Raw genomic sequence first — 72089 nt, forward strand, 5'->3', positions numbered from 1 at the left:
AGATTTGCATACAGTTTATAGAAGGGAACCCTCAGTTCAATTATGCTCTTACTTTCACAGTTTTGCATAAGTATTTCTCTTATGCTGCTGAATCAACCTTCAGTTTTACTTTTAGTGTTTACATGATGGGCAGTAGTTTGAATGTGTGCAAACCTCAAACATGCACTGTGCTGCAAAGTTGGAAGTAATGTACGTGGGCCTCTCCTGTGTGGCAGGAGAAGCAATGTGCTCAGCTTTTGGGAAGAAAATGCAGTGTTCTGACCTGCCTTAGCCTTCTCTGGACAATATGTCTGCCATCCCTTTGTCTCAGGGACGGTGCTAACATGTTGAGGTACAAATGAGGCCACCTAAAAGAAAAGGTATGTGTTGGTTTTTGTTGTTTTTGTTTTTAATTATTACCTAAAAATCGTTTCAAAAAAATTAATGACTTTACCTTGGCAGCTTTAAACTCAGTAAAAAAAACACTACTTTGCCAGAACACATCACAGGCAAATCATTTTTACAGGTACTAACAATTAATTTCATTTTCCGTCAATACTATCTAAAATATGGGAAACTCAAATTTCTGGTGCAAGAATTATACTGTTTTATAAACAGGAGTAGATAAAAGCTAAATCCTAAATGACAGTTGTTTGGAAACCAGTGAAGGTGTGAGATCATTTCAGTATGATTCAAGCTTCAGTGTTGGCAGCATTACTAGTTGCCCTCAGCTTACACTTAGTTCAATATTTGTCTTTTTTTGCGAAGTGATTGCAAGAATGTGGTGTATAATTTATTGCATGGAAAAGAAGTTTTTGCAGGTTTTTTTTTGTGTAATAAGTTAATGGCATAAACTGTGAGTTTGCATTTTATCCTGCTTCCTTCTGGGGGTTTTACAATTCTAGCTTAGATAGCTGAGAACAGGGTAATGGTGCAATGAATGGGTGTGTTATTTGTGGAGCAGACCTGATCGTGTCTAGCAGGGACAAAATCTGGGCTACCACACCTACCAGTGTGAGTATATTGCCAGACCTCTGTTTCATTGCATGTCCCATTCTCAGCGACGTTTGCTCATTACTACTAGAGCCTGAAGAAAGACTTATGTAATGCAGGGTAACAATATCTTGTTTCTTAGATGCACATCTAAAATCCACCGTGTATTAAGAGCTTTCCTGAACTGTATTTCCAGTAACTAGAAGAAAAGCATGTTTATCATTACCTCCTTACAAGTTGGTAAGTTACTCTTGTAGTAAGTAGTGTCTGCGAAGTTGAAAATATGCAAGAAGGTAAAGGCTTTGCAAAAAAAAAATAATAATAATAATAAAAAAAAGCTCATTGTTCTGCCAGGTATCATCTGATGCCTCACATGTCTGTGCAGCAGGGGGTCGGGGTCTGTACCTCCTTCCCATTTCTCCCCAAATAAACCACTGTGGATGCCACCTTTAACCTCTGACCTAGAGCAAATACCATGATGCTTTTCCCTTGGCACAACTTGGGCACAGCGTAGATGCTGTGCTTCCTAGCTCTCCACACTGCACAATACATGCTGTAATGGTAGCAGGATGTATTTAAAAATAAATAAGCAAAGCAGCAACTACCCTTTGTATGCAGGCTGGCAGGCTCTGTCCTGAATCTGTGATTCATGTTGTTGATTCTTCTTACTGCTGCACTTTTGCAATTCCTAGTCTCTGACATGCTTTGCAGCCTTTTCAGGTGCCTGGTGCACCTTTTCTGTCAGCTGGATAAGCTGCTGATCCCCAGGGATCATATGGAACTGCAGAGTGGAGGGGACAGGTCCCAAAGCCATTCTAGGTGCCATCAATGTGGTGCATTATATGTGCACCTACGTAAGTGTTGTTCTAGCCGAAGCCCAGCACTCCAAGGAAGCCCTCAATGGCTAGATTGAGGGTCTAGTGTGTCCCTTCCAAATTGGCTATTCTGTGACACTGTCCCCTTCAACTTTTCCTTGGACACTGAGCTGCTCTCCATGAAGAAGCTGGATATGTGAGCCTGTCCTCTCCAACACATCAGGGATGCGATGATTCCTTCGAGAGTGAGGCAAAAGTAGCCACACCTGGGACATGATGGGATACAGAGAATAGATTAAGGAGAAAGTTTGGGGGTTGGAGAAAGGGAGGTGGAGGCTGCGTGCCTGAGCTCTGGAGGCTGCGTGCCTGAGCTCTGCAGGCTGCATGAAGGGTGTGTAGAGATGTCAGACAATTGACTTAATACATCGGAGCCTGCCTCTGACAGTTTTGTTAATTCCAGTAACATGAAAGAGGAACAGAATTTCTGTGTGGCTGGAACACAGCACTGAGTTTGACTTTGGCAACAAGTCCAGAGCCAGCCCAAGAGCCAGGCAGAGTCACATCGTTCACAGCTTCATCAGGAAGTTCAAATCTGGTGTGTCTGCTATAATCGTGCTCAGTGGGCCCCGGACTGCATGTGAAGTAGTTGCAAGTTCTCAGAAAGTTTGCCATCTGAAAATCTAGCTGCTTTTATTCCCCTGCTGGGAAAATTTTTCCACCTATAGACTTGCTTAATTATTCCCAAAAGAGAGAAGTTTTTAGCTTTCTTTATTCAAATAAAGGGAGAGTCTACAAGAGTTATTCCCCCTGTAGAGGCTTTCAAAGTATTGGGAGACACAGCCCCTTTTTTATGCCTTTACCCTGACTCTTGTGAACCCTTTCTCCATTGGCTAAGGTATCTGAGTACCTCAGGTTCACATTCTTCTCAGCACACCTCAAACATGTCCCCCTCCCCCCAACCCCTTTATTTCCTTTGTTTATACATACTTTGTAATTTGGATTCAGACTTTGTTTTTTTGCTCAACTAGAGCTGTCTTTGTATCCTTTTTGACAAAGTCCATCAATCTTTGTGCTGTCATGCAAACAGGATTTACACACAAGTGCTAAGCTAGCATCTCCAGCCACATACCTGCAAATAAGTTTGTTTAATCAGTTGTTCTGCACAAATCTTATTTTGCAAGGACATCTTCTTTCATCTCACCCCACAACTGTGCCAATACACGACGGTGTTCTGTGCATTCCTTACCTCTTCATTGGCAGTTCCAAATAGATTTTTCAGCTTTCTCATTGCAAGGAAGAATGGTGTTGATGTTTCAGAACACTGTTCTTGTTGACAATAATAGCTTTCTGCTGAGCTGTAATAGCTTGTTGACAGCCTTATGACATGTACGTTGCCGAAGTAGTAACCTAGGACAAACTTTTTGCACTTGCTATCATTAGATCTCATAAACCGTTTTAGTGCCTATTGTAACTTACTGCATTCATTTATTAATTTTCACTCTGATGAATATCTGATGTCATCATACTCATAGAATATCCTGAGTTGGAAGTGACCCACAAGGATCATTGAGTCAAACTCCTGGCTCCACACAGGACCAGCCAAAATTCAAACCCTGTGTCTGACAGCATTGTCCAGATACTTCTCAAAATTTTGCAGCGTGGGGCCATGATCACTGACTGCCCTGGGGAGCCTGTTCCATGCCCACCATCCTCTTCCAAAGAACCTTTTACCTAATATACAGTCTGGTTATTTTTCACTCTCTTTTCTATAAACACTCTACTCTCTTATATATACGTCATTTGCAGCATCTGGACACCATCTGATCTTCATGACACGTTGCTACATTTCAAAAAGAACCTTTCATGAATAGTCTGTACTTGTGCAAATCTAAACAGATATGTCCATAAAATGTGGAGCAAGTCCAGCGGTCCTGCATGTGTTGCTGCCCAATTGACATGCTGACCAGCCACAGAGTTCACTGAACTTCATTTTTTTCTCCTACACCTTGCATTAACATGGTTGAGGGGGATATCTTGATGTGCACTGTGTGCTACACTATATCCTGTATGAGCTTTGTTAACACATAAAGTTTTGATTTTGATCAGTCAGCACAAACACTAACCTTTGTTTGCCATTTCAACTGGCATTAGTTGTAAGAGTCTGCATTCAGTGGCACTTTTTCAATCAGGGTTAGTTATAAGTGTTCCAGTTGTAGACAAAGCCTGTGCCAACTAATGCAGTAAGATGCTTGATGGAAGGGGGAAGGGGATGGAGGCAGGGAATAGGAGAAAGTAGAGGGGTTGGCAGTGGTGAAGCTATACTGTTAGTTACATCAGAGCAATGGTATAAATGAAAAGGTCTGTAGAAATAATTGGAGTACTCTTGTTTCCAATGCAAAGCAAGTAAGCAAGAAACCAAAGGGATATCGCAACCTTTTCAGGCAAGTGCACTTCCCTCCATTGTTCTCTAAGTAAATGTGTATTTGTGTGGCAATATTCAGCACTAAGTTGGCACAGGAAAGAATCCTCACTGCAGAAGGACTAGTCATAGACTGCAAGGCTACAAAAATTAATGAGAAAAACATTATAGAATAAGACTTATTCACTATTTTACATTATCCATTCCATTTCCTTAAAAAATGTAGGATAAGAATAACCCTCCTTTTCAAAAGAACTAGAATTTGTGTCCACAGAAGAAATGTTTAGGATTTTTTTTTTTTTTTAATGTAGGCTGCGTGCTTTATTACTGCTCAATGCTGATTCCTGTTCTGTTACTGTAAATTTGGGGGAAATGTTAAATACAACATAATCAGCAGGGCCGGAGCAGTAATAATTGGAAAGCATTAATAAAGAAAATGCTTTATGTTCCAGTACAGAACAAAAGCAAAGGACTGAAGACAAGAGGAGGCAAATGCCTGACTGACAGTAGCACAGAAAAAAACCAGTTCATTGCCTAAACTAAGAAACATGGTAAATTCAAACTTAGAATTCAGAGCGAAAGTAAGTATGCATTCTTGAAAATAGGATTGCAGACTTGCTTTCTAGCTATCGTCTGTTAATACTGCTCTGGCGGGAGCAAAAAAACTTAAGATGTTAGAGGCCCTGAGTAAAGAATGTGATACTCAGATGGTCTCTTCCAGCAGAGTATAACATGCCTGCGAAATATCTGTTGCCAAAATGTTTCTTGGTACATTAGGATGAACGTAACCACAAACTTGCAGGCATCTGAAATTAAGCAGTCATTCCACTCAAACTGAAAGAGCTTTCATGGATAAATAACTGTTCTTCATAGATTAAAATAAAATAGCTTGGAGGCTTTTTATTCATAATACTTTAATAAATAACCAACAACAACACAGCCGTTTCTATGTAAACATTAACAGCGGACCTGTCTCAATCTATCACGGAAAGCATGTTTTTACAAGATGTTACTTTAAAAGGAAGAAATGGGAGGAGCACTGACTACGATTGAAAGGTTTGAGATGTTTGTATTTTTCCTTTGGGTCTCTGTGGCTTACGGAATGGAACACGCAACACGATGCAACGCTCCTGCTTGTTTTCCAGTTGGAATAGTGAGGCTACTGGAGGAATATCTGTGTTTGAATGCAGTTATTTCCCATCTGGATTCTAATTAAGTCCTGTTACGTGGTGCTTCAACTCAGTCCTGAACTGAAGATTGTAAACGTGCTGCATCAGTTCCTCCTAAATGCCCTTTGGCACTCGGCAAATTTATGCCTTTCTACTGGTCTTGTAGTTCATGGGGAAACAGAAATTCCAGGTTAGTGCTCTTGCATTTATTAACTTCTTCATCTGTCCAGAATTGTTTATTTTCTAAATGTTTACTTGTTTTGGTAGATATTGTGCTGTACGTCATACTGATCTTTGTCCAAAGTACTTCAAAGAGAGGACAATATATTGTTTCAGAAGACGCAGGTGAATACATTGAGTAAGTTGTTTCATTCTTTGCTTAGTATTTTATCTTTTTTTAAAAGCATGCTTAATTAAAATCAGATCTTAACACCAGGTCAGCCTCTTTTGTGTATGATGCATTATGTCAGAAATTATTAGAAAGGCCAAAGATATATAATCATGGTTAAGAAAACTGAGTTGATAATTATTCTATAATGAATAGAGTAATAGAAAATATAGAGAAGTCCACAGATTAACAACTAACAATTAACAATTATAGGAAATAATACCTTCCCTCTGAAAATCTTTCTGCTTTGCCAAATCCAGCCACAGGAATAAATATATTCTTTGTGCAGTGTTAGTAACATGTCTCATCATGCCTTTTTAAGTTAACAAAGAGTTAGACAGCTTTCACTTGTTACTCTCTGAAAAAGTGATCTCATCTTCAATGTAGAGGTTTTTCTGGTTTTTTGTTTGTTTGTTTTTAACCTTCCTTTCGTCTTATTCCTGCCACAACTTTCTAAGGAATAGAGAGCAGCTGGTAAGTAAGCTGTCTGCTTCTGCTTGCTAATGACCTCAGTTGGTGTTGTTTGAAGAAGCAGCATTCCAAGAGAGTCTGATCTTCCTTCTTGAGAGCTCTCGTTGATTTTAGTATTCATGTAATACTGTAATAAATATAGCAGCTAAAAAGACTAATCCAAGAGCGAGAGGTTATTCGTATCATACACCGTTCTGTGTGTCTATTTTGAAACAGCAGTTAGTCACTATTCAGCTACAATAACCTCTCTGCTAAAGGAAGAAAGCGTATCACCTACTCTCTGGTAAGCTGCTATTTGGTCTTTTTCATGCCTTAGATTTGGACTAGAGTAGTTTCCTTCTGAAATATCCCCCATGACTTGATTTGGGGTGGGGGCAGAGAACAGGGGATGGAACGAGAAAACCAGCCTCTGACCACAGGACTGTGAATGGAGCATTTTAAGCATTAATTCATCACAACATTTTTATAAGCATAAAATTTAAAAACCAAAAGCAAAGCTATTGAGTGGGATATTTTCTTTAGAGGAGAACAAATTGATTCATTTTTTTTCAAATTTTTTTTTTTTATGCTATGCCTTCCTAAAGCATAATCCTGTTTTGTTTGCTTGACCTCCTCTCATTATGGAAATGTTTAACAGTATTATTTCCCTTGAATGCTCCCTTTAAGATCTCTTGAAACCTGTGCTCAGCAACATTATTTTGAAGTTTAATTTACATGCTTTTGCCATGTTGAAAACTGTTGAAATCTGATTGCATTCTCCAGCAAGTATTAATATAAAGAGATATCATTGTTGGTTACTGCTTTTATGTTATTTTTTTTATGTACTACACACAGGAAAAAAATATAGCCAGAGTGTTCTTGAAGAAGATACTGAGATTTCTCACAATTTTTAAAATGACTTTATACACATATATTGGCTTCTAATGCAAACAGAATATTCTAGCCTTTGTTTTAAAGTGTTGTAAGTGGCATGTATAACATCATTTTCTAACTGATGGCATTTAGAAAACCTTTTTAATATTGTCTGGTTTGAATTTGCTGTTTGTTGATGTCATTGCTGACTTCTGTCGTTAAGAAATGATTTGGCAGGAGACAACAATCAACGTAATTTAAACAACATTGAATTGTTTGAAATAACATAAAGGATGTGACGTTCTAAATGCCCTTAATTAACAAGATAGTCTGTTGGAAGGAGCTACGTTTGGTACCAGAGAGATCCTCTGAGTTACAAAATAGTTATTTACTATTTCTTGAACTAAAAGGTTGGAGTTTCAAAGCAGCCTAGGATAGATGCAGTTTATTCCCGTGGGAAGTCTCTGTGAGCAGTTTTTAAGACATCAAGTTTCTGTAACCCCAGACCTAGTATTGCTTAATCATTCGGCGAAGGTTAATTACTTTCTCAAGAAGGAAGCAATTATTCATTAGACTGAAGATTCCTGAAAGATGGGAACTGTTTGAGAAAACCCTGCCGTGACACACTAGCCCTGCACTAATTTATGGAAGAACTGTCTTTGATTCAGCTTTGGTTTTCAACTATTAGCAAGATGTTCTTTTTACTTTAACATATGACTTCTGGTGGTGGCTTCAGAAAAAAAGAAAAAAAGAAAAAAAAAAAAGAAAAAAACACACAAAGAAAACCATAACAGTAATCATCTTTTGAGAATTATCTGTATACAGTGGTGGTTTCCTTCCTTCCTTCTCAGCTGCCCATTTACAAGTCCCTTTCTCTTCCTATTATACAGAGAGGACTTTGTGCTACTTTTTTTTCAGAGAGGATGTGGAATCTTCTCTTTGCATATCTTTCCAAAGCCTCTTGGACATTGTCCTGATTTACCGCTCTGGGTGCCTCTACTGGAGCAGATTGCTCCAGAGGTCTCTGCCAACCTCAGCCATCCTGGAGTTCTATGATTCTGTCCGTACAGCTGGGATGCAAAAACAACACTGCAAATAATTCAGGGTCATTATGCCTATCTATGTTCTCAAGGCCTTCTGCTTTTTCTCCAAGAAGAAAATTTTCTTCAGTTCGTTGAGGAAGCCCCTGAGAAAGAATGGGACCTGTATGAATGTAGGATTCTGGAGTTACACAGTATAGACTGTTTGCCAACACAAGGCACAGGAGACTGTTGGAAACTTTTTCATTTTGTGTGCTGGTACACCAGCGTGTTGATACCTGTCTGAAAAGCTTTTGCAGAGGGAAGCAGACCTTTCTTTTAGAGTCTGTGGGAGCCCATCCAGCCAGGGCTTCCCCTCGTGCCAGAAAGCTTTTATGTACTGCTCTTCAAATGCAGGAATAATTGAAATATCTATTTCAGAGATGAAATATCACTTTGATGTCATAAGGTTTATTATTTCAACAAGGTTAGCCTTTACAAATTAGACCATGCTAAAGTGGAATGGTGGAATACAAAGAACCTGCCTTTTCCAATTACTGTGTACATTCATTCTAATCTCAGGAAGCCATTCTGATTCCCTGTCTCCTAAAAGATTTACTGTAAAGCTTTGTTGCCTATTATAACAATTTTCCAACTACAATTGGCCATTCATTGTAAGAATTCAGCTTGTTATACCTGTGATGTTCGTCCCTAGTATGAAAGACCTCACAAACATTAGCTTGTAGTGGCTTTATCTTGGGTTGTGTATACCCTTGAAATGTGAGCTACAGGGATGCCCAAGTGACAATGAACCAGTCATGCTTGACCAGTGAGTCTTCTTAGCTTAAGCTTTTCTGTGCAACAGTTCAAAGGCAGAAGCAGTGATGATGGTCCCAGGATGGATAGGTAGGATGAAGAGAATGTGACACACAAGGGTGAAGTGATGTTACAGTATGACAGGGCAGAAAATAAGACTGTGGGTCAGGGTTGGTAGGAACAAAATGATGAGGTATAAATAAGGGAAAGTATTAGAGCATGGTAGTAGACCACTGCATCTCCTCAAAATGCTTTTATCTTTATCTGGGCTGTAACAGCAGTAAATTCTTTGTAACAGCAGATTGCCATTATACAGGAAGTTGCGACAGAAGATAGTCTCCTGGTTTTTCCAATTTTCTTAATATTGTGAAGGCTTTGATGAAAACTGATGAGACCTCAGTAAAACTTTATTTAAGGAAGACGTAGTGTTGAATAAAGAAAAAAATAATAACTTGATTGTAACCACACTGAATAAGAGCAGTGCTCTATCAAAGCTATCAGGAGTACTGAGACAGAGGATGGCAAGAGCAAAGTTGCCTACAAGTTTTTGTTCTCTGGAAGTTACTTTCTTGCAGAACTTCAGCTAATATAAATTGGGAGGACAGTAGATTTACACCTAGTTAATTATGGAAATTAAATCTCTTATCCTTCGACTCTCAAGACTGTACCCATTTATGGGTATTAATTTAGTGTCTGGTTAAAAGTTTAGTTGATATGGCATTTCTTAAAGAACAGAAGTTTGAACTCTTTCTTCATCTAATGTATTGTCTTTCAAAGTGTTTTTATGCACAATCACTTATTTATGAAAGAAATATTTCTCTACAGCTTTGGTTACACATTTTCAGGGATCTGAAATACTCTTTTGCTAACAAATATGCAACACATTGTTACAAAAAAAATTAATGTTTAACAAAACATAAAAATAATATTAAACTGAACATCAAAGTTCAGGTTTTATATCATGTTTGCAAGTTACATGCACTAGCAACAGTTTATCAATTGCACTGTGTACTGCTTTACTGGAAAATGATTTGATCTCATTTATCAATGAGATTTCATTTCAGGGAAGCAGATAGCCTCTGGTTTTGATCATCTATTTGCATAGCTCCGTGCTCGTATCATCTAAGGAATAACTGCACTTTAAATTCTTATTCCCATTTGTGCATTTTGGCTCTGAATTATCTGAAAGAAAAAGGAGGGGGAAAAAAAAACAAACAACCCTAGATCTGGGGCAAAAATCACAAGTTGATTTTAAACTAACTCTGCTGCCAAAATAGCTGATCTGGGGAGTTAAATGCTGAAATTCTGTGTGCTGCTGTCTCAGTGGGGGTATTCAAGCAGCTGCAGTCATGGAAGGGGTTCCTGCCACATCGCATATAGCCATAGCGAGCAGAAACGTGACGGGGAAAATGACTTATTTTCCTATTTCTTTTCACACCATCAGAAAATGTGTGTCAGTGGTAAGAAACTGGGAGTGCTTATTAGAAATTTTAAAGGAGATCCTTGACTGATGGATTGGATATTCAAAATTCCTCCAATTGACCAACATGATATTTTTCATTCTTCAAGGGACAAAATGAAAAGTAAAAGGAGTCACCCATGTGTGAAGAGAAGGTTAGCATAAGGTGGGATGATCAGACAAGTTTGAACACTTATAGCATAAACTAATATTTAACTTTATTCCAGTGTTCCTTCACTGCTTCTGTGTTTAGAGAAGTGCTTTTGGATGAAAAAAGCTCTTGATTTTTAAAGACATCTTGATATCTTTTAATCTTTAATCCACTTCAGATCTCATTAGTTACTTGATCAACCGGGAGACTGAGTTGCACCAAAAAAAGTGATAAACCTCATCATGTATTATTCAGAGGTTCTAAAACAGCCATACTGTACAAAGGAAATGATGCATCTCAGGGAGCCATCAATCCACAATTTAACAACATACATTTGGGATCAAATGTTTTCAGCCAGCATTGTGCAGACAAGTTTTGTTCAACACAAAAAAAAACTTTGCTTTAGCTCTTAGGATCTTTTTTGTTTTCTTTGGAAGCTCTTTGGAGTGGGTGGATGGAGGGAGAGGAAGGAGAAATGCATTTCTCTTGAGATAGGAACCAAAAAAGTCATTGTCTAAGCAGGCATTGGCATGAGTAAGCTTGACCCAAGGATAGGTGTAGTCAAGAGACATCTCTGCATTTGAGGCTGCTATATTTTCTTTTGCTGCCCCTTGCCACCTCAGCCTCATGCAGTGATGTGTTCACAGGGTTGATTTATCTGTGTGATCACGCAGCTGCATTGTTTTTCCCAGTTCCTGTTGCACTTGGATCTTGCCCTGCGAGTGCTGCTGTTGGACTCCCTTGTATGAAAATGTTTTAGGAACAGGGTGTTTAAAACACAATCCTTATGCATGTGAGTGGCTTTCACACAAAATTCAAGATGCTTTTATTCTCTGTAGCCATAATTTAATCTCTTGGAACAGCGTGTTTCCAGGGGAAGAGAGTCTCTTTCTTCCCTAAGATCACTTTAGCAACAGAATGTGGATTTACAATTTAAGATAAATAACAAAAGTGAAGTCAGGGTTCAATTTTAGGAATGTGAAATAACTAAAGAAAATTTCAGGATTGATAACCAAGGACAGTGATCTCTCATTCACCTATTAAAAAGGTACACAGAGTGTAAGAGTGAAAGGTAGGATTATCCACTTCAATGTGGTTCCCGTTCTTTGTACAATTTGTACACTAATTATCTTACTTATTTCTTTGATGTTACATGCTTTATAAAAGATGTTGTCTCCTCTTGTTTTCAGGTAATACTATTTGAAGATGCCAACATCCTGGCAAATATGCTGCAAGAAAAAATCCAAATCTAAGAATGGAAATGCTGAAATGGATGATATGGCAGACACAAGTGAAAAAATGCAGATGAAAAAAGAAATCACATTACTAAATGGAGTTTCTTTAATTGTGGGAAATATGATTGGCTCTGGGATATTTGTATCTCCCAGAGGTGTTTTAATGTACAGTACTTCCTATGGACTCTCTCTTATCATCTGGGCTCTTGGCGGAATGTTTTCACTGTTTGGAGCTTTATGTTATGCTGAGTTGGGAACATCCATTGTCAAATCTGGAGCTAGTTATGCCTACATACTGGAAGCTTTTGGTGCCTTTGTGGCCTTCATTAGACTGTGGTCTTCTTTGCTAATTATTGAACCAACAACTCAGGCAGTGATAGCAATCACATTTGCTAACTATATTGTTCAGCCGATTTTTCCTCATTGTGAGCCACCATACGATGCAGTCAGATTGATTGCAGCTGCTTGCATTTGTAAGTAAAATTCTGATTATTAGAAATCCATAACTATGATTGCAGGTGCCCAAATAAGTTTTTATTCCTTCACCTGCTGTGAAAATACTTATTTCCTCCCTTGAATATGTTCTTAGGAATTCATATGCTTTTTTTCAGAGGTATTTTATTTAAGGCTGAGATTATTAGAGGGGAAAGGATAATTCCATCAGTTTAGGGAAGCTGTGCCTGCTGAATTGAAGTATCTTGATGAATCTTGGGTCCAGTTTGCTGTTGAAATTTGGCCTGTATCCTCTTCACTGCTTCTTGCAAATATTGTAGAATGAATAAAGATTGGAAAGCTTACGTGAAATTAAAATTACAGTGTCCAGTGATAGGACTCAAGGGAAAGGCATGGAGTTACGGCAGGGAGCGTCAGGTTGGATATTAGGAAAATGGTAATCTCTGAAAGGGTGGTTGGACCCCAGGCTTGCCAGGACAGTGGTCACAGCCCCAAGCTGTCAGAATTCAAGAAGTATTTGGACAATGCTATTAGACATAAAGTTTCATTTTGGGTGATCCTTTGTGGAGCCCAGGATTGGACTCGATGTAGATCTCTTGCTGCTGGGGATGTTCCGTGGTTCTTTCATTCTAGTATGAGTTTTGTCCCTCGAAAAATTGAGTAGTAATCACATACTCCTCTTTATTGACTTTATTGACTTTATTGAACACAGGGATAAACATTATAACTCTAGTAAATGAACTTCACTCAAACATTTTTTCCATAAAATTTTGTCAAGATGGGTCATGTTCCTTTCAGGCTATGCTATAGTGTGATCTTTTAGAAACAAATTGTATAGCTTAACAAAATCTTCCAGTAGGATGAGTATTTTTAAGTTATTGTAATATACACTGACAATTCTGAAAAGCTGTTCTCTCTGTAGCTCTGATTCCTGCCAGCATGCTACAGAGGAAGTTCACTTCTGAAGAGGGCTCAGTGATGTAACTGGAGGCTATTATGACCACTCCAACCAGTGGTCCAGTAAAAAAAAAACAACAAACCCTATTCCAAAAGGCTTTATCAGCTGAAAGCTTCCACTTGCACAGAGAAGCAGTTGTTTATTAGAGCAAAATTAATTTCCCTAGTTTTCTAGATGCATTTCATGAAGTCCTAATGCTTGGGAGAAACAGTCTTCAATTACTGATTTTCATTAAGACTTTGGTTTTTTAGTTATTCTTGCTGTAGTCCTTATGTGAATCATCTGTGGTGTGCTCTGGTACCTCTGACTTCTATGAATTGATGCACAAGGTGTGGCTGGCATCTGCTGCTTTCTCATGCAGAAAATTAGCTGCTTCTGACCAGGTTTATGACCAGCACTTTAAGTACCAGCTCAGATTGCTGGGAAAATTACAGTTTACTATGATAACTGTAGTAAGCAACTACTGGTATGTAGTAAGCAATTTGGCAGTCAGATAGCAAGCTTACTAGTAGCTTGAAAAATTTGACAAGGTTAAGGAGCAATGGATTTAATTGGTGCTTCACCAACACAGTGCAGAGAACGTATCCACATATTTAGTAGTATTTACCAAGAATCCCATGGCAAAATGCTGTAGCCTTTAACTACATATAATACATCTCATTTTCTGTACATGTGCACTATCTGCACTATTTCAAATAGCCCTTTATAGCATTGCAAGTAACTCATAAATGTTCAGTATTGAAAATTTCAGTCAATACTTGTATCATTTTTAAGAAATACTGCTAGAATTCTACCACTTACTGATACATACTATTGAACTGTTTTTTCATACCAGAACAAAACCAAAGTCCTGTCCTTATTGCACAATATTGGTATATTAACAGTGGGGACAAATCAGGTCCTGATTCTGTAAATAGTTAGGTGCATAATTACTTTCACAGCTGGCAGGGCACCCAGACAAATATGTAGAGCTGCTCATGACAAAGAAGACAGAAGTTCTATGAATGTCTGCAATTGGATGCTAATTTCCTCACCAGATGGTTTTCATTTTAAGCAGTTACAAAATTCTTTTTCTTTCTTTTGAAACTGTAGTTTCAAACTGCAAATGATAGGCAGATCAGAGAAACAGAAAAATAGAGCAGAAGACTACTAGAGAAGAAATAGCCCACACTGTTCAGTGCTTGAGGGTCCTACAAAGAGCATTCAAACTCCTTGGCGCAGGAGCTGTCCTTACTCTGTATATAGACAAGGGCTTTAGTTGGTGAGGAGAACTTCAATGCAAACAAAGAATACAAAGAAATTATATTTCCTGCATGTGCACAACTTGCAAGTGACACTGTTGACTCGAAGGAAATTTATAGCTTTAAAGATTATTTTAAAAGAGCAGGAGTCATCCTAGAATTCAAAATCTGGTGTTTTCTTCATGCCTTCATTGTATCCTCCAGAGTAAATCAGGTATTTAATTCATCTGATTATATCTAGGTGGTCCTGAAATATTGAAAATTGATTCTGTTGTATTGCTTGGCAGAGGAGTGGTATCTGGAGGAATATATTTGAAATATGTGATGTCAAACATACAGCGGTCCTCCCATGCATGTAATTTTTCTCTTCAGGTTCCTTAACGTTTATTAATTGTGTTAATGTGAAGTGGGGAACTCGTGTGCAAGATATTTTCACATATGCAAAACTTATGGCCCTTGTCGTGGTGATATCTGTTGGCCTTTACAAAATTGGTAAAGGTAAGAATATTTTCTACTTACTTGCATTCTTAAAGATGAAGTGCATATTCATTTCAAATTCCATGCAGGAAGATTGGACTCCATTAGGCTTGTGCATGAAGTGCTATTTCTTCTGAAAAAGTTATCTGTCACAGGAAGATTAGGGGAATTTTATGGCTTACTAAGCACTGGTTGTTTAATTATTCCTTCGTTCTTGCTGCAGCAGACCAACACACACCAAGTTCTGCATTGCTCAGGCTGTATAGGAGATAGCAGTTGAATTCATAGAATCATAGAATCATAGAGTGGCCTGGGTTGAAAAGGAGGGGGAACAACTGTTAACATCAGTTTGATGATAACTAGATTAGAGTTAGTCCCAGTGTCTCTGGCACATGCTAGTAAAAATTAATAGCATGTTGGTGCAATTAACAACATGAAGAAGCAAGATGTTTCACCTTCTCCTGGGACTAAACAGCATAGCAGAAATCCAGGGAAGAAGGAACTTGCTCTTCAGCTGTGTGAAAGACATGCTGGCAGTGGTGATAGAGCTTGCTAATTGCTAGAAACAGGAGACAACACTGTAACACTGCACTCCTGTGATTCACTGTGGCATGGTAAGGCATCACAGGATGGATGAGCCATTTTTTATAAACAGTAACCAGGCTGAACTGTATATACCCAAAAGCTAGATACTAATTTCCTCCAGGGCTGCTTTTCCAACTCTAGCTCTGTCACTTAATAATTAAGGTTTCTTTTCTTTTTAATTTTCATTTGCCATTAAATCCCTAAATAGCCATTGTGACTTTATTCAGTAAAATTTCACTCTTCTGTTTAGGAACTATATTTCTCTTTTCTTTAGAAACTAATTTGTAAAACCAACTGTGAGAGCTTGCTTTCCCACGTTTTCTGGTGTTCACCTTTCCTTGGCTCCAGTTCTAATACATCAACTGTTTTTATACCATAAAATCTCTAAGGGAGCTTTTTTTGTTTAACCATATCAGTGTATGTCATTTGTCACTGATTTGATCAAATTTAAACAAATCTGAACAAATGAACACAGTCCTAAGGTTGGTTTATTTACATTGTTACCTGGGTCAGGAGGACAAAGGCAAAGAGGAAGCCTTCTTGCAATGGATGCAAAGTGCTGAGGGTTTTTACTGGTGGCAAAGGTCTCATCTCTGATTTATCTGAATAGAACCAAGTGATTAAATATACAGAAAGGGCTGGGAGGAAGAATGATTGAGACATCTGGAGAAAGTTGTAAGCAGGTCAGTGTTTTAAATGCAGCAGCTGTGTGAGAAGAACAGCTCTCATATTTTAGCCCTGCCATGGTCCTGATGTGCTGACATACGCCACTTCCTTTAAAACACTGTGAATGTATCTGATTTTGAGTAGGCACTCTCTAGTGAGAAAGCTTTTCTTGATCCTGTAGGATATTTTCCTTGTTTTTTATTTTTTCCTACAATTTTCTTCATCTATGTCCTCTAAGCGTGAGTTGATCTTGCACCTTCACCTTCCCAAATTCTAGCAGTGTATGAAGAAAATGATTTCTTTATGAATGTGAAAGACTGGTATTTACTGTTCTTAAAAGACTGAATTTCTTTTGCAGCAGCATTGTATTTCTTAGTGTAACCACAAGATGAAATTGCTTGATTTCATAGCAAATGCTTTACTTTCTTCCCTAATAGAGGTTTCAGTCTGTTTCTGTTTGCCTTAATACCTAAACCCACTAGATAGTTCGCTTTCCTTCTTCAAATTCAAGTAAGCCTTTCTTCCTCTTTTAAGGGCTGCAGAGAAGGCCTACACAGTTTCATGAGCAGTTCTTCTGTTTTGCAGTTTTCTGCAGTTTCTTGTCTCAACTGATTGAGCTAAACTAGAGAATTTAGAAAGGAAATATTTTCTGTATCTTCTCTTAATTCTAGTGAACAACTGTCCCATTGAGATGTGAGATGGGGTCTTGAGAACTTCTCACTCCATTGGCCACCAGTCCATTTGGTGACAATATGGATAGGAGAGGATGGAGTATGTGACAGATTCAGAAATTGAAATTGGGTTTCTCAACTGTGTCTCCCTGGCTCATAGCCCTCAGCACTTCATGCTCTCTTGGTAGGCTAGGGATTGGTGCCAGGGAATGAGGAAGCTGCTGGGATTTCCCAAGTGATGTCCAAATAGCAAACACGGGAAAATGTGCTGTCAGTGTAACTGTCTGGATGATAGCTGATTGGAAATCAAATTGGAACAATTTGTCAAGTGAAATTTTAACTTTTAAGAGTAGTGATGAAACCTGGATTAAATAGTTTTTATTTTGAGGGGGAGAGATGAGACATTTCGTGCAGTGCCCTGTGTCTTAATTGTTGACATGTAACAGGTAATTGTACCTGCCATTTGTACAGGAGAAACAGAAAATCTCAGAGCTCCCTTTAAGGGCTCAGCAACAGACCCGGGAATGATTGCACTGGCTCTGTACTCAGCCCTCTTTTCCTATGCGGGGTGGGACACCCTGAATTACGTCACCGAGGAGATGAAGAACCCTGAGAGGTAAATGCACATTCTGCATTCAAAGCACTGGAAAGTGTCCTGGCACGGCAGGACAAGCTGCTTTCTGATTAGAAATTAGTCTAACCATTTTCTCTACAAAAACACTTATTTCCAAAAGAACTAGTAAGTAGGAACTCCTCTCTCACCAATTGTATCACATTAATAATTTTCCTCCAGATATGTGTTTTATACCTTACACTTTGGACCAGACTTTTTAAAAGGAGAAGAACAAATCCCTGCTGAAAGTGTGAGTCCTCCTAAGCTTTCTAAAATTCCCTACTTCTTCTCAGTCAGACAAAACAATTATTTTACTTTCCGTGACTGCTTTTGCCACCAAGAGTCAGACTGTTGAATTCATGACTGTTTTATTTTGTGGTCTTCAGTGTTACTATTTATGGACAAAATGTTTCATTTTGCTGAAGGCAAAAAGTTAAACGAGAAATAAAAAAGTCCAAAGTAGTGCTGGATGTTCCATCCCCTCCTCTTTGTAGGGATGTCCACCCTGTGGGAGTGGTGTGCTTCAACTGCTCAGATGATACAAGCGCACCTTGTCTTGGGACATGCACAGTTTATCAATCAGGAAAAATGCTACAGTCAAGAAACACCTAAGCATGCATTTAAAGTTGATTGAGTGCTCTCTTAAACTGCTTTATGTAAAAGGCAATTTTTAAAGTGTTCAGGTAAAATGTACAATTTTGCCCTAAAACATGTGACAGAGCCACAAGAAGCCAACTAAGCTGCTTATGGAATTGTTTCACATGTGGCTGAACTTTATTTTGTAACCCTTTAAATAAACCTTTATTTTGTGATTACAAAATTTTGGATTACAAAAAGTGATGGATGTATCCATTTGCAAGTGTTTGAATTTAGGGACAGTATTTTACTTAAATCTGCAGAACATGAAATAATTTTGTCATTTTCCTTTTTCAGGAATTTACCTCTTTCTATTGCAATTTCCATGCCCATTGTGACTATTATTTACTTGCTGACTAATATAGCATACTACGTAGTGCTGGATATGTCAGCACTCCTCACAAGTGATGCAGTGGCTGTGGTAAGTTACATAAAATGACAAAACCAAAAGTTACTGCATGGAAGTAGTTTCTAAATTCTCCTACTGTGGAAGAATCTCAGGGAGCATATTTATTGGCAAAAAAATAGAAATATTTCTGTGCTGAAGATGTTTGCTCTGTTTTAAACCTTGTTTTCGTGTAAGAGTACCACTATGTTAGAAGGTGCATTTAAAGTTCATACCCAGTAATTCTGCTCTTGTAAAATCTTCTTCTATAATCTGTAAATCCTTCACCTCACAGTACTTCACTATAGAAGATGCTTTCATTAGAGCAAGACAGAGAAACAGCTACAGAAAATCTGGGATTTAGTAACTATGTGGGGTTTTTTTCTGTCATTTTAATGTAGAGTGGGTGATTTTTAGTACTGTAGGTCTGAAGCAATATTTTCAACACAAAAATATGGCATGACATGCTTTTTTAAAACTCTTTCAACATGTTCTACAAAAGTACAATCATAAATAACAGACTAATATAGTCAGGATTTGTTAGAATACATTATTAAAAATAAATTTCCATCTATTATTTCATTGATTTGATTTCAGCTTAATTTTTTAATTTTTTTAATGCGTCTGTCATTTTTTTTAATTTATTTTATTTTTATTTTTATTTTTATTTCTATTTCTATTTTTATTTTTATTTTATTTTATTTTTTTTTAACAATTTCTGGTTTCCCAAGTCATTACTAGTGTCAGAGGAAAGCAGTGGCTATGGCACTAGAATCGGGCTGGGGTGTTCTCATGAGAGTTTCCCAGAATTGTCCATATGTTTAATGTAATGGCCTCACTGTTGTTTTCTTTCTTGCATTACAGACGTTTGGTGCTGAAACGCTTAGTTATGCTAAGTGGATAATTCCTATAGCTGTGGCCATGTCTTGCTACAGTGGGTTAAACTCATCAATAATTGCAGCATCTAGGTATGAAATATATGACTTATTTGAAGTAGTAAAAAAGGAATCATTTGTCATTAATCTGCATTCTTCACTACCACGCTGTAAAAGGAACACTGTTAATTTCTGCATGTTAAATTGTTCATTCAAGGACAATTATGATATAAACTACAGGCACTGGAGAAGAGAGCAGCATTTACAATACACTGATACACTAATTAATTCTGTCTTTGTCAGAAAGCAGTGAGACATTCCTTGGCTAACTGGTTGTTAGAGGGGACTTTTTTTGTTGGGTTCTTTTGTAGGCTTTTCTATGTTGGAGCCAGAGAAGGACACCTCCCTGACAGTCTGAGCTTGATTCATATGAAGAATTTCACACCAGTCCCTGCTCTTCTCTTTAATGTAAGTAAAAGCCCAGCGCCATGCCTGGCATGATTAGCTGGGGATAAAGACACAGGGGGTGTTACATCTCCCTACTGTACACTGCTCCCCAGTTTTCCTGCACTGACGGCATCTTCCTCGAGTGGCCAGGATTTCTAAAACTCATTTTATCTGGTGGTTTTTTTCTTCAGTGGGAAAAGAACGGCCTGATTCTATTATGTGCTCTCTGATTGTAAAAGTAGTCAGAATGAGAAACAGAAGCTTAGAAAATGGCCATGCAACACATAGACAGGAGTTAAATCTTTATATGTGTTTTCAGTGTCCAGTGGAGAAGAGTATGACAGGAAGAGCTCTCCAGCCCTCCTGAAGGCCAATTTTCCAGGGCTTTAGTTATAACATGACTGTTCAAGCATTTAAGTTTAAATTCGTAATGTTGGATGCCTATACTTGTTATTACTCTTCTGCTCTCACAATACAAATAAATCCTGTGACACAAAAGCAAGGGAGCATAACATACAGTCTTCATGCAAATGATCTTAATGAATAATCCATAAATCTAATAGATTGAAATAAAGAAGAGGAGACACACAAGCAAAGAAAGTGGGAAGAAGGAGGTGACTGCCTCGTTATGGATACTCCCTTAATACAACAGTCCTCCTTTTTCCTGGTGGATGTTTTCTGCTCATCAAAAGAAGACTGCATACTTCTATTTCTCATGTTTGTTAAAGCAGTCATTAAATTACTGGTATTTGAGATCTCATTTTACCCCTTTCATGCAGAGTATATAGCACACCTGTGTGACACAGCTTTTAATGTTCTCAATGAGTGGATTGTGAGCACCTCCAAAAGAGAAACAAAATTAAATGCGAGGTTTCAAACTAAAGCTGATCAGAGCAGTTGGCCCATCCAAGGTTGGGCTGTTCATCTGTCCTTTTTAGGATGGTTTTCTGTGATGCTGAAATGCAGATTTACAAAGGCAGGACCTCTTCAGCCAGGCCTGGAGCTGTCACTGCTGCATTTGAGGAAGAGATACCAGCAGATTTCACACAGCGCCTTGCAGATTTCTTAGTTTTAATTATATCCTTCCCGCAAGGACCTGATTTCCAGCCAAATATGTTTGAAACAGGCCTTTTTATAACTTTACTACCTGTTTTCTTCTTAATACAATTTTTATTTATTTTCCCATTAAAATGCCTTTCTTTTTTATCTCTAGGGTTTAATGACTTTGCTTTATCTCCTTGTGGAAGATGTTTTCCTCCTCATTAATTACTACTGCTTCAATTACTGGCTCTTCGTGGGCCTGTCTATTGCAGGACTAATATATTTGAGATATACTCAGCCACGTAGACCACGGCCTATTAAAGTAAGTGAGAGGAAATAAGCTGTAACAGCCAGCTCGTATACAGGTTTATGTTACACATAATCCCAAAATCATAACATTACCAGTTGTGCTACAGGCTAATCATTTCAGCCATAGGAATCCTGTTAACATAGAAGGTAAGAAATGAAGGGGCAAAACCTGTTTCAGTTTCCACAAGAACAAGTACTCTTGCTGTGTGCTTGAAATGATACTTTCAATTTCCTTTTCCTTTCATTAAAATTTAAGTTTCTCTTTTTTTTTTTTTTTTTTTTCTTTCACCTGAATAAATAAATCCCTGGGGTTCACAGTCAGTTCTTAGTCCTTTTAGTTTTGTTCACAGAGGACTCCAGTATGTGATGGGGACTCCAGGGAGATTCACTCTGGTCAAACTTAGCATAAGAAGTTCATCAAGAATCTCTCCAAAAACAATAAATGCTCAAATTCTCCTCATGTAGAATTTCAAAAGCTTGAATAATAAAATACAGACATTCAGCCTTTCTCATGCACAGTGGTCATATGCAGTGAAATGCAAGCTTAAAACTGACAGAAGAAGGGCATCTGACTATAGCAAGGTGAAGGAGGCAGCAGAGAAATGAGGCACACCTACAGTTCATTTCTAGGTTTAATCCAGTGACTGTCCAGGATGCAGGAAAGGAAGCCCAGAGCTTTTCTTAGGCACTGAAAGCTACACACTCTTGTTTGACTGTGCTCCCTTGACTCTATGGCCTGTGTCCTAGCTCTGCAGAGATGCAGCAAAATTATGAGAAATCCAAATTAGCATCATATCTTTTGAAGCTTTTCTAGATATTTCTTCCTTGTTACCCTATATTCCTGCACCATCTTTACCAGCACCTTTTTTTTTTTTTTTTTCCTGTTTAATTGTAACATCCTGAATAGAAAGGCTAAAGTATGCTTAGCACCTACTGCTAGGAAAGCTTACACAAATCAAATATTCCTGAAGTATTCTCACACTTCACTTTCAAACTTTTGTACAAGATATAAGAAGATGAAGGCAAAATTTTGAATTATGGACAGTTTTGGTATTGACTTTCCTAAAGCAAAGTAGGTAATAGATAATAACTATTTAATTCCCAGCAGCATTTGCCAGCTTAGTCAATATCACAAGTTTGCATATGCTTTTTTTTTTTAATCATAGCCATTGGTTTTCATCACTTTACAGTTATAACTTTTTATAAGTAAAATAAATACTTATGCCAGTAAAAATTCCAGTGCTCAAATACCATCTCCTGAATTCTTTAGAAGTCTCATGACTACAGCCAGTGAAAAGTAAAAGATAAATCCATTCATAAGTTATTGCAACTTCCATTAGCTGTGATATAGACTTGCTAAGTGCCCTTCCCAAATGGTTGTAAATCATCCATTTGGTTTTGTAGAATCAGGATAATAGAAAGTTTAGCTGAGATGGATCCCCATCAAAGCTGCAATTAAAAATTTGCAATTGAAGTTACAAGGAAAACTACCCATTACTGTTCAGTTTTAAAGTAGCTCTTTCAGATTGGTCTCTTACCAGTGTGGAAAGGAACTGAGCTTGTGCAGGTCTTAAAACTACAAAATGGTCATCAGATTGTCACAAATGTACCAAAGACGCTCTCAGCAGCATAAACTGAAGCTACCTACGATAAGGATACTGCCTGTAGCCATTCAACAGACAATACACAGTACTTACTAGTCATATAGTCAATAATTATGTTTTTATTATTGACCTGTCTCATTTTAATCTACAAAGTTTGACACACACCGCTTCTTTTAATAAATGTTTGGTTTTTTCTCCACAGCTTAATCTCTTCTTCCCTATCATATACTGTTTATGTTCCCTTTTCCTGGTCATAGTTCCTCTCTACAGTGACACGATCAATTCCCTTATTGGCATTGGTATTGCCCTCTCAGGCATTCCTGCATATTATTTAGGAGTCTATCTGCCAGTTGAAAAAAGACCTAAATGGCTACAGTGGCTCTCTGGTAAGTAATATACTATCTTTTCTAGTGTTTTGAATAGGTGCTAGTGTTTCGAATGCTTGATCAGAAGTATAACTTCTCTTACATTCTTCTTCCCCTATGATGTATACCTATGCTGCATACAGCATATCACATCATTTGCTTCATCACACGGCCCTGAAAACAAAGACACACGTACCTGTACATGCATGCAGTTTAGTATCTTGCAAGGAAGAAATACCAGAAGACCACTGCTTCACTTCCTGATTGGGAAGTGGGATATCAGAGTCAGAGGAGCCCATATGTTTTCCTAAATTATGAAGTAATGAATGATTGGCCTGAAGGCTAGTTTCTACTTCTCAAGTTCAGGAAATCTTGGAAATCAGAAGTTTAATGTTTTATTCAGTTTGACATCAGATGTCAATCTGGCAATTAAATGAAAATGCTGATTAAGAGAGACTTTATTTTTAATTACTGATTTCTTTTTCCCTCTACCTATTCATTATATTCTCCTAATATATTCTCCTAATAATTTTGCATAGTGCTTTCGAATGCCTCAAAAGTCCGTACATTAGTCAAAGATGTAACTTTGTCTCAGCTACACATTTTTGCTCTGTATTGCAGTTACAACAACCAGATACATTCAGCTGCTCTTCTACTGTGCTCTGTCAGACCTGGACATAGACATGGAACCTACAAAAGCTAAAAGCAAATAGGATTGCCTTGACATTGGGAATTGCACCCAACACATCCTGTCCGGAACAATTTTTATAACCTGAAGTTCTCTCCGTATCCTCAGATATGTTAAAGCATCAGCCACTGTACTTTGCACCAATTTGATGTCTGTTAATTTCTGCTTGTTTCATAAACCACTTGCCAGCCTCTGTTTTACAGGATTTTTTTTAACTGTTCATAAACAGTTACTGAACAGCACTTTGAAACTATAAAGTATGATATGAACAAACACTTATCAGTAGGTAATTATTAGGTTCATTGTAAAAGCTTAATAAAGAAAAAAAAATCCATCAGAATCCTAAGAAATAAATTCATCAATGTAACAAAAATCAAATCAGATATCTACAAGATTCAAAACTTGAGTTGGGAAGCAGAAGCTTCAGTGTACTTCTAAAAATATTCCTAAATTCTTAGCCAAATAAAAAATAGTCTGCACTGGATAGGATACAGTTGGCAATTGGTTTTGGTCAATTATATTTTGTGAGAAATTCTTATTTAGTTATAGGCCATATTCATTACCCTTCTGTGGAAGAAGTATCTTCAACAAACAAATGACACTCTTGTAACTGATGTATTTTTGCTTTCTGGCAGAACATCTCACTGTGGAGCACTGTAAGGGACTGAGACATACTTCAGTTCATTATATTCAGAGAAAACACATTTCCATAGAATCCACTGCTTGCCTTTCAGTATCAAAAGTATAAAAAAATGAATCATACTAATTTTTTTTGCACAGTACAAGTCATTTAAAGACTTTTTAAGGAAAAAATTAAAAAATCTTGATTAAAAATCTTGTGAGCCACTGCCCAACCCTGCAGGTTGGTCTTTTGCAGAATGGTTGAGGTTGGAAGGGACCTCTGGAGGACACCTGGTCCAAACCCTCAGAGTCATCTAGAGCAGGTTGCCCAGGACTGGCCTTGCCAGTTCTTCTGGCACAGCACCCTGCAGTCCTGCTCTTCAGCAAACAGAGAGCCTCCTGCACTGGCTGCCAGGCCTTCACATCTTGCAGGTGCCCATTGCAGCACTAGACAAGTGCACCCACCAGTGATTAAATAAATGGGCAGAAAGATAATAACTGTCATAGGAAAGAAAAAAACAATCACCTTTATCAACTAGACTATGAAAACAACAGTTCCTTTTCTAATCTGCTTCATAGATATGTAGAACTTTTTGTAATCCTTCTTGTCAATTCATACTTCCTTTCTGTAATTATATTTGAAAGTAGCATATATTTTTTTAATTCAAATTCCACTCAAGTAACCCCAACTAAGTTATTTTTTTTAAATCTTACTAAGTCCCTGTGGCTTTTACTATTATTGTCTTTTATTTATGTCTATCCAGACAAAGAGAAATGGAGTAGGAAAAAAGGCAGTTGTTGCCACTGTGACCCTTCTTTCATTCCCTCCCTACAGTGTAAGGTCATTTGCAAGATGATAAACTCATGTACCTCTAGCGTAATGCTTGCTGGCACTTCTTCTGTGAAGCTTTCTCTACACATTCTAATTCCATCCATTGCAGCACTTGTGGGATTTTGTTTTGATGTAAAGTTGTAAGTGATAAAAATGCACTAAACTAAGGTATGGTACTTAGATATTTAGTACTTAAGATACTAATATACTAGAAATGTATATTTTGCTTTTTAGAAGCTGTGACTTTAATGCACTAAAATCACTGAAGTACCATAAACATTAAGAGGAAAGAAGATCAAGGGTGTAATTTAGATTGCCCTGTTCCAGATACTCTTGTGTACTCTTCATGTACACAAGTGCCTATGTTACAGTACTGCGTGATGTTCATATTGCTCTGTGACTTAACAGAAATACTGCATTGTCATCCCATCTTTTGAAGGCACCAGTTAATGATGAAGTTGAGATCCCACAAGGCACACAGAGAATATAAAGCCTACAAGATAAATTAGCAGTGCCAAATTAAACCTAGCAGTCTTTGTCTGCAGAATTCAAAGTCACGCTTGGTGATGAGCTCCATGTCACATGAAGAAAGCACTGCACCATGCTATAAAGTTGTTCATTACATGCCCAAAGGTGCTACGTGGTTTGACACAATTGAAATGATACCAGGTAGTAACAGATAGTGGGCACCAAAGGTAGCATAAGAAAGACTATGAACATTTCCATAGAAATTCTGAACTGATAAACTTTGTGTTTTTTTGCCAAAATCTGTTTTTGTATGAATCTGTTAGCTTTCTGGGCACCACACACAAGCTTCCATTTTCTTTCTTTCTGGACAGGTGACAAGTGGAAGTGTATTAGTAGTCAGATGCAATGCTATAAATGTGAATACTGTTATTGAAATTCTGTATAGACATTGGAATCTCAGAAATGTTCGTGTATTTGTTGATTTTTAATTCCTTACAAATAATACGTGAAAGTTGTTTTCAAATATCTAAGGCCAAGTTATAGATGCTAAAATATTTAAATAAATCACATTTGATCCTTGGCGAATGCTACAGTTGTGTGGTTTTAAAACATAAGAACAGCATTGCATGTGAAATTTGTCCTACCTTTAATCTCATAACTTGTTTTCTCGGAGAGCAATGAAACTCTAGTTCTTATTTCTCCTTTATTTTATCTTCAATCCCTCAATCTGTACAAATACCCAGGGTTTTCCTGTGCCAGATTCTGAACCTGGCTATATACACCAACTGGGGAATGAGAGGTTGGAGAGCAGCACTATAAGAAGGGGATCGGGGACTGTGGCTGACAGCAAGCTGAATGTGGGTCAGCAGTGCACCCTGGCAGCCACAAGGGCCAACTGTACTCTGGGATGCACAGGCCCAGCACTGACAGCAGCTGAGAAAGGTTGTCCCACTCTGTACAGCCTCACCTTGAATGCTGGATTTGGGCACCACAATATCCAAAGGACATAAATTTATTTAGCAGGCTGAGGGGAGGCCTTGTAGAATCACCAAGGTTGGAAAAGACCTCCAAGATCATCCAGTTCAGCTGTCCATCTATTACCAATATTTCCCCACTAAACTATCTTCTTTAGTACAACATCTAAACATTTCTTGAACACCTCCAGGAACAGTGATTCCACCACCTCCCTGGGCAGCCTATTCCAGTGCCTAACAACTCTTTCAGAGACTAAATTTTTCCTAACATCCAACCTGAATCTCCCCTGGCACAACTGGAGGCCATTTCTTCTCATCCTATCACTAGTTCCTCAGGAGAAGAGGCTGACCTCTCCTCACCACAACCTCCTTTCAGGCTGCTGTAGAGTGATAAGGTCTCCCCTGAGCCTCCTCTTCTCCAGACTTAACAATCCGGATGCCATTGGCCTTCTTGGCCACCTGGGCACACTGCTGACTCCTGTTTAGCTGAAGGACGACCAACGCCCCTACGTCTGTTTCTTCCAAACAGTCTTCCAGCCACTCTGCCCTAAGCCTGTCACATTGCCTTGGGTTGTTGTGGTCAAACTGCAGGACCCAGCACTTGGTCATGTTGAATTTCATCCCATTGGCTTTAGCCCAGCAATACAGCAATCTAGGCTATCCAGATACTAAAAGCATTCATACTAGATTTATACTAAATTTTTTCTTAAGTATTTGCATAAGTCGTCCTGAGTACATTGTCCATATGTAGTTGTGAATAGCCAAGGTACCTTCTGTGTATTTTTATTTGTCTTTCTTACTTCTGGAAAATTAAACTTTATTTTCCTGATGCATAAAAAATATTGAAATCAGAGTGCATTATCTAGTTCCAATCCCCCTCATGCAGGAAGGGTTGCCAGCTATTAGAACAGGCTGCCCAGGGCCCCATTCAACCTGGCCTTGAACGCCTTCAGACATGGGGCATTCATAGCTTTTCTGGGTAACCTGTGCCAGTGCCTCAACACCTTCTGAGTAAAGAATTTTCCCCAGAATCTATCTAAATCTCTTTTGTTTTAAAGCAATTCCCACTTATCACTGCCAGACTGTGTAAAAAGTTGGTCCCCCTCTTCTTTACAAGTTCCCTTCAAGTACTGCGAGGCGAAAATGACGTACAGGAGAACGCACATTCAGTATCTGTGTGAGTGGGCACTAAGACACTCCCTAAGCATCTTCTCTTGTAATTACTTATATTGTTTAACAAGAGCTTTAGAATTATTATCGCAAAATCTCTGAATCTGTAGTACCAGATTTGTCTAGCTGCTGTTCTGTAGCTGATAAGAGAGTTTTGTAAAGAGTTAGCTGATAAGCTAGAGTTTTGTAACTATTCCTTTTTTTTCCTGCAGGATTCATTTTGGTATATTAAGAGTGGCAGCCCAGTATCTATGCAAAGTGCTATAGTTTTGCAATTCTCAAAAGCTCTAAATATAAAAGCGAAAGTCAGCTGAGGTTTAAATAAAGTGCAAAATCCAAACTATGTTACAGAATTAGGAGATAACAACATCTTCATTTTCTAAACCAGGATCTCACAAGAAATACAGAAGTGCTATTTTAGGAATAGGCATTTAATGTAATAGATGACAATTTCACTGAAAAACATGAAAAACAAGCAGGCTACCAAAATATCTCATGATTAGCAACAGAGAAGGCCAGTGCTAAAGTCATAGGAAATGAGTGGAATTAGTTTGATGTGACCATGGTTTTTAAACAGGAGAGCTCAGCATTAAAGCAAATGATCATTAATCAGTTCTCCTCTAGCAAAGAGAATAAATGAGAATTAAGTGGTTCATGCTACAATTCAATTAAAAAAAAAAAACACAGTAGAAATGACAAGGAGTGGTTATCCAAAATGTGCTGCGTGTCGACTGAGGAAAGTGAATACACTTCAGCATACAAATAGACCAAAGATGAATTCAGCAGTATGTTTACTCAGTGCTCAAAAATGTTTATTTCACAGAGCCAAAACCAGCAGTGGGCTACACTCTCAGAGGGAGGGCAGAGTTTGAATTGGGAGGAAAAAATACAAAACAATATAAAAAAACCATCACCAAACCAAAACAAAAAATCTGGGGCTGTTTGATAACATTCTCATTCACATGCAGAGATCAGAATAAAGAAAGGAATATGCACTGGTTTAAAGTCATAATAAATCTTTCCTCTTTATAGAGTAGAAAAGTAATTTAGAAACAGAAGAGAGACAGAGGTGACTGTCATACATTCAATGCTAGGTTTCCTTCCTTCCTGCCTGCCTTCCTTCCTCATCACACACATCACAAAAACATGAAACTTTCTCTTTTTGCTTATTTCTGATGGCCAGAGGCAGGAGAAAGCCCTGCTGTGCTGGAAGGCAGCAGAAATGTTCATCACAGAGGGAGGCCCCTGCTGGAGGATGGCAGTGGGGCAGGGGGAGATAGAAGCACCTTGCAAATGTAATAACCTGTAACAGGAAGCACTGCCAGGTTAATTATGTATGTTTAATACAGTTCCAGGGTTATGCAGGTCGTGCAGCAGTGCCCTGATGTTTGCCCTGTAAGTTGACTTGCTTTCATTCCTCATCAGCTGCTTGAACAGCTGAGCAACAGCAACAGCACGCGCACAGCCAAAGGAGGGCACCTTGCAGACCTGTGGAATTCACTTCCTATGCAATCAATAGGAGTATGTATGTGAACAGTGGTTTGCAGAAATTGTATCTTTAGTGTCAGAGCAGAGACACCAAAACCCATCACTTTGTCACAGAGAGGGAGAGGGCCGGGTGTGCTGATTGCCTCTGACAGCTCCATCGTTCGTGACAGCCTTTAATCTCATTTCTGATCACAACAGGAAATAGAGTAGAAGATTAAATGAGGAAAGGGAACAGCTTTGGAAGCTGTGATATCACCTGTTTTAAATGGAGTCCCAAGCAGTTCTGTGAGAAAACTTTGTTGGGAGAGGTCACTAAGGGGCTGGGTGCCACCAGGAGGGCACGAGCACTGCAGTGAGGAGATGGCAGCAGATTGAAACACTCTGTTGGCCCAATGGTAAACCACTTTGTTCTGGAGGCAGATTCCCTTTTGTGAGTTATCTCACTGGATGACAGCTCCCAGTGACAGCCCATCTCACCTGGAACAGGGATGTTTCTGAATGATTTGTTGGTTGCTCTGTGTTCCAACATAGTGGCTGGAATACAAGCTGAGTGGTGGTTGCTGTGGACAGATTGGTCCCATGGCTGCTCAGAAGAACAAAGGGGGAAAAAGATGTGCTGATTTATGGGGATTCAAAGAAAGGGCAGTGAGGGCTGCTGGTGGCTGCACAGTGCTCCGATGAGAGCTGGCAGTTGGCTGGTTTATGCACTCAAGCATTGAAGGAGATTTTGGTTTCTGTAGCCTACGTGGTCCAAAAGCAGCTTTCTCTCCTTTTCCCGCCTTGTGCCCTCAGCTTGCTGAGGCTGGGTAATTTTACATGGCATAACTAACTGTTATAGCTGGTTTAGTGTAGGAATAGGCAGAAGTGATTTTCTACAGAGACTGGAATTGAATGAGACAGAGACAGGGGAAGAATGCACAGGAAGACAGTAATTACTCATTTATCTTCAAGTAAAACGGTAATGCACCAAGCATCATCATCTTATCTGATGGTATCCCAAACTATTTGGTGTTATAGAGCACTGTCTCAAAAGCAACAAACAAAAACAGTCAGTGCATCACATTTCTGTATACATTCATTAATTATTCTCATTCAGCATGAGATTGTATTAATAACTGCACTTGCTTAGAAAATGATTTTTATATTGCAACATCTATTTCTTAATGATAGGTAGAAATGGCAGAGTTTTAAAACTGGACCAACATTTCAATAGTAAGGACAGCTCTTTGGAGCAGTACCTCAAACTGACACACGATGGCAGGAGGATGACATCTTTAAGCAGATTTCCAGGAGAGCGTTGTGGTAACCACAGCAACAGTTTGAAATGTAGTCCTTAAAGTACGTTTTGCAGAGGAAATTTATTTATTTCACTTTCCATTTAGACGTGCAATTGGTATTTCGTTAGCATTTAGGTCAGCTACATCATCATCACGGCTAACTTTCTAAAGTTTTATTGGAACAAAAAATGAATTCAGTACCTGGAGTTCCTTTAAGAAAAACTCACTGCAAATAACTGAATGTTTGTTTGGGCAGTGGTGGGTTTTCATATGCTTATTTGGGGGTTTTTTCTTCCCTTTTTTTTCCTCTCTGCCTCCCTCCCTCCCTCCCTCACTCCCTCCCTCCCTTCCTCCCCTCCTCCCTTCCTCCCTCCCTTCCTCCCTCCCTCTTTTCTTTCCTCCCTTCCTTCATTTCTCCCTCTCTCTTCCTTTCTTTTGTTTGTTTCAGGTCCTTCCCTTTAGAGAGCATTGTCTTATTACATCGCAGAGGACTTTTGCTTCTTCCCAGGAAACCGAGTTCCACATCTGTAAGGAGGGAGCTGTGGGCTCTCTGGATCTTCCAGAACCAAGCAATGTAAATGTGTATTCCAGAGATGCAGCTGATTGCATATAAAACAATAATTTAACATTTCGACTCAAATTCTGAATTTTCAGGTGACTTTTTCTCTGTGTTAATATCCATGAGAAAATCCAAATACCTGGATGTTTTTCATCCAGCTGAAGTTTAGCAGTATTTCAGAGTTCCCACATTAAAGATACGTTGGTAAAGATAGAACAAAAGTTGCTCATGATGCTGCTGAGCAATCTGGTAGAGCTTGAACATTTGAGGTTGGAGCAGTTGTCTGTGGGCTGGGAGAATGCTTAGGAGATGTTTAGGGGATTTCTACAGTTCAAAGAAGGAAAAGACACGTAATGATTGCTCCAGCAAAGGCACTGCACAATATAAGGATCTCCACTCTCAATCGTTCTGCTAAATTCAGTGAATTTGGTTTGAAATTGGTAAGAATAGAAATAGGCTGTTAAAATGCCTTCAAATAAGGAGAAAAAATTCACATTTTAAGAATTAAATGGTGATACATCAAAGCAGAACACAGTGAAAGAATAAACAACCCACTAACTTACAGAGAACTTTTTAGACTATATAAAATAGTTCTTGTAAATAATAAAGTAAGAACAGTGAGGTGCTGAATAGATTTTAAGGGATGATGCATAGTCCCTGTGGCTAGTAAACTCTGTTTAGGATAAGCTTGACAAACAACTGATGATGTGACTGTCATCTAAAGCCTGTATCCAGGCAGCTTTGGCCATTTCGTAGCCCAAATGACCTCTTGAGATCTCTACCAGCACTATTTTTCAAAGGTAACAAAGTTCTCCCTTTACCACCCACCCCGTTATTGGCACTATAATAGAGTCATTGCTCAGATTTATAGATTCAGCTTATGTTTGTGTTACTGTATTGGCTGGTTGTGTAACAGCCCACTGAGGCACTTTTGGTTTAGCACCAATTCTTTACCAAAATTGACTGCAGGAGGCAGGAGGCCTTTGCTCACCTGGTCTGTGCCTGCCCCATGAGCAGCATGAGCCTATGGGGCTGCCCAGAATACAAGTGCAGGGCTGCATTTCTCCCTCTTGTCTGTCCTAAAGTCCTATTATGCTTATAGAATTAGTATAACACATCACAAAAACATGAAACTTTCTCTTTTTGCTTATTTCTAATGGCCCAAGGTAGGACAAAGCCCAGAAGCTGAAATAATTAAGGAAGGTTGGGAATATTTATATTTATATTTATATTTATATTTATATTTATATTTATATTTATATTTATATTTATATTTATATTTATGTATGTATATTTATGTATATTTATAATATTTATAGATAGATTGTTTTGAACAATCTCCAAAACTTCTTTGTGTGGAAAATTAAGATGCTTAATGATATTGAAATATCTCAGATCATTGCAAACCTCGTGTTTCTAATATTTTAACTGGGAATCACTCTCATTGTCTGGCACTGCTGATGCTGCCCCTTCAGAAGCCATAAAATGTCAGATATCTCTGTATTTTCAGGACACTTTTGTTCCCATTCAGCCTGACAGAAAAAAGGATGGTTCTGAGGGAAGCTCTTATTTCCTCCCTTCCCATCTCCCTTTGCTCTTGCAATAGCACCACTGTACAGTACCATTATGCCAAAATTTATGCATAGAGACAGATTAGCCTGTCCCACACTGTTCATTTTGACACTGTTTCTAACAAAGACGTATTTTCTGAAGATTATATTAGAAAATAAATGGCTTTGGGTCTAGTACTAGTAAAAGAAGAAAAGCAAATCCAAAGAATCCACTCATTGAGTTCAGAGTCGCTACAGGGGAATGCTGCATCTTGCTTTTTAAGCAAAATCTGCAATTTTGTTTATCCAGAACAATCTGTAACAGCTGTACTGTAAAACTGCTTTGAGGTTTAGTTTTGAAGTTTACTGCTCCCAGTTTTCATTTATTTCATCACACACATGCATAAAACATTTTTATTATTTGGATAGAAATTTGCATAAGCACCGGGACTTTATCTCAAATGCTCATGAACAAGGCCGTTCTTCAGTTGGGTCAACTGAAAGTTATTCTGCTTTACTACAGGGCTTTCAGTTAATTAAATTCCAAGAACCAATTCAACTGCTAAGGCCTGTTATACTCCAGATAAAGAAAAAAATACATTTTTCATCAGTTTATGGGGACAGACACTGCTGATGCTCCTCCTGAGCTGTAGCCACAATACACAGTGAAAAATAGGAAGAATGGCCTGTCCAAAGTATTTCAGTGGGACATAGACTTCTGTGATGAACACAGAAAGGACTATTCAGATGAATTTGTTATATGGAATGAACTACATTTCTGATCTTCTAATGCAATGAATATTGTGCTCTGCGAATAATGTCATTAACATAGGAAAAAAGAAGAGTGAACTGCAGATAGAGTAGAAGAGAACTTTACCTGAAATTATCATTTCAGAAAATTGATTCTTCTTATAAATGTTGGTAATTATTTTTTCTTTTTTCCTTGAGTTCTCCTATATTTGGATAAGTAATAAAATTAGTTTTGATTCTCCACACTGAAGGAGAAACCCTTTTGTCCACATTCTGACTTTATTTGAACTAGTGTAGGAGCTCATATTGAAAATTAAGTGGAAATCAATTAACAGTTGCCCTGGGCATTTGAAACTGATACCAACCAGGAATCCCTTAGTTCTGTATAATCAGAATGATCAGAGATAAAGAACAAGAAAAAAATCAAGAGATTTTTCTAAAAAGAGAAGGTAGAATGGAGATGTACTTCATAGGCTACTCTGCTGGATTAAAGAAGGCCTGAAATGAAAAGGTATGTGTAACAAGGGCGTGAGACAGGTGGAAGGCTTCTCTTCTTATTTCTCAAGGCTGAGAGCTTCCAGTCCTTTCTGCATTTGGCTGATTGCAAAATCTGAAATCTCAAAGGGTCACAATCAAAGCACACCACATTGCATGTTGGCCCTGCTGTAATAAGATGTCACTCCATCAGAAAGAGTAGACAGAAGAATAGATCTTCTTTTCCTCTTTTCCTCTGTTTTCCCTTGGCATATAATGTCCAGTTTCTCTTTTCAGTTCTTCACAACATTACAGGGCCAGTTCTTGCTTTGAACCTTAGTAATATCAAGTACCTTCCAAGTAAATGGTGCTTGTGACATAGGCGTACTGCATGGCCTCTGAGAAACCAAGACCACATGGAAACTTTTTCCCCTCAGTTCTGCCAGTAACATCAGATTGTGCATTGCTTTCCCAACAAGAACTGCCTGTATCAGAAGTCAGCTTTGTGCAGGGGCTGGTGGTTCCATGTAGTCTGTTTAAGGCTTTGACTGGGAGAGAGCAGTGCCTCTAGCAAAACACAGAGTTGCCCATCCTCTAAAACACGGGGGCCTCTTCATGATGAGAGAAATCTGGAATCTGTGCCCATATCATTGCAAACTCTAAGAATCTTTGTCCAGCTCTTCATCTTTTCACTTTCATTGCTTGTGAGGACCCATCTGGATTACTGTGTCCAGGTCTGGAGCCCCCAGTACAAGAAAGACAGAGCTGTTGGAGAGGGTCCAGAGGAGGGCCATGAAGATGATCAGGGGACTGGAGCACCTCCCCTATGAAGACAGGCTGAGGGAGCTGGGCTTGTTCAGCCTGGAGAAAAGAAGGCTGAGGAGTGACCTCATTGCAGAGGTCAATTCAATACCTAAAGGGAGCCTACAAAGAGGAGGGGAATCAACTCTTTGAAAGGGTAGATAACTGCAGGACGAGGGGAAACTGTTTTAAGTTGAGAGAGGGAAGATTTAGGTTGGATGTCAGGGAGAGATTCTTTACAGAGAGAATGGTAAGGTGATGGAACAGGCTGCCCAGAGAGATTGTGGATGCCCCGTCCCTGGGGGTGTTCAAGTCCAGACTGGATGGGGCCCTGGGCAGCCTGGTCTAGTATTAAATGGGAAGGTTGGTGGCCCTGCATGTGGCAGGGGATTGGAGATTCATGATCCTTGCAGTCCCTTCCAACCCGTGCCATTCTGTGATTCTGTGATTCTATAACATCTCTTCACCTTGGTTTCTAGCTTCTCCCTTTCCCCACACCAACAATTTGCACAGAAGCTGTTTTTTTCCACTGTCAGAGCCTCTTTTGGCACTTTTGCACATTACCTCCATCTTATTTCTGAACTTCTGTTTCTCTCCTTGTCCCTCAGTGACTGTGTTTTTGCATGCTGTAGAGATACTCAATGCTTTTTTTTTTTTTTCTGTGTCCGTGTCCTCATTCTGTTCTATGACCTCTTTTGTGCTGCCCTGTACTCCAGGAGTGCTGAGACAAACAGGCTGGGACAGAACACATCTATGTGCTCTTCCTAGGAGCACATTTTATTCCAGAAAATTTGTTCTGCTGGTCTCACCTATATTTCTTCAATTGTTTAATATTAAGCACTTATCCAGCAGTGTGAATTATAATTAACATGAATTATACAACATAGCAGTTTCTGCCCTGCTTTTCTCTCATTTGCATAACTGCTAGACTGTAATCACATTTTGTCTTCCAGACAGAAGTCTTCCAGACTTCTCCCAGGTTTAATTGGAGGTGCTTTGTAAACCTTTGATGGTTAAGGACACCAGATTTTGCAGTGAGATGCAGGTGTATGTATATAATTTTCAGTTTTATAAGATTTAGACCTGACTTCATGGCCACTTGTTGCATCTTCCTGTTGGTGAGGATGGTGGACAAGGTGTGGGTACTTAAAGAAGTGCAAATGAAGTGCTAGTTCATAGAGCCAAAACCCTTTGTGCTGCGGGAAGAAGCTGGTGATTTTTCCTTCTGAAGCATCATAGAGGCTGGCTTTCAGATAATGTAAATGTGTGAGGACGTGTTTTGTCTCAGGAATCAAGCTGGAGTCTAAGTCTGACATCCATTATTATGCTATGCATTGCCACAACATCAGAAAATACTCTTACAGCAATTTAATATTTCACATTCACTTTCAAACATCATAATGCTGGGTCAGTACTTTCCTTTTCATTTTTAGGTTATAAAATTTTTATCTTCTCCTCTACCTAATAAAACACATGCTGCACTTAAAAATCTCTCTTGCAAAGATGACGTTGTGATGCTGGACATACCACTCTTGGTATCAAATGTCATTACTGACATGTCAGCCCTGTGTGATGCTGCTGTTTCATCTGGAGGCATCTTTCTCCAAGCCATATAAACACACTGGTCGAGTGCTGTGCTCTCTTCAGCAGTTAGCTGATTGTATAACATTTTTCAATGAGGTGTGTCTTGTGTGTAGCCTGTGAAATCAGTTTGTGCAGCAATTTGTTGCCTTCCTCCAGTACTGTATGAGTTAAGTCATTAATTTAGTCATTATCCAAGGAAAAAAAAGAAAATATGCAGATATATTTCTTAGTGTAGATGTAATTATAGCATTTTGTAAAACTAATTAAATATTACTTGTTTGGCATAGTGGTTGCTATTTAGTTTTAAGCAAGATGGAAGGTAGATCATTTTTTGCTTATTTTTGTTCCATTTTAATTCAGTGCTTTTAAACTAAGCAAATTTAAGATTGGAGAGAGTGAAGTAATAGGATGATTTGAAAAACAGCAACAAAATAGAATGAAAAATGAAAATAATTATTGTTTTTTAGACATAAAACTAAAGTAGCAAACAGCAGTAAAACCATACCTGCCTCTAACTTTTTCATCTGCTTCTATCTTTTTCATCTTGAGATCCCAGAAGCTTGAAAGCGCAAAAGAAACAGCTTGTGGAAAATCTGTGAAGTCCATCTATTTCTACAATAGGATTATTCATCACCACATGTTTTCCCCATCTGGAAGTAAATGGACAAAATGCTGAAACCACCACCGTCTCACTTGCAAATTACTCCACAGTCTAACCAGCCACGCTATTAAGAAGATATGCCTGCAGTTCAACCCAAATTGTCTGTAATCATGTTGCTTCCTTTCCCTTGTTATCCTGAGTAGTTCCTCCCCACCCATGTGTTTAACCTCTCTGAAATATTTGTGGATGGCAATCAAATCCCTCTGAGTCACTGCTTAGCTAAGCTATATGCATTTTCAGCATCGTTCTTTCTTGTGTAAATCTTCTCAGATATTTAACTATTTTTCTCCACTTTCCTGTGAAGTCTTAAGCATTCACTGAAGATGTTAGAATGATTGCCCCTGGCTGAACATGGGAACGGACCATGAGACCTACACAGATGGTCCCTTTAGTGGCCTGGGTACAACTGCAGTGGGTCAGGATGCTCAAACACTCCCTTACCATGCCTGGAACTCCTGCTCTATTTATCATGGAGAGGTTTCAGGGCTATTCAGTCTGGAGAGTACTGGAACTGTACAGCTGGGAGAAAGTCCCAGGTTTGCTCCACCTAGATTGTGGCCACAATGGAAAATTTTCTGGTTAAAGTCAATTAGTTTGCTGTCCCATAAGTAAGGCTCCTAAGCAAAATGTCTCTTGAGTTCTTGACAACTGCAGCTAGCTGTTATCCTTGATCTGCCCCTGGGCTGGGAACCCATCAGGGTAGGCTTCTAGAGATTCAGTCAAAGAGGATCCCTTTTTGGGGCTGATCTTGATCATGTGCTGAGAAACAATAAAAGGGAAGGGTGAATAGCTCACTGAGGAGGGGGCAAAGATAGAAACTTCCCCTCCAGTGCCATGCAGTAAGTCGTGTGATCCTTGCCATTCTCAAACCTGTAGCTAAATCGCTGTATTTGATTGCAACAAATTGTATTGAATCACCGTGTTAAATTGGCTGATGATTAAGCGCTGATTAAGTGCTATAGAGAATCATACAACCTAATATTGTGATTTATCATAAAAGTATTAATAAACACTAAATTGCTGCAAAACCATACTTGTGTAAAAATCATTCCACAACAGTGGCCTGCGTGTGCCTGGGGCTATGCTATGAGCTGTTCACTCAGATAAAAAGAGGGGTAGAATCCCACTCTCTACAGCTAATGCCCACAGTCTTAGAAGCTGCAGCATAGCCCAACTTAATCACATGGAGCAGTGCAGTGTGAGGGAATACCATTTTACAGATTTCAGAGGTAGAAGCAATGCTTAGATTACTGGATTGACCAAGCATGTGAAATAGACACACAGTTTTCTAATTTTCCACAATGATTTGGAAAGACAGTTGGGGAAACATGAAACATTCATCGAATGTTTTTAGTAATTTTCCTTAGAAGGAGTCATGTAAGATTGTGCTTTTTTAAAAAATACTGCAGTCAGGAAACTGACTCTTGGCTAAAGCAGGAATCTAGGAAGACAGAAATATTTGCAGCTGGTCAGTGCTTTCCACCTCTCCCTTCCCACAGAGGCCAGTGACCAAAAATCCATTCTGAGAGCTAAGGAGCACTGGCCTCCCTGCCTATTTTCTATCAACAGTTTTGACAGGTCCTCACTGAGTGTTGTTATTAAATCAAATCTGTATTTACGACCAGAAAATGCCTGTCAAAATATATCTTTAACTAGCTGAAATTTAGTTCTTTAGCTGTCTCTATAGTAAGCATGTCCATTACAGGAAATATTTCATTCCTCTTTCCATTAAAATATTTTCAATTTTGCATGCCAAAAAAGCCCTATCTCAAAGAGAAAAAAAAATAAAAAAAAAAGTCTTCAGTAGAGCAAGTAGATGTATAAAATCACTTATTACCTTTGGCTCCCAAAGTAATCTTAGGGTGAGAGAGAGTAGTGCTAGAATGCCTAAGAAAAGTGAGGAGTTTATAAGGCCAAATAACCTACTCAGGCTTAAATAATAATAGTAATAATAATACTAATACTACTACTAATAATAGAATAAAATAGATAAGTGATTTGATATCTGAGCTTGTTATCTGACAAATATATATATACAAATTAAAATGACAACACTGGCAATACTGTGTGTCAAGTGAAGTAATTGCAGGAAACTTTTGCAGTGCACATTAAGACCACCCAACTCCTCTATGCCGGCAAGGTAGCAGTATCTGCTAAGCTACTTGGAGAACATATTACTAAAAATCAGCATATCTATTTAATTGGCCTACCTTTCACAGAGGTCATAGCTCCCATAAGAAGAGCTAATGTCTCTCTTGTGTTTCTGCTTTGTTTATCTTAGGAACTGCAGTTCTTGCTCCTAGCTTTGCTTAGAGTTTCTTGTGGATCTGGGAAGTGTCCTGCCAGTGACAGATTGGGACTGAGTGTAATTGGGAGCGCAGAAAGGTAAAAGAAAGAGGGCAATATCCCAGTGGCATGGGATCAGTGCTTGTAAATGGACAGAAGGGAAAGTCTCCTGTTTATTTCCTTCATCACGATTCAATAGAATGAATATTTTTCTTTGATGGTATATAATGAATGCTAAATTAATGAACTGCATTGTAGCTGCAGCATTTTATTTATTTACGTATAAATTAGTTGTCATATCTCTTTCCCTGTATACCTTCCTTTAGAGTGATAGCATCTCTGAGGCTGGATAAGACCCTTACAATTATCAAGTCCAACCACCAACCTGTCACCACTGAGTGAATCACTGAACCATGTCCCTAAGCACCACATCCATGTATCTTACATGCTTCCAATGGAAGAGGACTCTACCACTTCCTTGAGCAGCCCGTTCCTATGACTGACCATCCTTTCCATGAAAAAATTCTTCCTGATTTCCAACCTACACCTCCTTTGGCTCAACTTGAAGCTCTCTCCTCACATCCTCCTGCTTGTCCCTTGAAAAAAACAGGGTAATACCTTACTCCTTTCAGTTAACCATAGAGAGTGATGAGGCCTCCCATCAGCCTCCTTTTCTTCACACTAAACAGCTCCAGTTCTCACATGCACTCCTGATAACTCTTATTTTCTTGTTCTTTCACCAGCTCTGGTTGCTGTCTTTTGCACAGCACTCAGCATCCTTCTTGCAGTGAGGGGCCGAAAGTTGAACACAGTACTCAAGTTGTGGTCTAATCAGTGTCAAGCATTGAGGGACAAGCAGAATAAGTCCAAGGCTATGAGTATCCTTGAGACCCTGGAGTGCCTGCATCTACAGAAACTGTCCACAGACACCTTTCTGGATCATATTTTATTGTCACTCTTTCTGGACAAATGTTTTGTAATGCTACAGTGGAGTCTACCTTACCAAAGCAATGGAGACAGATAGCAACGGAGCTGTCAGAACCACCTGTAAATTACCTGCCCTAAAATTTTCAAAGAGCACTTTGTGTTGAAAAGCAGGCTATTCAAGGCAGGAGGGGAAGGATTTGATCTTGCCTTCATTTGGTGGACAGGAACAGAAAGGAGGAGTGTTTTGTTTATCAAGTGAACACAGCACTTTAAAAATTCAACTAAATCAATATAGAAATACATTTAAAATATATTCACTTTCAAAGAAAGATTTCCTGGACTGACAGAACTGCCAGTGGGTATGAGCTATTGCTTAGCAAAAGTTGATGCAAAGGATGCTGTACCCATCACCTGTGTGAATGGGTCAATTTGCTAAGGAAGTCATGGAACTTCCCTATGGAAGGTCCAGCCTTTGACTGCTGCTTTGGTAACTACGTGTGAGGATAGTCTGCTGTTATTCTATTTTTCTTCCTTCTTTGTCAGGGAAAATGGCAGTATAGTGACAGTGTTCTTGAGAATAGCAACTTCATTAAGTCCTGCTGGTAGAGGAGAACTGGAAAGTCCTATCTGATAATGTGCATTGTAGAATCACTGCTCCCAAACCTGGCAGTTCTGCCAAAACCCAGAACATGAGCACTTTGGAGATGCCCTGGTAAAAACTTAGGTCAGTGTCAGCCTCAGCCATCCAGAGTTAGAAGTGAACTGCCTGGACTATGGCATTACTGGGCAGTAAGAGTGTCTGATCCCTTCATGATTTCAACTTCAGATCTGCACACCTTATATTTACCTCTGAGTTCTTAGTAGCACAGTTCGATATTTATGATTTGACTTCTTTAATACAAAAAGAATCTGGAGAGGAGTAAGAGGAATAATTCTGAAATCTGACAGCGTTTAGGACAGGAAATAGAAGCTACAGTGCTGATTATTTTACTTTATTCTCCCTACTGAATGTGATTTTTTTATTTTGTTATTTTTATTTTTCTTTCTATGCTATGTATGAGTGATACCAGGCCAGTTCCTATCCAAAGACTTCTTAACTGCCTTCAATCTTACTTGCTTGTCAGCAATAACAAGGATTCAGTTGTGAATAAACCTCAGCATGTTACTTTAGTTTAAATGATTTCTAACTGGAATATCAGTGAATCTTTGTCTTCAGGCCATCCATACCCTTTCAAAGGAATGGATTTCAGTAGATTAAAAGTGCTCAAAGTTTGTGAATTATAATGATAACTCACTGCTATGAAACTGCCTGTAAGTATGCACACATCTCCCTAAAAAGTAAAAATTTGTTTCAAGTAACAAGTTCTTCTATTTATAAGATAGGTAATTAAAAATACATTAAGGAAACACATTTCAAATCATTTCAAAAGCAGGTGTATGATATCTCTGAATTTTCCTGCTTTTTTTTCTTTTCTATATACGTTTGAGGCTCCTGATTGTCTAATGAGATTAGGGTAAATTTGAAATTAATTTTATCTTGTATATGTTTTTTAAATAACAGGCATAAAGCTACATTAACTTGTTTCCATATGCAAAAGCAGCTTGCTTCTCTTGGTATCTTCATGGTTACTAAAGTCTTACCTATAGCCTTTGAACTCTATGAGCAAACCTTGTGTTCATGAAGATATTCAAGAAATCTCAGCAGTTATGTTTGCAGGTAGATGAGTGAAGCTGGCATTTAAACTCTTGAAGATCACATAACAGCTACTAGTGTTATGAAATTATAGATATGATGAAGGAAGAGTTGTGAATTAACATTTAGAAATTAACTCAGCTGGGTTTTCTATGTGAGTGAAAGGTGAAGGAGAGATATTTTTAAAAGCTATTATTGTATATCAGCAAGTTGTGTGTCATTAACTAATTATTTTGAGAATGCCTTATTAAGACAGTAGTGGTAATTAGTCTTTAGTTTTGTAGAAGGAATGAGACTTTTTTTTTAATTGGGAAAGTTTTCCTGCCTCTAGACACATGCCCTGAAGTGGAGAGGGAGGGAGAGCAGAGGACAGGGGAAAGTAGGAGGGGAGTGAATAGAAGAGGTAGGAGGAAAGGGGTCTCAGTGGACTTCAAGAAATGTCTATCCTTTTCCAAAATAGTCAACCACGCTACTGAAAAGCCTTATTTCTGAATGACATTATCCTATCCTAACATTAATTAGGAGTTTTCTATCCATAGATGAATTCTACATTCATTAATGTCAGCAAGTCTTTTTTTCTGGACTATTGAGGCCATCTTTCTTGCGAATGACCTTAACAGCTGCAAAGAGAAAAGATATGATAATGTTACATTAAAACACACACTATGGTAATTCTCTGAAAATTTGGGGATTTTGTTAGGTTTCTTGCTGATTTTATGAATTTACCATATGCAAAGCTGCAGTATTTCTGCGTCTGTAGCAATGGATTTTTCAGTTCACTCCACTAGTTCCCCAAACCTCAGGTTATGAGAGAAAAGCCAAAAATGCAGGGCAATGTTAATTATAGGATAGCCGGAGGCATTATGTTCCCCTTTCCCAAGCTGTTCTCAACAGTGACTAGTTGCCACACTTCAGAGAATAAATTAAGGTGCTCTGCAATGATGAATCCCAAAAAGTTGTTTATCCTGAGAGCCTAAGAAGAGAAAAAGGTGTGGCAAACAATGAATGCACCAGAATAGATGAAGCTAGGGGGATGTGGAACTGTAATGCTGAAATATCCAGTCTATGTTCCCTTTCCTGGCCATAGCAAGAGAAATAAAATCAGTTCTGTGTTTTGACTTTTTGTGAAATAGAGGGAGATTTAGACCTTCTGGATTCAAGGGAGGGAACCATGTACATAAGAATAGATGCTTTTCTTCATCTGTGGTCTTGGACATGAATAAGTAATGAGTGACAATGTGTATTCACTCCTGAGTAAATAACAGAACTCCTTGAGAGAAGAAGGGACGCAGGTTTCCGAAATCTACCAGCTTCTGTGCACTAGTTTTGCAATGTCTGTCTTACCACTGTGAAAGTAAGCCTTTGTGTATCTGTGTAATTCAGCAGAAGATGTAATCAAATTATTACCTTTTTGTCTTTTTACTCTGAATTACCTCCAAAACTAAGGTCAAATAAGGAGAAATTATCCCCGTAGCAAAGGAGAGAAAAACCAAAGAGACATGCTGGTTAGCTTCTTACTCTCTGCTAAACTGTATGAAGTTATTGAAGTTATTAGTTATTGCTAATTGAAATCTCCTATCTACACTAGTATATCGGCTTCAAAAAAATCCAAAAATGCTATATACTGCAACTAAAAAATAGGCAGCTGAGTTAAACTTGTAGATAGTGAGTCAGTGAGTCAGGCTCATTAGATTCCAAGGAAGACTGAGGATGAGAGGAAGCAGAGAAACTGCTAGGCTTTTGATTCATAACATTGGCAAAGTTAGGGGACAATAGTGGCAAAAATTCCCCAGTCTATGGGGAATTTGGGATGTGAATCGCCTTCATAAAGGTAAAAGTGGTGCCTGAAAGAGTCATGTACAGATGTCAGTGGATTAGGCTGGTGAGTGTCCAAGAGGAAACACTCCTGAAGGACAGCAATAGAACAAGTTTATGAGAAAAGAAGGCCAGAACATAAATTCTTGTCACCCTTAAAAATTTAACAATATTAAGCATAATCGTATGGCAGTTCACTTAATCTCAGTGGCAAAAATAACTGGTTATAAGTTATTATTGAAGATTAAATCTTAAATCTTCCATAAAGGCAGGGAAGGAGAGGGAGACGCTAGATATGATTTTTGTCATATCAGGGCCCTAATGAATTCTGCAAAAAAGAATTCTTATGAAATATCCTCTCCATTCAGCTATTATCTTTGGCTGTAGAAATTACTCACTTGCTCTAAACTGAAATCCAACATCAAGCATAGCTATTCTCTTTCAAACTAAAATCAGTATTGGCAGGATGACTAAAACTGTTTGCTTCCATTAAAGGCAAAATATGTGGTCACAAGTATGCCATCTTTCTCTGCTGTCAGTTCCTAATTTAAAATATTTAATTTAAAACATTTTTAAAGCAGGCTGGTTGTCTCTGTTACTCTGAGCTTACATCTCCTACTCTCTATTTCCAATACCTGCCCCCAGATCCATTTGCTGCTTCTGATGTGTTAATGCATTTAGAAATGTGATTTTCCTAATCTGTGCTAGACAGAAAGTCCTATGCAAGATCATGTTGGTGCATTCATTCCAGAAAACAATCTTCTGTCCTATTTTAGCTGGGAGAAGCAGAAGAAAGGAAACTGAGCTCCAACTACTGCTCCAGTATGGCCAGCAAGATGCATAAGAGTGAAATTCTGTACACACCTTGTGGAAGGTGTGGCATGCCTCTTTCAGATCCTCCTCAGAAGGGCACCTACATCATAGTAATGCGGCCAAAGATGCAGTGGAGCAGCCATGAGAGAGAAATCCCAGAGAAAACCTCATAATTCATAGAATCATAGAATCATTAAGGTTGAAAACGACATCTAAGGTAATCTAGTCCAAATCCCACCCATCCCCACCATGCCCACTAACCACCTTCCTAACTACCACATCTGCACCTTTTATGAACACCTCCAGGGGCAATGACTCCACCACCTCCCTGGGCAGACTGTTCCAATGCATTAATACTATTTTGGAGAATTAATTTTTCCTAATATTGAACCTTGGCACAACGTAAAGCCATTCTTGTCCTATCACTAATTACCTGGGAAAAAAGGCCAACCCCATCTCACCACAAACTCCTTTCAGGCAGTTGTGAAGGGCGGTAAGGTTTCCTCTGAGTCTCCTCTTCTCCAGATTGAACAATTCCAGTTCACTCAGCTCCCATAAGACTTGTACTCCAGATCCTAGATTAATCTTCTATGCACTTGAGTAAAAATGTTATCTCTACTGAAGTAAAACTGTTCAGACAAATAGAGGACAATTTTGTATACAACAGTAAGTACATCAGAGACATTATATTCATCCTAAATTCTGAAAAAAAATGCCAATAATAAAGCTCTCATCACAGAAGGAAAAAGATTTTTTGATTTTTTTTTTTAAACAATTAAAGCTGAAGCATTCAGCATTCTGGATCCAGTCTAAATCCCCACATTCCTGGGCAAAATAATTTTTTTCTGTCAGGAAATCCTTAGTTTTCACAGTAGCTAATCTTCCACCTTCTGTTTAAACATACACAAGCTGTCCCTTGCACCTGTGATGTTCCCTTGTGGCAGTCCTTTTTTCTTCCTTTTTTTTTTCTGTCAAATATGCAGAAAATACCTTTGAAAATGTGCACACTGTTCACAAAAAATGGAAATCACACAGATGTATGTGTGTGCATTTATGGAAGTGTAATAATTCTGAGAACAGTACTGAGAGCTCATTTAACTGACTACAGTAAACGATGCCAGTTTACCTAAACCTCATAATACCCAAAGGAAGGATTTTAGACAGCTTGCTGATGTTCACAGTGACATGAACTGTGTCTGCACAAAGCCCACATAATGGGTTTAAATGATCTATTGACCTCCAAAAGTGATTATGAGCATGGGTATCATCCTTCATTATTAATAAAAAGGGAACCAACTGAGACATTTTGATTCTTATTTGTCCTCCTTCAGAGTTATTCAGACCCTGTCATATTGGAAAAGGATGAAGAGACGGTAAGAAATTTCTTTTCAGTGTTTCTGAACTGGGGATCCATTCTGATGTGAAAGATTCCAAGTTAAAGTGAGATGAAAGAAGTGGCTCAAATGAGCAAAAACGGTTGGTGGTAGGAAATTAGCTGATGCTAATTTGTTCTGCTCAGAATATTTTCTCCAAGCTGCTAGGTGAGGGTGTAGCTAGTTGATCCCTCCAGAAAGCCCAGGAAAAGCCCACGCTGTTTCCACAACCTCTCTGTGAAGCCTGCTCCAGAGCTCTGTCAACCCCAAAGTAAAGATTTTTCTCATGTTCTCATGGAACTTTCTAAGCTCCAGTCTGTGCCTTGTTGCCCTTTGTCCTGTCACTGGGTACTTGAAAAGAACCTGGCCCCATCCACTTAACTCTCACCCTTTAGATATTTATAAGTCAATAAAATCCCGTCTCACTCTTCTCCAAGCTGAACAACCTCTGGTCTTTTAGCCTTTCCTTATAAAGGAGATTCTCCATGCTTGTAGCCATCTTTTAGGCTCTCCTCTCAACTCTTTCCAGCAGTTCCCCATCTTTCTTGAACTGAGGAACCCAGAACTGGACACAGTATTCCAGGTGAGGCCTCACCAGGGCAGGTAGAGGAGGAGGATCACCTCCCATGATCTGGCTGGCTGCTGGCTGTGCTCTTTTTAATGCACTCCAGGATACCATTGGCCTTGTTGGCCACAAGGGCACACTGCTGGCTCATGGACAACCTGTTGTCCACCAGAATACCCAGGTCCTTCTCAACAGAGCTCCTCACCAGCAAGTCAGCTCCTAACCTGTACTGTTGCATGTAGTTCTTCTTTCCCAGGTGGAGGACTCTGTTCTTGCTAACAGACACAGAACATCTACATAGCTTTGGAAGCATGATGTGGGGTATGCAAGAGGCCTTCACACTTTTGAAGTGGTAGATGGAAGCCAAATGGAATAGCTGGTATTGTCAAATATGCTTGTAGACTCCCTGCTGAGGTATCTCAGCTCTCCCCTGTATACTGAATCTGAGCTATACACTCTTAGGCTCCCTTTAGAGTAAACAGGGAGAAAGAGACATCTCCAGAGAATAGTTTTTCTCATCTTCAGATTGGATAGATGAATTCAGTCTGAAGCTGACTGGTCATCTCTGCTGATTATCATTTTCCCAGAGTGACTAACTCAGACACTTAGATATGTAAGCCTCTACACATTTCTGTGCATCTGATCTTCCAGTGCCATGTGAAGGGCTCCAGATCTCCCACCCAATGCCCAGCTACCACCCTAGGAGAGTCAAAACTCACAGTACTGCCAACCCCTTGCAGTACCCCTTGTAGTTGGTTGTTTTTCTTTTTCTTTTTGTTTGTTTTTTAACGTGTGTTGGTTTGGGTTTTTTTGTTTGTTTGTTTGTTTTCTGTTCAAATAATCTCTACTTAAAAATCTAAGAAGTATTGTTGCTGAAACTAATTTGTCATAAATTTAAATTTTGTTTTAACTGTGAAAAATCCTGTGACAGGATAAGGGGCCCAGACACATTTTCCACCAAATCATTCAGATTTTTTCTCTAGAAAAGAATACTCCATAGGTCTAAAGGGCAGTGGAGACATATCACACTTCACTGATTGTAAGACCTGGGACACAATAATGGAAAACTCATTAGAACAGCATGGCATAGAATGGCATAGAATGGCATAGAATGGCATAGCATAGCATAGCATAGCATAGCATAGCATAGCATAGCATAGCATAGCATAGCACAGCACAGAATGGAATGGCATGGAATAGAATAGAATAGAATAGAATAGAATAGAATAGAATAGAATAGAATAGAATAGAATAGAATAGAATAGAATAGAATAGAATAGAATAGAATAATCTCAAGCTGTAAGGGACCCACACAAAGATCATCAAGTTCACATCCTGATGGCCTGGCAATTTCATCTCATCAAAATGTAAAGTACCAAAAGATAATCAGATATGCGTACTGAATTTTCTTCCACCAAAATATAATTGTTCAATTTATAAAAGTGGACAGGTATTTAGGTCTATATTTGCTTTATTGCAAAAGGAAAGGTTTGTAAGCCTCTGCACAAGCTGAGGAATATAACATAAATCATGTCTTGAATATTAATTAAAACAAAAGCAAATAAAAATCTTTACAAGATTATAATTAAAGAACTGCATCTGAATCCTTTAACTAATTCACTATTTTTTGTTCTGTAATAGCTGCAGTGGCAACCAGGTATTCTTCTACAAATTAGAACTTCATGAATATCAAGTGACAGTCTATAGAATGTCTGGGTTACTTCGTTAGCCAGGCTGTGATGGGGTGATGGGAGATCTGTCAGCAGTGGTAGAAATTATTTATTATTATTATTTTTAATGATGGCAGTTGTGTCAGTTGCTGATATTTATGATACTTAGAATAGAAAGACAAAATAAATTATAAATTCCTACCCATGATGTCCCTAAATATGCTCCTGACACCAGGAACATTCTTGTCAAATGTCATGGAAGCGCTTCAGTGTACAGAACAACTTCAGCTCAATGGAAGCCATGAGCTTAAAAATCTTGTAACATAACATATTTCCTCTAGCTAGAGCATTTCAATCCTTCTAATGGGTACTTGTCCAACAAAACCCAGCTTGAGGCTGGACCAGAAAAGTTTGAGTCTGAGCTATTAAATTTTGCTAGGCTTAATGGTAAAAAGAAAATCAGGTGAAATAATACATCAAACTGTGTGGTTTGCTATCATTAGCATCTGTAAAAGTATTTCATTACATTTTTTAAAAATGGGCAGTTGTATATTTAGCTTAATTATGAAAGCTTTCACATTCCAGCATCTGGGAAATTTTTGAAAAGACTGGAAAACAACTGCTGAAATTGCGTAAAATTGGGTGTGGATTGGTAATAAACAGGTGAGTTTGTTATTGTTGGATTTTTAATTGAGCCTATTCTCGCTCAGTTAGGATTGATATCTGAAATACCAACAGCCAAAAAGACCAACAAAGGTTGAGGCTCACATTTCAAATGTACTTGCACACAAAGCATCTGCAAATATAAGTAACAGAAACAATGTCCATACAATAAATAAACAAATAAATACATTTCATCCTTTTTTTTCAGACTTCCTTCTCTTTCTCTGCTCAAGATGTTGCAAAGTCAACCTTGGATAAATCTTTTGGATATTAAACAAATGATATTCAAATGCTAGCAACAATTTCTAATATGAAGTACCAAATCAAGAAAATAAACTAATGATTTGATTTAATTAAGAAGTAGTGTGTCTACTTACACCACCCACAGAGAATGTTGTTTCCTACATGAAATGTGTGTCTCTTGGCTGCTCAATGTTTTCAATTTATTGGCTGTTGGTTACATGACCTCTGGCAGTAGTGCATTTGATAGTATTATTCCCATCTGTCCAGTTGGCTCAGCATTGTAGCAACATGTTGGATTTGGGGGTTATTTTTGGCTGCAATTTAATTAATTACCTCATTGTTCATACTACACAGTAAATTTTGCATCTATTTGGAAATCTGAAAAATGGTTTACATCATCAATCTTCATTTATTTCTTTTACTTAAAATTAACAAAAGTCTTTAAGCACTTCAATAGCATTTTTTTTCTTTTTTTATCTTAACAGAGGGGCAGTACAGATAAGTTTAGGGATGAATTTTCTTACTGTAAATTTCAGAATTATTCAGAGAAGTACAAAACTCCCAAGTGATTCTGGATCACTAAATTTGGATCCACTGAGACTCAAAAGATGACATATCCCGTGCTTCTTCCTCAAGGAAAGTTTATTTACCTATGAGGAAATGGCAAGGCAGATAATTACGTAACATTTTACTAAAAGTATTAGTGATGGAGATTCACTGTGTCTCAGTTTTACCTTACTAATTCATATAAAATGAGACTGTAAGATAAAAAATCAAAGTATTATTTTCTTTCCACACATATACAGTTTCCAGAAATTTAACTTTAAACATCTGCTGATTTTTCCTTTCAGTGGTGTTGTTCAGATATTTGGGAAGTTTTCCCAGACAAAGCAATTTCTCTTACCTTACTGATAGTTTGCATGTGTCCTAGAAGCGTAAAAGATATGAAGATTAGGCGACTCTAGGCTTCTTGGCAAGCTAAATCAATAGGAACTATATCTGTAGTCATACAGCAGAGCTCATATACCCCTGGTGATATAGATACATATATCAGTCCTTCAATTTGAGCTCTGACAGCTCCCTGAAATGGGTAGTTATGATTCAAGTAGACGTTTCCTTCTTTACACTTAAGCAAGTTCTGCACAGAATGTAATTATTTCCTGACGTAATGTGTTTGATACCCAAAGAAGAGAGAAAGATGACATTAAATTTTCCACCTTTTTTCTTCAAAATCTGGAAGGAACCTCCAGAGATCATCAAGTCCAGCCCCCCTGCAAAGCAGGCTGCCTATAGCAGGCTGCACAGGGAGGCATCCAGGCAGGTCTGGAATATCTCCAGGGAAGGAGAATGCACAACCTCCGTAGGTAGCCCGTATGCCTGTGGCTTTGCACCTTTCCCTACTACGTGAAGCACAGTTCTGACACAATACTTTTGCCAGTATTCCCTTGGTGGCAGGGACAAGCGCTGAGACAATCAGGAACAGCCATCTTGTAAATGCATGGCTGAGAGGCTGGTGCAAGCGCAAAAATTTTGGGTTCTTTGATCATGGGGTGGTCTACTCGGCATCTGGCCTGAGGTCTGCTGATGGGAATTGTCTATCTCCAAAAGGGAGACGGATACTTGCCCAGGAGCTGGCGGGACTTGTAGAGAGGGCTTTAAACTAGATAGGAAGGGGGAGGGGGATAAAGCTAGGCCTGCTAGAGAGCAGCCTGGGGAAGTGGTATTGGGATTAGGTGAGAGGCATGGGGCTCAGCTGAGGTGCGTCTACACTAATGCACGCAGCATGGGCAACAAACAAGAAGAGTTGGAAGCCATTGTGCAGCAGGCAAACTATGACCTAGTTGCCATAACAGAAACGTGGTGGGATTGCTCCCACAATTGGAGTGCTGCAATGGATGGCTACAAACTCTTCAGGAAAAATAGGCAAGGAAGGCGGGGTGGCAGTGTGGCTCTCTATGTTAGGGAATGCTTTTATGCTACTGAGGTCATGACTGGGGATGATAACGTTGAATCCCTATGGGTAAAGATCAGAGGAAGGGCTGACAAGACAGGCACCCTGGTGGGGGTCTGTTATAGACCTCCAAATCAGGATGAAGAGACAGATGAGGTATTCTATAAGCAGCTGGCACAAGCTGCACAGTCGCCTGCCCTTGTCATCATGGGGGACTTTAACTTCCCTGACATATGCTGGGAGTACAGCACAGCACAGAGAAAGCAGTCTAGGAGGTTTCTGGAATGCGTAGAGGACAACTTCCTGATACAGCTGGTCAGAGAGCCCACGAGAGGAACTGCCCCACTAGACCTGCTGTTCACAAACAGGGAAGGTTTGGTGGGAGATGTGGAGGTTGGAGGCTGTCTTGGGCAGAGTGATCATGAAATGATAGACTTCGTGATTCATGGTGGAGCCTGGAGGGGGAATAGTAAAATTGCTACCTTGGACTTCAGGAGGGCAGACTTTGAATTGTTCAAGGGACTAATAGGGGGAGTCCCCTGGCATTCAGTCTTAGCGAGTAAAGGGGTCCAAGAGAGCTGGTTGCTCTTCAAGAAGGAAGTCTTAAGGGCGCAGGAGCAGGCAGTCCCCCTGAGCTGCAAAATGAGCCGGCGGGGAAGAAGACCGGCGTGGATGAATAGGGAACTATTCCTGAGCCTCCAGGAGAAAAAGAGAATCTACCGCCTGTGGAAAGAGGGAGAGGCCACTCAGAATGAATACAAGGAAGTTGTTAGGATGTGTAGAGGTGAAATCAGAAAGGCAAAAGCCCAGCTTGAATTTAATCTAGCCACTGGCGTGAAAAGGAATAAAAAACTCTTTTATAAATACATTAACAGTAAGAGGAGGACAAAGGAGAATATCCACTCTTTGCTGGATGAGGCTGGGAATGTGACCACTGAGGATAAGGAAAAGGCAGAGGTTCTGAAGCCTTCTTTACGTCTGTCTTTAAAAGTCAGACCAGTTATCCTCAGGATACTCCTCTCTCTGACCTGGTAATCTCGGCTGGGGAGCACACTAACCCCCTTGTGATTCTGGAGGAAACAGTCAGAGACCTACTGCTCCAACTGGACTGCCACAAGTCGATGGGGCCAGATGAGATCCACCCAAGAGTGCTGAGGGAACTGGCGGAGGTGAGAGCCGAGCCGCTTTTCATCATCTGTCAACGCTCCTTGTTGACTGGTGAGGTCCCAGAAGACTGGAGGCTTGCCAATGTGACTCCCATTTATAAGAAAGGTCGTAAGGAGGATCCGGGGAACTACAGGCCTGTTAGCCTGACCTCGGTGCCAGGGAAGGTTATGGAGCAGATTGTCTTGAGGGAGATCATGCGGCATGTGCAGGGTGACCAGGGGATCAGGCCTAGCCAGCATGGGTTCATGAAGGGCAGGTCCTGTTTGACCAACCTGATCTCCTTCTATGATCTAGTGACCCATCTGGTGGATGAGGGAAAGGCTGTTGATGTGGTCTACCTAGACTTCAGCAAAGCCTTTGACACTGTCTCCCACAGCATTCTCCTGCAGAAGCTGGCAGCCAGAGGCTTGGATGGATGCACTCTTGGCTGGGTAAGGAGCTGGTTGGAGGGCCGGGCACAGAGAGTGGTGGTGAATGGAGTCAAATCCAGCTGGCAACCAGTCGTGAGTGGTGTTCCCCAGGGGTCGGTGCTGGGGCCTGTCCTCTTCAATATCTTTATTGATGACCTCGATGAGGGCATCGAGTGCACCCTCAGTAAATTCGCAGATGACACCAAATTGGCTGGAAGTGTGGATCCGCCTGGGGGTAGTGAGGCCCTACAGAGGGATCTGGACAGGCTGGAGAGCTGGGCTGAAGCCAACAGGATGAGGTTCAACAAGGCCAAATGCCGGGTCCTGCACTTCGGCCACAACAACCCCAGGCGACGCTACAGGCTTGGGGCGGTGTGGCTGGAGGACTGCGTAGAGGAAATGGACCTGGGGGTATTGATTGATGCTCGGCTGAACATGAGCCGACAGTGTGCCCAGGTGGCCAAGAAGGCCAATGGCATCCTGGCTTGCATCAGAAACAGCGTTGCAAGCAGGAGCAGAGAGGTGATTGTTCCCCTGTATTCAGCACTGGTGAGGCCGCACCTCGAGTACTGTGTCCAGTTTTGGGCCCCTCACTGGAAGAAAGATATTGAGGCCCTGGAACGTGTTCAAAGGAGGGCAACAAAGCTGGTGAGGGGTCTGGAACACAGGCCATATGAGGAGAGGCTGAAGGAGCTGGGAATGTTCAGCCTGGAGAAGAGGAGGCTCAGGGGAGACCTCATTGCTCTCTATAACTTCCTGAAGGGAGGTTGTAGTGAGCTGGGGGTCAGCCTCTTCTCTCGTGTCATTAGTGATAGGACCAGGGGGAATGGCTTCAAGCTACGGCAGGGGAGATTCAGGCTGGACATGAGGAAGTATTACTTTTCAGAAAGGGTGGTCAGGCACTGGAATGGATGCCCAGGGAGGTGGTGGAGTCACCGACCCTGGGGGTGTTCAAGAAAAGACTGGATGTTGTGTTGAGGGACATGGTTTAGTAGGAGCTGTTGGGAATAGGTGAACGGTTGGACTGGGTGATCTTTTAGGTCTTTTCCAACCTTGGTGATTCTATGATTCTATGATTCTAAAACCAGAACATTAGAGTTTGAATGTAATCATTCTATTTCTACCAACACACTCTTCTCTATTGTGCAGTTCTTCAGGGAAGAACATCACAACCGCTGTGAGATTGTACTCCTAAAGATGAGTAACTTTACTGAGGAACAAACAAATTGCTCTATATAGTGCTGTGTAATTTCTGTAAGATGCAATTAATACGGTGGCATCCCTTGAAAAATAGTCATAAAAGTTTTGAAGGAATACTTGCAAGCTTTGCCATAAACTGAGTAAGTAAATTCTACTTTGTCTTTATCTCGAGAGTTGAATGTTTGATTGAAGATCTGCTTTGTGAGGGTTAATACTTTTTCCAGGAGCACACTGATGTTGGCTCTTAAATATCTGTCTACTGGCAATGCAAAATGTTCAAGCTACCTTCAAATTCAGTTAAATTCCTTATTTCAGCAGCTTTTTTCAGATACACATATTTTCTTTTGTCAGTTTCAATTTTGCCACAGTGGATAAAGTGTTTTCCAAACACATGAAAAAAAAGCTCTAAAGAGTTTGCATCCTCCAGTAAGGTGAAGATGATAAACAGGAACATTGCAAGTTTCTGTTAGATGAGCAAAAAATGAATCACTTTGGGAAGGCTCCAGTTACATAAAAGGGGTGGAGGGCAGGAAGGGGTTAATATATTGACTCAGAAAATGCAAAACTAATCCTGATACTGGGAAAAATTATGAATATGGAGACTGACCTGAAATCTCAGGTGAAGTTGCAGAAACTGTAGTCTATTTACTTGTTCTCAAAACAATTAAATATTGACCTTGACTGTGTGCTCAGCAAAACGGGGAAAAGAGTTACCTAGACTGACCAGAATGCTTCTTTTATATCTCCTCCTAATTTGTTATTATGTCCTTATAACTGATTCAGAAATCAGAGGACTGACAGTGGAGTTTCTGAGGCTGACAGCAAAGATATTAGCCATCAGAATCTAGATCAGTTTCTATATGTGAGCAAATGTCTTTTCAAATAGTATAATATCATGATGGTTTGTTAAGAAGGCAGTAGTCTGCATATTTTCCATTGGTGCTCAGAAAGGAAAAAAGCATAATGGGTTGAAAGTCATAAACAAAACAAGTAAACATCATCATAATTACATCAGTTTAAAAACATGCATTACATTATGTTCTTTCTTATGTGTTTGGGAAAAAGCAGAAGTAATCAAGTGACATTTGGGAGTATCATAAATTATCCAGTATCACACAGTGGTAATTTTGCATTATATTACTTCTTGGTAGTGAGGTTTCTTATATAGAATCTGGGTTGGGAGTGTCTGACATAAGGCTGGAAAATGCATTGTAGCTGATTTTCAGGTAACTGACATTACCTGAAACTGACGTAAACTATATGTTTTTGCTTTTGGTTTTCCCCAGCTTTTACACTAAAAATTACGTGCAGTCATTCCCATGCAAGCTAGTGGAACTTCAAATGCCAATGAGATTGACCATAAACCTCAGGAAAGCAGCAGACCAACAAAGCAGTAACCAAAAATATGCTATGTAAATATTTTAATTTATTTCCCGAGTTTTCTTTTACATATCTATCTCATACCTGGCCTTGCTTTGAACAAGTGGTTGGATTACAGATCTCCTAAGATCCCTCACAATCTGAATGATTTCAACCTTCCAACCTTGTGATTCTGTGATTCTATGATTTATTTTTATAAGTTCATAAAAAAAGCATGGCTGCTTCAGACTCTGTGAATTGCTCTCTGGGATGATGTAATCCAGTGAGAAATGAGAATAAAGATAGTGGACACTGTGCTGGCCTTTAATACAGCTTTACTTGTATGGTGGCTATTTCTGTAAATTTTCCGTCAAGTGCTATTTCTGTCAGCTACTACTTCTACTGAAAAACACTTTCCACTGAAGCAAACACCTTTGAGAGAGTTCAGCATTATTTACCGTAATAAACACTAAATCTGACACAGTTTTCAGGAAAACTGATTTCCTTTTCTTGAAGTCCCACAAGTCTAAAATGTCAAGAAAAACAATGATCTCTGGCAGAAAGTGCAATTTCACCTTTTTTTGGTATATCTTATTCTCCCATTCTGCAACATAAAAATATTACTTCTGACTTTGTTACCCCACAGTATCTTGAACTATTTTTTATTTTTTAACGCTGCTCATCTGCAGAACTTCCCATTCTATAACAACATGTAAAAAAATAATCCAAAATTAAGTAATGATCTATTGGGGGGCTTTTCTGTTTGAAGAGTCCTTATGAAATTAATTATATCTGAGCTGTTCCAGGCTTATATCCACTAGAATGTCATTTTGATTATTTAATTTCTTTTTTATATGGTGCAGACAAAAACAAACAAACAAACAAACAAAACTACAGAAGCATTTATCTTTCCACAAAATCTACTAGTGAACCAGTTACCCCACGGTCATGATCTGCAGAAAATAGTCTATAGGAAAGGACTGAGAAACTTTTGTGATCCACTCTGCTCCACCAAGTGAAACTGAGAATCTCAAATCCAGTCTCAGTTCCAATAAGTCAACCTTAGGGAGCAGCAACCCTTCACATTTATGCTAGCAAATCTTGCATGTGACCAGAGATCAACTTTGAAGCAAAATTCAGGTTATCGTTTAAGATAACAGTAACACAATAACAATCTTTGTTAAGGCGTTGGGTTCACTGCTTTCCACTATAATTCATTTTACTTTCATGTTATGCAAGGTTTGATAACAAATATTTGACTTTAAAGACATTCTCTATCATAGTTCTAGTCGCCTTATGGATGACAACTGGATCTAGTAATACATATATTAAGGAGTAGAATCATAGAATCACAGAATCATAGAATCACAGTAGGGCCTGGGTTGGAAAGGACCACAGTGATCATCTAGACCATCAGCAAGGTCACACTAAGTAAAAAGAATCAGTTTCCACTATAATGAGTGCAACAGAAGCACCTACCATTTTTGCAGTATCGGTTTGTTGACATTTTTATAGCAGAGTTTAATTTTATAGGCTACAAAAGAAAAAAAGAAAGCAGAGTGAAAAAGAAAGGTATAGAAAAAACTAAAATGCATAGTGGGATAGGGTCATATAATTAAATGAGAGAGCAATGGTTACGTTTTCCCGAGAGTCCCCAGCCTCTGAAAGCACATTGAAAGCCAATGCTTTCAATACAAACTAATAAATTATGAATTCTGTTCAGTGCTTTCCTGACATAACTTTGTTGGAAGGCTGATGATAACTGTTTTATTGCCACTGCAGAACAATTCCAGGCTGGTTGCTAAAGGTGCTTGAACTGAATGGTGAAACTATATCATAGAATTCTCCCAGAGAGTAGGAGGAAATGAGTCTGCCTTGAGTTTTTCTAAGAAGTTTGTTACAACCAACACAGTATTATATAAAAGAAGACCATGGATACTCTGTTCTTTTTTAATTGGTTATTTATGTGTACTTATATTCCATATTAAAAATAACATATTTTATACTTATATATTTTATTTATTCAATGTAGACTGAGTCCAACTTGACTCTTGAACAGAAGGAACAGACTTCTTCCTGAAAATATTCTCATCTGTGATTATTAAATGGACAGAAATGCTTCTTCCTTGAACACCAAGGCTTGAGTGTATCACCAAAAGCTGTAACATCACCCTGGATTTAAGCAGTCATTTTGAGTTTGCTTTTTTCTTTTCAGTGTATTGGATGTTTGAGCTCTTATTCTGATCTAACCATCTCCCAGTATACTCTGTCCTGCAGCTTTTCTCTTTGGACAGTATGAGTTGCAATAGATGCTGTGCTTTAGTGGAATATATGGAACAGCCTCACCTTTGTCTATAACTGGTATCTGTTGAACTATTTGAGACTGAATTGTTATAAAACAGAATCATATGATCTCTTGTTCTGTATGCCCCTTTATATATGTTCAGTGTCTGAAGAAACCAGGTGGTTGTCCTGTGCTGAGAACCAATCAATGTCTGCAATAGTCCTTTCTTGCAAAGGATGGAAATCTTTCTGTACATGTGACTCTAATTTTCTCACATATCCAACTGAAGAGGAGCAGAGGGGCTAACCTGAATTATCCTCAAAGAATTCCTTCTTTATAAAGGATAAAATAAAATGCAGAAAGAGAAAGCTGAACACCATGCATTTGCAGAGTTAGGCTTTCATTACCATTTTGGATGAGAGACTTCCTCACCCCATCTGGAAGGAACTTTGCGTAGTCGAACACCATTCTGCAGAGGCTGAGGCACCTCCATACTCACTGAGGCAGCATTACTTTATAGCCTGGTACAGCTCTTCTTGCCAACCAATGGAAAATGCTATGGTTAAATGGAAGTATGGCTTTGCTCACCTTCTCCCCAGAGAGTCCCAAGGCAAAGCAGAGTTTTTCAGCAGACTATATTCATCACATAATTTTGCTTAGTATTGAGAAGTGAGCTGTGACTGAATGAAATGTTCTGACTGCTTAACTAACCAGCAGCCTGATGGGGCAGCAGTGGGTTGGGGTTGGGCTCTGTGGCAAGTCCACGGTATTGCTTTTTTTTTTTCTTTTTTTTTCTTCCCAGCAATACAAATGAGTTTGAAGAAATGGCTGCTTGTGCTGCATTGTTGACCTCTTTCGTGATTTCCAAGATGTGTCCTAAAAGAGAAGATCTTCACATTGCTGGGAAGTTGTCTAGCTCCACCTATTGTCGTGCTTTTCTTGGTAATCATAGAATCATAGAATGGCCTGGATTGAAAAGAACCACAATGATCATCGAGTTTCAACCCCCCTGCTATGTGCAGGGTTGCCAACCACCAGACCAGGCTGCCCAGAGTCACATCCAGCCTGGACTTGAATGCCTCCAGAGATGGGGCATCCATAACTTCCTTGAGCAGCCTGTTCCAGTATGTGTGTGATAAGACTGATCTTGTCCTGTCTAGAAGTATCTTGAGGTGGATGACTGTTTAGGTTGATCATTTTTTCTTCTAAATTTCATTCTACATATTTTAGTGATTCTAGTCATTTGGAATATGGAAAAAATAGGTGGTGTTTTGGTTTGGCTTAGTTTTGTTTTAGCTCAGATGAATAAAAAAATGTTTTTGTAACAAATTTCTAGCTTCTCTCTTCATTGGGGCTACAATTTAAAATTTGGCAGACCTGTAGGTGCTTTGGAGATCTTTCAAGCAGTAATACTGTTGATCTGAAACTATGAATAGAGAGATCTAGTGTACTTATGAAAAATGCAAATTTCCTTGCTGTTATTGCAGCTTTGAGATATATTAAACCATGAATCCTGAGTCAGTTCATAATTTCTTGTTTGATTTCAGTCCTACAAGTGTTTATCATTATAGTAGTATAATAGCTGGGATAAATGGAATCTTTCATCCATCATGGAGCCCTGGGCAGCCTGATCTAGTGGGTGACAACCCTGCCTATGGCATGTGATTGGAACTGGACAGCCTTTGAGCTCCCTTCCAAAGTAAACCACTCTATGGTTCTATGATTCTTTGAAAATACACAGGGATAGCTGGAATCAGAGGCTTATATATATGTATATATATCTGGCAGAAAGGAGAGTAGGGGAGAGGAAAAGAGAGGAGAGGAGAACATGTTCATATCAGCAGTCTGTAATGCATGGCCACAAGGGAGAAAATTTTAATACTAGTATTTCTTCAGCTTTTAATAACGGATTTGTAAAGTTAATACTGTGTTTTCAGTGTGTTTTTAATGATCTTTGTGTAGAAGAACCCTGGGCTTCACAGGAACTGTGTGAGCAGGGCAAGGAATGCAGCAATGCCCCACAGAACTCACATCCTAACAATTCCTGGGGGCAGTGCACCATGTGATGAAAAGGTAAGGAAGTGTCTGTATTAACAGGGGAAGAAAAATGTAACATTCAACTTTAGGGAATAATAGGGCTTCTGCCAAGGATAAGTAAAATAAAACTGTTTAGTCCCTAAAGCATTCATTTAATAGTGAAATTTATTTCAGCTGTGGATTAGTGTGAAAAGTTGCAGAAAAGGTTAAGGACAGGAGCTTCAACAATAGCAATGACTGTGCTGCTGCTGAACTGGCTTCAGGCAGCTACAAGGAAAATTGTGGAGTTTCAGACCAACAGAATGTTTGTCTGGGCCCCTATTCAATTGCCTTTAAAGGATTCCTTCACCAGAGCAGATCTGTTCTTCAGAGGATGCTTTGGCTTACTCATAGCTGCCGTCTCGTCCAATAGTCTTCAGTACCAAACCTCTCAAACAGGAGCTTTGAGCTGCCTGCCTCCTCCAATATGGCATTTTCCATGGCCAATTTAGTTGTCTTTGAAAGGCCACGTGCCCTTAATGAAATCAGCTGCACTTCCTGCTCAAGGCCTGGCTGAATGCACTAACCTTCAGCACTCATCAGGGGATTTGCCTTTATTTCTGAAGAAAAAGTGACCCTACACTCTAGACAGGACACTGTTGATAGGCACAGTGCTATCATAGTCATTTTGTACAGAGCGTCAAACAGGTTGTTACAAAATAAAATGTTGCTACAATTTTCACCATATATGTGCTGAAGTGTTTTTGTGTGTACATATATATATATATGAACATCTTTTTTACATTTACTAGGCCTGTCACTTTCAGCTAGAAGGCAAAATTCTAACTTTTTTTTCCCCACTTTTTTTTCCACTTTGCACATTTTCTTTTTTCTCATTCCCTTAACCCGTGTTTTTATTTTGCTCCCAACTTCATCTGCTATTAATAGTTCTCACCTACTGTGTCCAAATGTGTGCTATGCATGTTATCAAGAGCTGATGGTATGGGACAAGTACAGCTTTGAAGAGCAAGAGCAGAGCATGTGCTGGGAGATTTTGGTCACAAGGTACAGTGGTAACCAAGTTAGACATTCCAAAGGCAAACAATGGAGTAAAGTGGCTTCTTGCTCTGCATTAACATCTACAGTCTTGTCTGCCCTTGACTGCATGTTGTAATGTAACTGTCAGTCATCCAATTGAGAAAATACAAGAGCTGTTGAAGTTGTAATGTTGTAATTATCAATCCATCAACCCACAGGATGGGATGTGTTTGTTTTAAACAGAAGTTTCTTAAAAGGAAGAGTGGGGAGGGAACAGTGATTCAATCTAATATTCAATTTTGATCTTTTCTATTTTCCACTTACTTTTACTTATCAGGTTTCCATTTCATATGATTCAGTTAAGCAAAATCAGAAGGAAACATCTAATTTCTGATGAGACACTATTTGTGTTTCCCAAAAAAACCTGTTTTCCTATTGTTATTTTGCACACAAGGCAGACTTTTACGTTTCATGTGTGGATTTATTTATGAATTTAATTGTGTTCTAGAACACAAAGCATTTTCTCAGTTCAGGGTGCAAAATGAAAGACTGTGCAGTAGCAGAGCAGAAGCTGTATTTTTCATTCATTTTCTGTGATCCAAAATGGCACAAAAACAAGAGGTACCTGGAGAGTGCCCAGGAGGCTGTGAGGTCTGTTGCTCTTTCTGGGATGAGGACAGCAACTGTGGCATGGTATGAGCAGGGGAGTGTTAGATCTCACACTTTAAGCATGAAATGCACTTTCTTGATAAAGACAAAAGCAGAACCTCCATATTAAGGACTTCAAACACACACTTCAGCAGAATCAGTGCCGTGCTGTAACATGTTGGGCATGCTTTTGAGCCTGCTGGGATGCAGATACATCTGCAGGGAGCCTGCCCTGCAGAGAGGAGTGACTGTAGACACTCCTGCAGGAAAAAACCTCTGGGGCAGAGATATCAAAGTTCTTCTGAATGCAAGATTAATAAACAGATATCCTGTATTATCCTGACACTTTCTTATTTCCTTCTTAATAATTTCCATGGGCTGAGCTGTTGTTCTACACTTGCTCTGAAGTGCAAGGCCCAGCCTGCAGTGAGTCCCTGTACTCCAGTGATCAGTTGGGTGAGGCACATCATGGTCCCTGAGCAGTGAGGATGCTGAGCCCTGAGGGAGGAGGGAGCATGAGGGAGATCAGACACCTCTACTGAATGTCTTCAACTGTGCCGTGACCTGAGCCTGCTTCTCCACAGATGGTGTGAGGTAGCTTCCTGGGAAAGGGGTACGAACCATCCTGTTATGATGTCTGCAGTGCTGTTCTCCTAGGCTATGTGCTCATGATGCACACAGCAACCCAAAATGAAGTAGGAGGCTGCTTGAAGAGTGAAGCCTCTTTTGGTTTGGGGTTTGGGGTTACTGGCCTCGTGGCAAGTGTTGTACCTTTGCTGTGCATATGAAGATGTACCCTAAAGTATCATTGGCATGCCTGGGAGACAACTTATTGCTAGTTGCAGCATTGCAGCAATTCAGAGAAGTGGCATCCACACTCTCTAAACCTGCTGTGATCTGTCTTTTTTTCCTTTTGGGGTTCCAGTGCCCAGTGGGGTCTTTACTGCTACTGCTGTCACAGTCAAAGTCTGAATTTCAAATCAAAGAGGAAGCATGAGGTAAATAACATCAAAATCTGAAGACGAGTTTGGATGTATTGAGAGTCAATAATAACTCCAATGAAGGTAAATCCTATTACAAACACCCAGAAAAGTCACAGCTGCCTCTCAAATATACCCTTCAGACATTAAGGTTATATTTCTAGAGTTTGTGGTTTGGTTTATGTCACTAACAGAGACTGCTTTGGAATGAAGGGAGTAATGAGTTTTTGTCTTGGTTTGCTGATAGATTTGCATTGGGTAGTTTAATTTCTGCTATCGATTACATGGGGTAGTCAGCCTCTATTCTTAGGCTAGGTAATGTCCAGTTTCTTTAGCACAGCTGAACTGCAGCAGCATTTATGGCCTGCTTGACAGATAAAAATCCACTAAGATCACTGAAACTTTATCTCAAAACTCAAATACAGGTAGGCTTGAGAGAGATGCTATTACTAAAAATTGACCTGCTCTGCTCCTGGAGTGACTCTGTTAAGGCAGTTGCATTTTGTAATTATTTGCATAGAACATCTTTTACAAAAGATACTCTGGAATACTCTGCAGAATTAAATAGCACAATTACATGTGAAGAAGCTCTGCTTTCAGACAGTCTTGCAAAGTAAATATCAATGTCAGTGATAAACAGTTTGCAGACCTTCTCTAAAACATTTAGCCAAGTTTTAGAGTGCAGACACACTCAATGTTCAAGCGAGTTGAAAACACAAAAGAGGCAGGAGTTTGGTGCCTGCTTACAAGCTGAAAATTTGAAGGTTTCCTAAGCCCAGTGTTACAAAATAAGGACTTAATATCTTGCCAGTACATTTTAATGGTATATCATCACTAATTTCTACAGTTTCTAATTTCAGCCTACTTCCTTCTTTCATCTACCAGCACAACCATAATACAACGATACTTATAAATTCTTGGGTTTCATTATCTCCTGATTTCTCTCAATTCCTAAGTCAGGTTTCAGTTTTTTCCCCTTTCCTAAAGAGGTCTGCTGTGTTCACAGCTCTTACTGTTGCTTTGCTACTCGAATCTGCCCGCTCAGTGACTCCTTTGTAGTATTCTCATTGTTTTCCCCTTGTGATATTACTTGTAATGCTTCCTAGCATTATGGAAATAGCTTAATGGAAATTACTTACTAGGTAGGGCAAACTGCTTTTGCAAATGCTTAAATGCTTTTCCTTGAAGTATCCTCAACATTCAGCATCCTGGAAAAAGCATTGCCAAAGAAGTAAAGTTTGTAGGTTGTAAACTAGACTCTGAAACAAGACTGCTGAGAATTCAGACCGTCTAACTTCAAGTGTCTAAGCTGAATGGTGGGATTGAGATCCTCACTCCTCTGTACAGCAAATGGAGCTTCTGAGTCCTCAGAATTCTGGAGAATTATCTTGCATTTGAAGCTTTACTGCTACATTTGAGTGATCCCCTACAGCTCTTATGCACTTCCACATGAGAAAATATTTGCTGTGTATAGGGAAAGTTTTGGTGTGAGTTAGAATGAGAAGAGTCTCCAGTTCTTCTTGTCATTGCCATTCAGTTCAGTGGACCACTCATTCCTTGATGTTCCTACAGGCAAGATAGTAATTTAGAATCGTGTTGTAAAAATAAATTATAAAATGTGTATGAATGACCATGTTCTGTAGTAAAAGGAATTATAAATCATCTGGATTTATAGTTATTGATTAGTTTTGAGACTAAAATTGAAATCTTTTTGCTGTAGTATCACCTTTAATTAGTACTGTTAAAGGACCTGGACATGGGAAAATATAAAGAGATCACTTAAGGCACTGGGTACTCAAAATCAGATAGGAAGGCAAAGAGGTTTCATTAAAGTCTATTCTTTGACATAGATTTTGTAACTACATATAACAAGAGAAATATAATTAAGACTATGTTTCCGATGTGACAGGATTTTAGGGAGCACCAGAAGAGCCACTGTCTTCTAATATCATAGTATTTACAAAAAAGAGGTAAAGTCAAATTGTAAAGAAACTAACATATGCCTATGCAGAAAATTATTAATATATTGTTAGTTCATTATTACTAGGTAAATTTGGAAAAACAAAACAATAATAAACAATACAACCAATGATCCAAGATTAAGGAAAAGTAAAATCTGGCAAAACTTTCAAAGATTCAGCCTATCTTTGAAAAAGAAACAGTCCATAATATTTAATGTTCTTTGTTTGCCTGGAAGGACATTGATTTCTTCATTTAGAGACTCTTCTAATGAGAGTACAGATTCATGGGTGAAAGTGTACTGCAACATCTTCAGGTAGCAGTGTTTTCGGGAGATGTTAGTGGGGTCACTTAATTGGAGATTAGTTGCTTTGCTTGCACTGGAAATGTGCAGATTGATCCTTTTATCAAGACTTAGTTGCAATTTTATGCAGGAAACATAAACTCGAATGAAGAGTGTATTGCTCAGCTTTGGGACTGTATTGCATTTCCAGAAGTGTCAATGGATTTTCAAAGTTAAAGAAATCTGGCTGTTCTTCAAGTCAACACCAGTACAGGCACAGGAACAAACTGTCCCAGTGCGGAAAGATTAAAAAATATTGTTAAGAGATCAAGTTAGTTAACTCATCATTGACACCAACTCCAAGGAAGAATAATGTGGAAAGTAGATCAAATCGCTAAGGCTAGATATAAAAGGACAAACTGACCAAGCAGGAGCAGCATCAGGACAAAGCATAAACGAAATGTGGTTGTGAGGAAACTTCAGTAATGATAGGAAATCCTCAGTAGCTTCAACCAGTGTATTAAAAGCAGAAGAAAGATCAAAGTCCATACTTTTCTGCTAGCTAATGGAAAGAAAAAGTGACTGACAAAAGAAGACAAAGGCGTTTTATGCATTTCTGAGCCTGGCTTCACTGAAAGTGTTAACTGTGAGCTAACACAGACAACACCAAGGGTGTTGACTTGAAGGTCTCTGTCTAGAATATGGAATATGGAAAGAACTAATTAAAAGGATAATGAGGTAAGCTAGATGTTCTCAACTCACCTGAGTCTGACACAATTATCATAAGATCCATGAAGAAACGCAGGAAGTTAGCCTCTTGGAAAAGTTAATGTTTGCACTCTTGTTCTCCACAAAGGCACAAATTTATTTATCAGGACCTATCTTTGTGAAGAGAGAAAAACGAATCCAGGTGATCATATAGTAACAGCTCTATAGCCAGTTTAATTCATTCCCTGAAAAAAAATCTAGTAGAAAATGAAATATTTTTAAAAATTGGAAAAATAACCTGGAGACAGCATCAGACTTGGATTTCTTCAGACCAAATCATGTCAGCCCAGTATAATTCTCTACTGTAACAGTAGAGATGGTTTTTGGATAGTGGAAAAAAATAATCAGATATTTAGGCTTCTGGTTAATGATCATTTAAGAAAGTTAAGAACATCTGTCCCTTGCTACAGAAACCAACAGAGATAACAGCTACACTTACTTGTCTGTGGATAATTTATGCAGTTCTCTAAAAATATGCTGTTTGCCCATTTGCTTTTCTTATACTTCCAATGCTGATCACAAAGCAAAAATGTATTGTTGGAGGCAATGCAACATGCATAATCAATTTGAATTAATAAAAGTGGTGCTTGAAAGTTGTGAAAGGATTTTAGGAAGTAACCTCACACTTCAAAACAATTACAGGCAACAAGACTGAAGCTAACTTTATAGAGCATGCAACAAGAAAAGGAGCTTGGGACTGGATTTCAAAAACACTGACCATGCTACCAAAATCACATTTTCTTACAGTGGATTTTTTTTACTTTTGTGTACCTGAGATGAAGCTTGCACTGATCGCCAAAGTAAACATGTTAATATCATAGGATAAAAGTAAAAGCTCAGATGATAGGGAGTGTTACTGATATCATTGGCCACGTGGGAATATGGATCACAATATATAAGTGCTTCAAACAATAGGCAGCTAAATATGAAGCCTTTAATAAGCATGCAACTGAAAATAAAAAAATGTATGTGTTAGGCTTTAGTGAGGCAAATTAAGAGGTTAATAGCCTTGAAATAGAACCTAAAAATTGACTGGGGCAGAAAAAAAGAATTTTTCATTCTGAATAAACAAAACCTCCTCAATACTCCACTTGCTTGGGTTCGGGATACACATTTTTGCCCTTTAAGGACATTTCTTTTTTTAAGCCTTATTGCTTGATGTTACCATGGCTACCGATCATGAACTGAAATCGCTGTGTAATACAGTTTATTTCCAGCCATAATTGCACTGAGACTTTAGCAGTCAGTTTAGCAATTAAAGAAGACAGGCTGTAAGGTGGACTTGACAAATCCTCTAAATCTATGGGTGGTAAAAACTGCTGGGATTTTATGGCTGCTTGTTTTTTTGTAAGAAGTGTTAATATATACAGTGTCATTGTAGACATAGCCTAACTTGGACTAGAAGTCTTTATAAAAGCCATTAATTCATTCACTTAAATTTGGTAGTTGCGAAGACAAAGTGGGAAGGCAAAGGGCATACAACCCACAGTCCTTGATACATACTCCCCACATCATGAAAAAAATTCTCTCTTCTGCGTTCCATTTTCCCAAGTCCATTTTGTTTGAGTAGAAGTCCTTCATTTGTTTCGGTATTCAGATAGATTACCTTCTGCTTCTTCGAGTACAGAATGTAACATTCACAGATATGGATTCTGCCTTATCTAGTGAATGGTAGTGGGGCAATAGGAAACCTAGAAACAAGTGGCACCAACACCGTGGCAAATGAGTAAGTGAAATATTTGAAGGAGGCAGCACTTTGCTTTTAATTGCAATTTGTTCACATTACATAGGTCTAAGTCATACCACTTTTATGTTAACACTAGTGGGTTGTTTAGAACCCCTACAACAGTGACATAGGGGGACCAGGTACTCCAAATGGGAGTGACATTTCTTAGTGCTGCCCTATGACTTATAAGTACCATCATAAGTTTTTTCTTGGTCTTAGTTTCTGTGATAGCATCCTTAGCAAAGGGCATTCACAGCAGATCACCTCGTGCTTTTCTCCTAAGATAAGCACAATCAAGCCAGCTCCGGGACACTACTGAGTCAGTGATGCTCCGTCTGGGCGAGAAAGGAATCAAACTCAGCCATAACCTGTCGACAGAGTGGGAGATGCTGGCTGTTAGCTGTATTAAAATACTCAGGAACATTGTCCATTAAAAAATACAGTGCTACCTGTGTGGCAGGGGACTGATGTAGGTGACATGCATAAATGCCTGCTCAGATGATTGCATTCTTTCTTTTTTTTGTGTCTGTAGTTTCAGTATCTCTGGTCTTTGTCTTCTGGGGTCCCTGTGTTTCACCACGGAGTAGTTTTGGCTCAGTACAAATGAAATAATTTGCAAGACCTACTTCTCTTCAGTGAGCTGCTGTTCACTTTGATATTTGTAAGAAACTTAAAGATTGTATGCTGAAATTTAATTTTCATGGTGTTTTTTTTTTCTTGTTTTTATTGTTATTTGCAACATTAGTGTCTGGTAGAGATTGTATGGTAGATTGGAGAGATCTTGCTCTACAGTGTATATTATGGAAAACAGAAAAGATAATCCACTGAATTAACTAGTCACAGACTGTTCTCACCAAAATACCTGTAAATATTCTTAGCAATGATTGAAAAAAGCAGTCAGATTCACATTGTATAAATTAGATAAACTCTAGATTTCCATGTCCCAGTGAGCTAAAACTGAATGTCATTTACCCCGTTTTCCTAAAACAAGAGGTACCCATGATCATCCTGCTATTCAGATAGGTGATAAAGACAAGGTTCAGGATAGGCCCCTAAGAAAATGGGGAAAGCAACTCCCTGCTGCTCTCTGATGTTCCCTTAGTTCATGCCTTCTACATGGAAGTAGTAGGTGTGGCTTCTAGCCCTTCCTCCTTTTTATTTTATTCTATGTAATCTAGTTGTAATAATCAAAGCCCTAATTGCAACCCTGAGTTCAGACCGAATGCAATGTTTCTTACTGGCTATTTTAGGCATCACCCTACGCAGCAACTAAGCTTTTGAGGTTGTTCTTCAGGACAGCTATCTCGCTCCATGATTTGTGCAAAGCAGCTGTGTACATAAAACAAGTGGTCTGGGTCTCTGCTCTGATCCTAAACAGGTGTACTTTGGGCACAGAAAAGCATGATTTCTGCGCTTAACCTGGTAGTCTGTATTTTTTAACAGATATTCAGCTAACTATCAGCAGAACAAGACAGCATCAGCAGGTCAGATGATAGTCATCCAAGCAGGCCTAACTGAAAAAAACTGCTTGATCTCTTTTGTTCCCGAGTGGCTGGTTTTGTAGGAACTTCATCAGTTATACTGGTGATACGACTTGACTCTTAGGAGAGCCATCGATACATCCTGGCTCTGTATGTTATTGCCTTAGCTTCAGGAGTCTTCTGACATTCAAATATATTTCCCAGAAACAATCAAACTGTTTTGAAAGTGCTATTAGGATGACCTTTCTGGGCTTCTTTTTCAAGCTGTTGTTTCTAGTTACTAGGATAATTTATGATGCCATTTTATTGTATCTTATCGACTTTTTATTTGTCACAGTGAAATGCTGTGGAGAGTCTTGACTGCCTTTGGAGAGGAATCATGAGAACTGAAACCACTGCATCTAATTCAGTGACATTATCCTGGACGTGACACATCTGCTGTAGACTGGAGTGTGTGATTTGTAAGATGTCACTAGTGCAGCTTTGTTGGCATTAGGAAGCAGGACCTGCTTTAGCAGGCTTCCTCCATTGCTTCCATGTCCATTCCATGTGTCCACAGTACTGTACATTTTGACCCTATGATGAGGACAGCTAACTCATGATTTTATGGAATCCCAGAATGACTGAGGTTGGCAAAAAAAGATCTGGGTCCCTCTGGCCCAACCCCTACGCCAGGATGGTTACCCAGAGCACCCATAGCACAGACATCATGGCCAGGCAGCTTCTGAAGGTCTCCAAGGAGGAGATTCCACAGCCTCTGGGCAACCTCTGCCCATGTTCCAGCACCGCACAGCACAGCAGTGCTGCCTGTTGTTTAGACGGAGCCTCCTATGTTTCATTTTGTGATCATTGCTGCTTGTCCTGGCACTGGGCACCTCTGAAATGAGATTGATTCCGTCCTCTTTACATCCTCCCTTTAGGTACTTATACACATTAGGAAGATCCCTGAGCCTCTTCTTCTCCCATCCCATCTCTCTCAGCCTCTGCTCATAAGAGAGCTGCTCCAATCTGTTGATCATCTTGCTGGCCCTCCGTTGGATTCTCCTGCAAATCCAGGTCTTTCTTGCACTGGGAGGAGTTTAGAATGAAACACTGCACTCCAGGTGCAGACTCGACAATGCTTAGTACAGCAGAAGGATCACCTGTCTTGATACACTAATGTAATCACCTAACTCTGAGCTAATTACTCTAGGTTCTCTGTAGAGTTTTTGGAGACAAAAGTGTACCTGTGGAGACACCGTATCCCAGGAGAGATGTGTAAGGCTGAGATTTGTCAAGAAGCTGAACTGATCTAGTGTCTCAAACTCTGAAGAGAACAACTCCATTTGTAGACCTCCCTTTTCCTCTTCCCTCTTTCCTGGATCTGTGATGCCATTTTGCGTTGCTGTACTGTTTCTGACCCACAGCAGGTCAATCCTCCGCGAGTTGCTTGAATTTCTTCACACAGCAGTAGTGTTTTCTTCTGGTTTAGTTTTCTGCCAGGTGGAATAAGTAAGAATGGCTTGTGGCAAGGGTTCTGTCTTCTGAGGCCTAGCAGGATCATAAGGGTAGATGTGCGAACACTACTCACTGTCATAGGAAGCTCCTCTTCTCTGTGCAATCATTCTTCCCTATTCCTCTGTACCGTGATCACACAAAATATTTTCAAATTGCTTTAGAAAAGAAGTTATTTCTTCAAATAGAGCATCCTTGCTCTACAGTGTTCCTAAAAAAATTTCTGTTTTGAGTATCTCCTACACATCAGTGTCTCTGTTTGCATGCCACTTTCTGTTCCTGAAGGCTTTTAGAAGCCTCATTTTGTAACTTTTTTGTTCCTGGAAAGCAGCTCTGTCATGATTAACTGATTGTCTAAACTCCAGTGAAGGGAAAATATGCAACCCTTCTCTCTCACTGGCAAAGGATCTGCGGAAGGGCCTTCTGGTAGACTGAGAAGATTTTTGCCATCATGTCTGAATGCATACGCTTCTCTTAAGATCAGCTCTGCATGTAGTCAGAACTGAAATTAACCTAATGCTTTGCTTCAAATTATGTTGGAACAAATGCTGTTTTCATTTACACTTACAGAAGCCTAAACCAACTTTTGCAAAAAAGAGCATACTTCTATTTTTGCTTGTATACTCATCCTTCATTGGAAACAATTTTATGTCTCCAAGGAAAATTTTATAATAACACTGTAGGAAACATCTACTCCTACACACTAGAGAACTTATAGTAAAGGAGGTACCTGCCTTTCTGATTGCCTTATAGTACTGTAGTCAAGTTCAGTTCAAGTCTGAAAACAGATTTCTTCACAAAATACGCCTTAAAATACAGGTATGGGCTTTTTGTTGTTATTGGTGGTGTTGTTTTTTTTCCTCACCGGCCATTCTGACATTACATTTTTAAAGCTAATTACTTAATGAGAAGAATTGAAGGCAAATCAGTAATGCAGATTTCCAAAGAGAACTTTTGATAATACTCTTTTCTGTGTTCTCTAATTAAAAACATTAGCACATCTAAAGAGAAAGGGGTGGGATTGAGTGGAGAGTAAAGAGATATGAAGAATTTTTTTTGTTCACGTAGGCTGAAGATAATTATGGACAATAACTTGTTTTGTTTTACAGAAGAGATCCCAGACTGTCTAGAGATAATGCATCACTAATGCCAATATGGGATGAACCACCGTCCTCCTACTCTGGAATAAAAGCAGCATTTTCTGCCCATGGGTGTTGTGACACCTCCCTTCCTTGCATGAACTCCAACAAGAGAATCACAGAATCACAGGGTAATTCAGTTCAAATGGGATCTCTGCAGGCCCTTTGCTATATCTATTGCTCAAAGCAGCAACAGAGGCCGTGTCCAGCAGAACCATGAACATTTCCAAACTTGGAAATTTCAGAGCATTTCTGGCAACCTGTTGCTGTTTTATACTACACACACTGCAAAAATATCTTTCTCATATGCAATTGGAATTACAGCCGGTGCCTCTGCTCCATGTTGTGCTGTTTGCTTCTGGAAAGAGTCAGAATCAATTTTTTATGCATTTCCACTACATAATAAAGTTGGAAGTTACTTTCATAGCACAGCTGTCACTGTTCTGACTGAAGATCAAGAACATTTTCACCTACAAAAATTTACTGAGACGGTCTTTAAAACCTTTAGTAGCAGGGTTGCCACAGCTTGGATAGCTTGTTAGTGCTTGCTTATGTCTCGCTCCAATTTATAGGAGGGAGATGAGGTATCTGTATAACTGGTGTGAGCTTAAGAAACAACAGCTCAAATGTTGGTCCAACCAGTTTATTATAAATCCTAACCAGGGAGATGGGGAAGGGAAGGAGGGTGATAGAAAAGATAGAAAAGAAGCAAGAATTGCGTAAAGCAGGGATAGTCACCACCAGGATCCAGCAGCGGTGCCACTGCATGACATTTGAAGGTCTGAGGCAAAAGCAGCAGGGGGGGTGAGAGCAGCAGCGTGGGCGGCCTTGGGCAGCAAGCAGGTATCAGGAAGAAGTCGCAGAGCCAATCTGGGAGGAAGCAGCACGACTCAGGTAGCAGGCCCAAGAGAGTCTGTCAGCATGTAGGTATTCCATAGTGAGGAATCAATGGCAGACACCTTTGTTCTTCTTCAGCATTGTGATAGAGTGCGGAGCAAGTCCAGGAGGGAGAGAGGCAGGTCGTGAGGCTTCTCATGGCAGAAACCTCCATTCTTCTTCATGAGGAATCTGTTGCCAGAAAACCTAAACCTCATGATTGTAGGTCCCCATTTTATCCTTCTTTTTTTTCTGCCTACGTGACATCCCTGG

At 39.2% G+C, this 72089-nt stretch overlaps 1 protein-coding gene across 5 annotated transcripts; it reads left to right on the top strand.

The window, feature by feature from the left end:
• Positions 1-2175: 2175 nt before the first annotated feature.
• LOC128090776 (Y+L amino acid transporter 2-like) lies at positions 2176-24892 on the top strand. 5 transcript variants are annotated; one of them, XM_052703366.1, is made up of 11 exons: positions 5520-5565; positions 5643-5733; positions 11722-12239; positions 14791-14916; positions 17289-17433; positions 18364-18487; positions 19316-19419; positions 19698-19794; positions 20987-21136; positions 22930-23113; positions 23714-24892. In XM_052703366.1, the coding sequence occupies exons 3-11, from the start codon at positions 11738-11740 to the stop codon at positions 23803-23805; spliced, it is 1524 nt and encodes a 507-aa protein (XP_052559326.1). In that variant the 5' UTR covers positions 5520-5565; positions 5643-5733; positions 11722-11737; the 3' UTR covers positions 23806-24892. The 5 variants fall into 5 exon arrangements, with proteins under 5 accessions (XP_052559330.1, XP_052559329.1, XP_052559326.1 ...); XM_052703370.1 differs by lacking the exon at positions 11722-12239 and having other exon boundaries at positions 2176-5565; positions 5643-5720; XM_052703369.1 differs by lacking the exon at positions 5643-5733 and having other exon boundaries at positions 5471-5565.
• Positions 24893-72089: the final 47197 nt, after the last annotated feature.

The sequence above is a fragment of the Tympanuchus pallidicinctus genome, unplaced genomic scaffold (genome assembly GCF_026119805.1).
Source record: "Tympanuchus pallidicinctus isolate F22 unplaced genomic scaffold, pur_lepc_1.0 scaffold5, whole genome shotgun sequence".
Lineage (NCBI taxonomy): Eukaryota > Metazoa > Chordata > Aves > Galliformes > Phasianidae > Tympanuchus > Tympanuchus pallidicinctus.

Excerpts from the sequence above, each read along its gene's own strand:
- LOC128090776 (XM_052703369.1), top strand. The coding sequence starts at position 11,738 with ATGCCAACATCCTGGCAAATATGCTGCAAGAAAAAATCCAAATCTAAG. Across the intron at positions 18,488-19,315 it reads CAAGTGATGCAGTGGCTGTG|ACGTTTGGTGCTGAAACGCT; the intron begins GTAAGTTACATA and ends CTTGCATTACAG. Across the intron at positions 23,114-23,713 it reads ATGGCTACAGTGGCTCTCTG|TTACAACAACCAGATACATT; the intron begins GTAAGTAATATA and ends TCTGTATTGCAG.